The sequence below is a fragment of the Lycium barbarum genome, chromosome 10 (assembly GCF_019175385.1).
Source record: "Lycium barbarum isolate Lr01 chromosome 10, ASM1917538v2, whole genome shotgun sequence".
Taxonomy (NCBI): Eukaryota; Viridiplantae; Streptophyta; class Magnoliopsida; order Solanales; family Solanaceae; genus Lycium; species Lycium barbarum.
In genome coordinates, this window is record NC_083346.1 from 112,927,414 (window position 1) to 112,999,502 (window position 72,089).

The 72,089-nt window shown below is 37.4% G+C and overlaps 2 protein-coding genes and 1 long non-coding RNA gene across 4 annotated transcripts; 2 read left to right on the plus strand and 1 right to left on the minus strand.

Annotated features, from left to right (window-relative positions):
• Window positions 1-23,933: 23,933 nt before the first annotated feature.
• Window positions 23,934-25,896, plus strand: LOC132613329 (uncharacterized). The gene is made up of 2 exons (XM_060327346.1): window positions 23,934-25,026; window positions 25,103-25,896. The coding sequence occupies exons 1-2, from the start codon at window positions 23,934-23,936 to the stop codon at window positions 25,894-25,896; spliced, it is 1,887 nt and encodes a 628-aa protein (XP_060183329.1).
• Window positions 25,897-35,621: 9,725 nt separating this feature from the next.
• Window positions 35,622-37,928, plus strand: LOC132615702 (alkane hydroxylase MAH1-like). The gene has a single exon (XM_060330310.1). It carries the CDS (start codon window positions 36,003-36,005, stop codon window positions 37,578-37,580), a length of 1,578 nt encoding a protein of 525 aa, XP_060186293.1. The 5' UTR covers window positions 35,622-36,002; the 3' UTR covers window positions 37,581-37,928.
• A 23,291-nt stretch (window positions 37,929-61,219) lies between these two features.
• Window positions 61,220-68,215, minus strand: LOC132613489 (uncharacterized). Of its 2 annotated transcripts, XR_009571952.1 has the most exons (3): window positions 68,009-68,215; window positions 67,679-67,731; window positions 61,220-66,125 (listed from the first exon to the last, which is right to left on the minus strand). It is a non-coding gene; the product is annotated as an uncharacterized LOC132613489 (long non-coding RNA). The 2 variants fall into 2 exon arrangements; XR_009571951.1 differs by having other exon boundaries at window positions 61,220-67,731.
• Between the last annotated feature and the right edge of the window lie 3,874 nt (window positions 68,216-72,089).

The following is a 72,089-nucleotide window of genomic DNA, read 5'->3' on the forward strand; positions in this document are numbered from 1 at the left end:
TTTATCATTGACCAGACTGATCTATAATTGTCCTTGGCACTGAGTTATTATAGCGTAAGGTGGTTTATTACCATTTTGGTTTATAGTTAACCCAGAACACTTAGCTTTATTACGACTAATGGACTACAGATTTTTTTACAACAGTAATAAAATAAAGAATTCTTAAATTTACAACGGAAATAATACACCCTTCCCTATATAAAACCGACCCAAAATTCAAACTCCTCCATTGTCTCTTTTTTTCATCAAATTCCTCAATTGTCTATTTTCTTGATCAAACTCCTCTATTATCTTTCTTGATCAAACTCCTCCATTATCTTTTCTTGATCAAAACCCCCAAATATCTCAGATAGCCGAAATATCTCAAGCATAAGATCCTGTCATTTGTTTCTAAGGTGAATACACTGTCTTGAAGACATCACGCACCCCAAATAATCCAGGTCGCAAATTCTTTAATTGTGCAGTTGGAACCATGAGTTTCTAATTCCTAAGATATGCGTTTTTCATGTGATTTCAGTATAAAAGCCTCTAATTGATTGGTGTTTGTTTTAGGAATATGGTGACTGCGACTATTTTAGGTTTATTGATCCACACTCCGACATACCAACAAATCAGGCAAAGAAATCTTAAATGAAAGCTTTACAAAAGTACAATAAAATGAAAAAGAACTAATCTACGAGTGTTATATCCCGTATTTTTAAACGTCGGATTATTTGTAAGATGATGTGGGGCCCACACGTCAAGATTTTTTTGGGACATGTGACAAATTATATGAATCACATATGTGAAGTTAAACACAACTCAAGAAGGACCCTTGGGCCAAATCAAAGTGGAAGTCCTCCAAACGAATATTTTTAAGAAAACGTTTCCGGGTGACCTGACTTTGGGGGGAAAAACGGTATTATAAGTTTGGAATTTGGAAAAATACTAAGAAATAGAAGTTGTAGATAATTTAATTAGCTTTCCAACCATAGTTCGTGGGTTCCCAAGTGACGTCGGTACAAGGAGATATGTACGTTTTAAGGTCGAAAGGTCAGTGGGCTAAGCCCAACTCGGGATCAACCGGGTTGGCCCAAAAAATGAAAAGAAGAATTAAGGCCCAAAAGAGATGGGGTGGCCGGCCAACAATGGCCCAAGCCCATGGAATTTCAATTAATTCCCATGTGATAATTAACATATAAAGCCTAGAAGATTCAAGAAAATAACATAAGTTGGAAAACAAGAACAAAACAAAGAAACAAGAGCAAAAAAACTAAAGGCCATACGGCCATGGAGAAAAAAAATTGACCCTTTGAAATCTTATCCCAAAAATTATTTTCTTGTGGTATTCCTACTAATTCAAGGGTCCTTTACAACTTGGTGTAATTATTTTGGAAGAAAGAGCACTTGTTTCTTCAAGTTGACAACTTGGTCAAGTGAAGAAGATGGTAGAAAAAGGTAAGAATTAATCCCTTTTTATTATGTTATGAAGGTTGGTTTATGTTGTAGTATGTGGAAATCAGTAGAATTTATGGAAATATGGAAGTTTACAAAGTGGGTTTGCATGTGTGCATGTGTATGTAATGTTGTATAAATAAGATAAGTTGAATTTTATGTTGTATTCTAGTTGTAGTTGTGGTGGACCTTATATTGGAAATGAAAGTTGAATGAATTTGGTTGAAGTTGGAAGTGGGAATTATGGCCATGTGGTGTGGAGATAGAAATGGAAATGAATTAATTTTGTTTAATATGTTAGTTGTGTTGTTGTGATTCTTATGATGTAAATGAAGGAAAAATGGTTTAAGTTGGCATGAAAAATTGTTGAAAATGATTATAGGGAATTATGTGATTTTAATGTAGTTTTTATGTAATTATGGAAGTGAAGTCAAAATGTGAATTATTATGTTAGTTGGTGGATTTGGAGGGTTGTAAGTCCATATTAGCATGAAAGGTTGGTTGTTAAGTTGTAATGGGAAATTTTGTGATTTTATGGAAGATTTATGTAATGACGAAAAGGAAATTGTTAAGGTGCAAATTATGATTTTTGTTGATGAAATTGGAAGATAGAAATATGTTATGAATATGTATGTTGAATATTATAAGTTTTGGATGGATTATGGTTTGGTGGAAAATTTGTATATTTTGTGAATATTTTGTAAAATGATATGAAATATTTCCAAATTGTATTGGAGTGATCTTGATTAGTAAATGAATATGAGAATGTTGGTAGTGGTTTGAAATTGTGAAGTTGGAATGGAAGTTGTTGAACTATGTAGAAAAGAAGACTATTTATGTCATAATGTGTTTTGTGGTGATTGTTGATATTGTTGGTATTGTTGGGTTGTTGTTATTGATATATTATGGCCGAGTTAACTCTCGGGGATGTTGAGTTTATAGGGGAAATGCTGCCGAAATTTCGGTAGACAAATATGTACTTAAGTTTGGATTCTTAAAAGCTTGAAATTCATATTTGGTAATTGTGACCAAATGTAGATTTTGGAGCAAACGGGATTTGAGTTTGGGCAAGCGTAAGAAGCGCGAAAGGTATGTAAGGCTACCCCATTCCTTCTTTTGGCATGTCTTAGGTATACCAGGTCGATATTTGAGCCCCGGGGGCAATCCTGTTCATGGAAATACGAATTTGAAATCGAGTACTATTCATTCAATTAAATTGAACTATAAAACTCATATTTTGTTGAAAAGCAATCAAATGTCCGAAACTTTTGTAAATGTAATCGAATCGCTTCGAAACTTCCATGTATGATTCCATGGACCCCAAATGTCCGTGATTCATGTCTGCCACCTCGACTTGACCCATGGTGGGCCCACAGTCCCCGAGACCTAATTGTGTTGTCCTATTTGGTTCATTTCCGTACAATAGTTAAGGAAAACCTTTGGCTACCGTTCCCGGTTTGTTCTGATTCGTATGCACCCTCCGAGATAAGTATCTAGAAACCCCGATACGAATATACTGATTTGACTATCACGATATAAACAGTCCGATAAGTGATTTGATATAAGTGTTTCCCACTTTGATATAAGTATCCTAATATGAACATTTTGATACGAGTATTTCAATATGAGTATTCGATGTAAGTATCTTGATATAAATGCTCTAATATGAATATTCTGATATGGGTGTGTAATCTGACATAAATGGTCCGTTACGAGTATTCTGATAAGTATTTGATATAAGTAAGAGAATTGTGTTTCTAAAAGAATTCGGTAAGTCTTAATGTCCCTAACCTTCATGGAAAATGTTCTAAAAGGAGTCTGTAAGTATGATAGCACGTTTGAAGATATGATATGATATGATAAGATATGACATGAGATGATATGACGGTATGTATATGATATGTATGGATCGGGCTACACGTTCCGCAGCAATATGTTATATTATTTATGGATCGGGCCGAACGTTCCTCGGCAGTATATAAGATATTAAGGATCGGGCCGTACGTTCCACGGCAGTATATGTTATATTACGGATCGGGCCGAACGTACCTCGGCAGTGTATTCTATATTGTGGACCGGGCCGTACGTTCCACGGCAATATGGTATGTATGTATGGGTCGGGTCGTACGCTCCACGGCAGTATATGATATGTATATATATGGATTGGTTATACGAATACGTATATGGAGACATGACGCTAGCACGTAGGATCTGTGTTTGGGAAGTAGTCATTGCGGTACTCTAGGTGATTTATTCGTTTTTGGTACTTTTCCAACATATGGCACCGGTAAGTATGATGTACGTTCGGAAAATAAGCATCTTGGTATTCTGACTATTGCACCTACTTTCTTGCACCGTTGTTCTGGTTACGTTTCTATTCTCCGTTTTTTATGCCTTACATACTCAGTACACATTCCGTACTGACCCCTTTCCTTGGGGGACTGCGTTTCATGCTCGCAGGTACAGACGCTCGTGTAAGAGACCCGGCGGTCTAGGTTACCTATTCTGCTACTCTGGAGTGCTCCCTTGTTCTAGAGCCCATCTTTTGGTACATACTTCTCTGCCATGTATATGTATGTGTATATTCAGGGGCACGGCGGGGCCCTGTCCCGTCATATGATTCTATTACGTTTGTTAGAGGCCTGTAGACATATATGTGGGTCGTGGATCACTGATGCTCGATTACGTTTGTGGTTTGCTATGACAGCCTCAACGGCTCCTATGTATTTATCTGATGGTTTGGTATGTTTGATATACACGCCCGTTTTAAAAAAAAAATCTGTGTTAAATTGTTATAGGTTGAATGAGAACGAGATATGATTATGTTGATTGGTAAGCAGGTGAGTACGGGTGCCCAGCTCGGGCACCAGTCACGGCCCACGGGGTTGGGTCGTGACAGAAGTGGTATCAGAGCAGTTTGTCCTCGGAATGTCTACAGGCCGTGTCTGGTAGAGTCTTGTTTATCGGTGTGTTGTGCACCACATCTATAAACATGAGGCTACAGGACATTTAGGGTGTTACCATTCTTTGGATCTTAGATCGTGCGATAGAGCTGTGTTATTAGGATGATCTCTTCTGACGGATTGTTATGTTTTCAGCGATGCCTCCGAGAAAAGCGACAGCAGCCCAGAAGGGCAAGTCAGTAGTAGTTGAGGAGACCAGTCAGGCTCAGAGAGTTACTCGGGCCCATGCTCAGACTATATCCGAGGTTATGCCTCAGCCAGAGGGCTCTGCTACGCCACCACCGTTGGAGGAGCCTGGAGCAGCAGCCGCTACCACTATGGATCAGGAGGCGGCTCCGCCAGTAGCTCCAGAGGCTCCAGCGCCCGAGCCATCAGCTCCTCAGTTAGGAGCAGAGTATAGGGCAATGAGAGATGCTGTACAGTTACTGACGAGGATAGTAGCAGCGCAGGCTCACAGGTCTGGACCAAGGGGTGATTATGTGGATAGACGCGACAGTATAAGAGTTCGCCACTTTCTGACCTGCAATCCTCCGGAGTTTTATGGGTCAAAGCCCGACGAGGACCCCCATGATTTCATTCGACAGATGCGGCGTGTGCTGGGGCTAGTCAAGGCCTCGGAGACCGAATCTGTCGAGTTGGCTTCATACAGATTGCGAGATGTAGCGCTTAACTGGTATGAGTCCTGGGAGTTGTCCAGAGGCGAGGGTGCTCCCCCAGCTGTATGGGATGAGTTTGTAGCCGCCTTTCTCAGCCTCTTTTTGCCCCCAGAGTTGCGGCGGGCGAGAGTTGACAGATTTTTACTGCTGAGACAGAGTGGCAGGAGTGTCCGAGAGTACAACTTAGAGTTTGATTCTCTGGCCAGATATGCACCTACCATTGTGGCGGATATGGCTGACACGATGCATCGGTATGTGATGGGGTTGGATGATTACCTGATTGATAGTTGTCTGGCGATGGCATCCCAGCCCGGGATGGATATTGCCCGGGTGCAGGCGTATGCCCAGGGGATGGAGGATAGACGCAGAACGCGTCAGTCCGATAGAGACTACTACCGGGGCCAGCCCAAGAGGGCCAGATCAGCTAGATATTTCGGGGAGTCTCGAGACAGTCAGCCTCAGCAGCAGCACGGTGGGTATTTCTCTCAGCCAGCCCGTAGTATGTCTTCCCAGTTCACGGGCGGGCGATTTGATAGCACTGGGCACTCAGGGGCAGGCCAGAGCTCCAGGGCCTCGGGTTCGCAGGGGGTCAGAGGTTCCGGTACCACGGGTGCTTGTTTTACTTGTGGCTATCAGGGCCATTATATGAGGGATTGTCCGCTAAAAAGAGGTTCAGCTAGTGCAGCCCAGCCTACCGGATCAATTGCTGGTCCATCCTCCCGTTCTGTAGCCATGCGCCCTACGGGGCAAGGTATGCTGACACCAGCAGGTCGCGATAGAGGTTGGGGCGGAGTTCCCAGTTCTAGCGGTCCTTCGAACCGCACATATGCTTTGGCCAGTCGACAGGACCCGGGGGTGCCACCAAACGCTGATACGGGTATGTTAATCTTTCTTTCCCGAAACGTATATGCATTGACAGATTTAAACTCTATTTGGTGATGTATTTTCCCCTCCTAGTCCCTGATAGAATTGGGATAAAGCCCAAATTTGATAATTACATAATCAGGAAAAAAAAAATGAACGACCCTCCCTAGATCAGAGTGGGACCCGCTACGAAAACCTTTCAAAAATTGTGAAGACCCCCGACTTGTCCTAAATGATGTGGAAAAGGTCGTGCGGGGCAGTCGACGCAATTATATCAGCATTAACATGTCAAAATGTGTAAAAGTTACGAGGTTAAGCGTGCTAGGGCCAGAGCAATTTTGGGATGGGTGACCCCCTGGGAGGTATGCAAGGAATCTTAAAGATTTAGCCATAAAAGACAAATGAAAAGCTAGAGTAACCAAAAAGGAAAATTAGAGTATGCGGGATGGTTGGAGACCATAAAAGGCCACACAGCACGCGATAGGTTAGATTAGAAGAGAGACAGAAAGGACACCACAACTTGGAATTTGGATAGGCTTGAATGACGTTTGGAAGCGTTTTGTGGGCTAGTTGGTAATAATTATATGTATGTATATATATATATATATATATATATATTAATGAGTACGATATTTCGTTTGTGACTGTATCAGTGGACACATGCGTCCAGTTACTGGTGCTAAGATAAGGAAGACCCCAAATTGAATAAGGATACTGAACTCCAAATAACAACAAAGGTAAATGGTACGAGATGAGGTGCTATTATTTCCACCCCAGATTAAGATTGGAAATTTTAACACAACAATATTAGGAAAGGAAAGGACGCCACAACTTGGAATTTGGATAGGCTTGAATGACGTTTGGAAGCGTTTTGTGGGCTAGTTGGTAATAATTATATGTATATATATATATATATATATGAATGAGTACGATATTTCGTTTGTGACTGTATCAGTGGACACATGCGTCCAGTTACTGGTGCTAAGATAAGGAAGACCCCAAATTGAATAAGGATACTGAACTCCAAATAACAACAAAGGTAAATGGTACGAGTGCTACGAGATGAGGTGCTATTATTTCCACCCCAGATTAAGATTGGAAATTTTAACACAACAATATTGGGAAAGGAAAGTGTGGGTAAGTGGAAGACAAAGAGACCAAAATATCGGAAAAAGGTAAGAAATCCTAGAAAGGGAAGCCCGAGAGAAATTATCGGCAAAGTACGAGATTATTTGAATAAGAATCTGAAGATATGCATATGAAAAGGATAAGAAGCGGTCATATGGAGCAAAATAGGAGTGTGTGAGGTTCGAGAACCAATTTAAAAATAAAATGGGACTAAAGAAATAGTGACTACGACAAGGAATGTGAAGTAAGAAAAAGAACGATAAAGCCTTGTAACGAAACAATAACAGAGAAGAGATGACTTGGTAAGGACAAAGATACTAGCTTGGTATGGTGGGTTAGAAAACCCATGACACGGAATAAGGATTCACGTAAAGACCAAGAAGTTTGATGATAAAGGAAAATAGGGTAAAAGATAAGGAATGGGCATGAGGAAAATGACGACTATAAAAGGGACCCTCCCGAAGTATTATGACACCCCATAAGATCAGTTGATAATTCGAGGACGAATGTTTTAAAGGGGGGGAGGATGTTATATCCCGTATTTTTGAACGTCGGATTATTTGTAAGATGATGTGGGGCCCACACGTCAAGATTTTTTTGGGACATGTGACAAATTATATGAATCACATATGTGAAGTTAAACACAACTCAAGAAGGACCCTTGGGCCAAATCAAAGTGGAAGTCCTCCAAACGAATATTTTTAAGAAAACGTTTTCGGGTGACCTGACTTTGGGGGGAAAAACGGTATTATAAGTTTGGAATTTGGAAAAATACTAAGAAATAGAAGTTGTAGATAATTGAATTAGCTTTCCAATCATAGTTCGTGGGTTCCCAAGTGACGTCGGTACAAGGAGATATGGACGTTTTAAGGTCGAAAGGTCAGTGGGCTAAGCCCAACTCGGGATCAACCGGGTTGGCCCAAAAAATGAAAAGAAGAATTAAGGCCCAAAAGAGATGGGGTGGCCGGCCAACAATGGCCCAAGCCCATGGAATTTTAATTAATTCCCATGTGATAATTAACATATAAAGCCTAGAAGATTCAAGAAAATAACATAAGTTGGAAAACAAGAACAAAACAAAGAAACAAGAGCAAAAAAACTAAAGGCCATACGGCCATGGAGAAAAAAAATTGACCCTTTGAAATCTTATCCCAAAAATTATTTTCTTGTGGTATTCCTACTAATTCAAGGGTCCTTTACAACTTGGTGTAATTATTTTGGAAGAAAGAGCACTTGTTTCTTCAAGTTGACAACTTGGTCAAGTGAAGAAGATGGTAGAAAAAGGTAAGAATTAATCCCTTTTTATTATGTTATGAAGGTTGGTTTATGTTGTAGTATGTGGAAATGAGTAGAATTTATGGAAATATGGAAGTTTACAAAGTGGGTTTGCATGTGTGCATGTGTATGTAATGTTGTATAAATAAGATAAGTTGAATTTTATGTTGTATTCTAGTTGTAGTTGTGGTGGACCTTATATTGGAAATGAAAGTTGAATGAATTTGGTTGAAGTTGGAAGTGGGAATTATGGCCATGTGGTGTGGAGATAGAAATGGAAATGAATTAATTTTGGTTAATATGTTAGTTGTGTTGTTGTGATTCTTATGATGTAAATGAAGGGAAAATGGTTTAAGTTGGCATGAAAAATTGTTGAAAATGATTATAGGGAATTATGTGATTTTAATGTAGTTTTTATGTAATTATGGAAGTGAAGTCAAAATGTGAATTATTATGTTAGTTGGTGGATTTGGAGGGTTGTAAGTCCATATTAGCATGAAAGGTTGGTTGTTAAGTTGTAATGGGAAATTTTGTGATTTTATGGAAGATTTATGTAATGACGAAAAGGAAATTGTTAAGGTGCAAATTATGATTTTTGTTGATGAAATTGGAAGATAGAAATATGTTATGAATATGTATGTTGAATATTATAAGTTTTGGATGGATTATGGTTTGGTGGAAAATTTGTATATTTTGTGAATATTTTGTAAAATGATATGAAATATTTCCAAATTGTATTGGAGTGATCTTGATTAGTAAATGAATATGAGAATGTTGGTATTGGTTTGAAATTGTGAAGTTGGAATGGAAGTTGTTGAACTATGTAGAAAAGAAGACTATTTATGTCATAATGTGTTTTGTGGTGATTGTTGATATTGTTGGTATTGCTGGGTTGTTGTTATTGATATATTATGGCCGAGTTAACTCTCGGGGATGTTGAGTTTATAGGGGAAATGCTGCCGAAATTTCGGTAGACAAATATGTACTTAAGTTTGGATTCTTAAAAGCTTGAAATTCATATTTGGTAATTGTGACCAAATGTAGATTTTGGAGCAAACGGGATTTGAGTTTGGGCAAGCGTAAGAAGCGCGAAAGGTATGTAAGGCTACCCCATTCCTTCTTTTGGCATGTCTTAGGTATACCAGGTCGATATTTGAGCCCCGGGGGCAATCCTGTTCATGGAAATCCGAATTTGAAATCGAGTACTATTCATTCAATTAAATTGAACTATAAAACTCATATTTTGTTGAAAAGCGATCAAATGTCCGAAACTTTTGTAAATGTAATCGAATCGCTTCGAAACTTCCATGTATGATTCCATGCCCCCAAATGTCCGTGATTCATGTCCGCCACCTCGACTTGACCCGTGGTGGGCCCACAGTCCCCGAGACCTAATTGTGTTGTCCTATTTGGTTCATTTCCGTACAATAGTTAAGGAAAACCTTTGGCTACCGTTCCCGGTTTGTTCTGATTCGTATGCACCCTCCGAGATAAGTATCTAGAAACCCCGATACGAATATACTGATTTGACTATCACGATATAAACAGTCCGATAAGTGATTTGATATAAGTGTTTCCCACTTTGATATAAGTATCCTAATATGAACATTTTGATACGAGTATTTCAATATGAGTATTTGATGTAAGTATCTTTATATAAATGCTCTAATATGAATATTCTGATATGGGTGTGTAATCTGACATAAATGGTCCGTTAGGAGTATTCTGATAAGTATTTGATATAAGTAAGAGAATTGTGTTTCTAAAAGAATTCGGTAAGTCTTAATGTCCCTAACCTTCATGGAAAATGTTCTAAAAGGAGTTTGTAAGTATGATAGCACGTTTGAAGATATGATATGATATGATATGATATGATAAGATATGACATGAGATGATATGACGGTATGTATATGATATGTATGGATCGGGTTGCACGTTCCGCAGCAATATGTTATATTATTTATGGATCGGGCCGAACGTTCCTCGGCAGTATATAAGATATTAAGGATCGGGCCGTACGTTCCACGGCAGTATATGTTATATTACAGATCGGGCCGAATGTACCTCGGCAGTGTATTCTATATTGTGGACCGGGCCGTACGTTCCACGACAATATGGTATGTATGTATGGGTCGGGTCGTACGCTCCACGGTAGTATATGATATGTATATATATGGATTGGTTATACGAATACGTATATGGAGACATATGACGCCAGCACGTAGGATCTGTGTTTGGGAAGTAGTCATTGCGGTACTCTAGGTGATTTATTCGTTTTTGGTACTTTTCCAACATATGGCACCGGTAAGTATGATGTACGTTCGGAAAATAAGCATCTTGGTATTCTGACTATTGCACCTACTTTCTTGCACCGTTGTTCTGGTTACGTTTCTATTCTCTGTATTTTATACCTTACATACTCAGTACACATTCCGTACTGACCCCTTTCCTTGGGGGACTGCGTTTCATGCCCGCAGGTACAGACGCTCGTGTAAGAGACCCGGCGGTCTAGGTTACCTATTCTGCTACTCTGGAGTGCTCCCTTGTTCTGGAGCCCATCTTTTGGTACATACTTCTCTGCCATGTATATGTATGTGTTTATTCAGGGGTACGGCGGGGCCCTGTCCCGTCATATGATTCTGTTACGTTTGTTAGAGGCCTGTAGACATATATGTGGGTCGTGGGTCACTGATACTCGATTACGTTTGTGGTTTGCTATGACAGCCTCAACGGCTCGTATGTATTTATCTGATGGTTTGGTATGTTTGATATACACGCCCGTTTTAAAAAAAAAATCTGTGTTAAATTGTTATAGGTTGAATGAGAACGAGATATGACTATGTTGATTGGTAAGCAGGTGAGTACGGGTGCCCATCTCGGGCACCAGTCACGGCCTACGGGGTTGGGTCGTGACAAGGAGGTTGGAGGAGGGGCGGTGAAATGATCCAGATCACCCGTAGGAAACGATTAATACACTGATTTTTGATAAAAAGTAAAGACAATTAAATTAATAGCAACAACTCCTCTACATTCATATATAGCATAACATGTAAACTTTCATTTGATGAAACCCATAGCTTCCATTTTTTTCATAAATAAAAGTTTTGCCAAAAATAACATAAAAAGAATAGTTTATTAGGGGTCATTTGGTTGGAAATAAGTTATCCCAGGATAACTTATGTTGGGATTAATTATTCCACCCTCCCACAGGGATAAAATAACACTACAATCTCGGGATAACTAATCTCGAAATTAGTTATACCGCAATTTTATCCCAACCAAACGGGGGATAAAGTCATCTCAAATATAATCCCGGGATTATTTATCCTTATCTCTCGTACCAAACGAGACCTTAGGAGTTAGGAAGATGGTGGTCAGATCATTAGGCTCTTCCCCAAGTCTTTCAAGGATTACACGCAAAAGAAAATGTGTTACATTGCGGATGTGCATTTCCATCCGTTGTATGTCATCTCTGAGCCCCATGAAAAGGCGCTCCATGTCATTGCTCAAGAGGAGTACATCGGGTGAAAGGCATTGACGTCGGTAGTGGTGATTGCATCGAGATCGAGCTTGAATCCTTCTCGTCATTTTCCTCTACAGAGTGGCATGGTTGTTCATTATCGTTAAGGACTTTCCTCCTCTCCTTCTTACCATTATTTATGATCTACATAGAAACAGTAGAGTGGTGTTGACCAATCAAAATATAAAAATAATAATAATCGATGACTAGTCTAGTAATTGATCGTGATAAATTTGAAGAAATACAAAAAAGCAGCACCGAAACAAGCAAATTAAGTAGAAATAACACATATTTGACGGAAAAAAGGCTAAAGTTTCAAGTCTATTAATAGACCAAGATGGATTTGCAAAAACAAAAACAAAAAAAGAAAAAAAAAAGGATCGAAACAAGCAAAATTAGTAGAAATAACACATATTTCAACAAAAAAAAGGCTAAAGTTCCAAAAAATTGAAAAAAAGCCAAAACTTTATGAACACTAGGGTTTATAAAGTTTGAAAAAAAAGAATTTTTATATAGGCTATATGAAACTCAAAATGCTTCGCTACTGATGTAAAATTAAATTAACATGCCTGAGGACGACGATTGGAGAGCTTCCGAGCTCTGGAGAGAAGAAAAATCGACTGGAAAGATTGAGATCTTGATAGAAAAAGAGTGAGAATATGTGCAGTAACTGAAGAGAGAGAGAGGGAGACTTATTCATACTTTAGGAAAAGAGAGAGGGGATTTTGTCTATTTTAATATAAGTGAAAGGGACTTATGTGTATAAACCTCCAAATTTTTAAAATTATGAAATGTACCCCAGGTGACCTTTTCTAAATCCTAATCCGAAAAAAAAATATCATAAAAATCATATCCCAACAAACTTTGCAAAAAGCAAATTGAAAAATTGATATCTGGAACGCACCTCACGCGCCCACAAAAATTCGACCACTGTTTTGCGATCTGGCCATGGTCGACCACCCCACCGTGATCGAAAGACACGTCGAGGACCCTCTTGATGATCCTTCTATCTCAAACCCTTGTAACAAGCTCTCGTATACCGATGCCACCGTTTTCCCAAAACCTCTGGCTCCAGACTAAAGTATAGAGCACCAGATCATCAAGGGCAAATCGGCAATTTTCTTTTCCACCATAGAGGAAGAGGAACTTGCAAATGTGTGTAGACTTACTTTACTGGGGAAATTTTCTCATGGAAGGGCATTGATTGAAGAGATTCATCGGGATTTCAAAGCTAGGTTTCCGACCAAGGGCAAGGTAAAGATAGGTCACTACATCTCCAAATTAATTTTCATGGATTTCACACACGGGGTGGATTTTCATAACATTTACTTCAGGGAGAAGCTCATTCTTATGGGGGATGTGATGCCTATTCAGCGGTGGACAAAAAATTTTGTTCCTCAAGAGGAATCTACCCTTACCCCGGTTTGGATTTATTTGCCTAGCCTTAAGTGGCACCATTATAACTGGGATGCTCTTTACAGTATTATGTCTCCCGTTGGAACCCTTCTTATGGTGGACAAGGCTACTTCTTTTAAATCTAGACCTAATTGTGCTAAAGTTAAGATTAAAATCGATTTGGCTATTCAAAGAAAAGATTCTTTTTGGGTTGGCATTAAAGATGAAGGAGGAGTGGAAAAGGGTGGATTCTGGAAAACGATCGAGTATGATTATGTCCTGGAGTATTGTTTTAAATGTATGAAGCTGCTTCTCTAATAGCCCTTTGAATAGGCAAGCGAAGGCTTTTTGAAATAGGATATTTGTCTTAGATTTTCTGAGAAGGCAATTTCTTTGTTGAAAGGTGCTTTCAACTCTTCTATGGATAGCGCTGGTCCTAGTGGCTCAGTGCCCATGCAATCCCCTGTTGGGAAGGGTATTGATAAGGAGATTTTTTTTGCCCACCATCCGTGAAACTGACAGATTTCCTCCCAAAGATCATGGTACAGAGATCATAGAAATGAACAAGAAGGTGGCTCCAACCAGGAGAAGATCTTGAAGAAAGGGTAGAACAAAAGTGATTTCCACCTGGGTCCCTAAACCTGGTTATGAGGCTATGGAGCCGCAACTGGTTAAGCCAATAGTTGATAAGGTTGACCAAGATCACATTGTCAACTCTATGCAACCGGTGGTGTCTTCCCCTCCTAAGGCCTTCTTAGAAGTTGGTAATCGATTCCAGCAATTGGAACACTTTGAGGATGCTGAAACCAACTCGCTGTTCTCTGATTTTGATGAGGTTGATATGGTCCCCAATACCCCTATTTCCCAATCTGCTTTCTACTATTCTAAACTGCCAATCTGTTCCTCAAAATCTGCCTTGTCTAAACCCTCTCATGAACATTTTCAACCTACAAGAACCTTGAACTCTGCTCCACCCAAACTTTCCAATCTCCCATTCACTAGCCAACACCCTCCAAAAACTCTTACCTTTAAACACCCTCTATCTCTGCCCCATCAGGAAAGAATTTTAAAAAGCTCTATGTCTACTCAATTTGCCACCCGGAAGGTGGATCACTCCTGGTCAGAAACGCCACCTCTGCCCCTTTTTAATTACCTCTCAATCACTAATCTCTCTTGAAGGATTCTGTTCTACCTATCCCGTGTGATGTGGGAATTTATTCGGACCCAGTCATGGTGGTTGCCAATAACCCTATGGGGATTAATCTCACTGTCAACCTTTGGAACTCCGACCAGGGTGGTGATGAGTGTGTTTTACAGTCTAAGGATATTGAGGATGATACCGCTATCCCAATTGATGATGATACTAGTGAATATGAGTCAAAGGATAGTGATGATAGAAATGATAAGGATAATGATAAAGACTTGAAGAGTTTAACTCATCTGATGAAGAGAACCTTTTAAGAGCTTTTGACCCAAGAATATCTTGGCATGAAGGAGAAACAATCAATGCTGCTGACCATTATAAGAATCAGATAATCCTCAAAGGACATTTGTCACCAAGATTCAAAGGAAAAAACAAGGAAGCTAGCAATGTGGACAGTGGTCTTCTCACTAGGGTGAAGTTCAAAGCTTCTCAAACTGTTACTACCCCCCATTTGTCTTAATGTTTAATTCCATCATGTGGAATATTAGGGGGGTAAGTTCTAGAGGAGCCTTTGATCGATTGAAATTCCTCAGAAAATTATTCAAAATTCATTTTATTGCTATCCAAGAGCCTTTTATGGACCTTACAAAGATTAAAGATTTCAAAAGAAGCTTAGCATTCCATTTGTGTCACGCTAGTAGCAATGAAGAAATCTGAATTTTTTGGTCCGATGCTATTAGTGGTACTGTCTTCTATGAGGATGAAAAACAAGTGACACTTAAATTATCATTTTCTGGGTTGGATGAGGTTTCACTACTAAAAATTGCTAAAAATCGACGGATCAAAAACCGACGCACTGGGTCGTTTAATAAAACCGACGGAAAACCGACTCACAGAGTCGGTTTTTTGTATTTTAAATTATTTTAATCAGAAAACCGACGGACAACATCGGGTTTTTTGGCAGAATTTTGAAAATATAATTTCGCCAAAATAAACCGACGTCCCACGTCGGTTTAATTAAAAAAACAACTAATATAAAACCGACGTCGTACGTCGGTTTTATTTTAAAAAATATTATAAATAATATACAATTCATTTTGTTTTTTAAAAAAAATAATAAACATTTTTTTTGAAGAAACCGACGGACAGTGTCGGTTTCGTTTTTTTTTTTTTTTAATTTTGGGGTCAAAAATCCGGTCAAATGTGCGGAAAAAACCGACGGACAGAGTCGGTTTTGTCCGTCGGTTTTTCCTATATATTGGCAGTAACGGGATTCTTTCCCATTTCAGCTATCCCTCTTCAAAATTAAACCCACCCTCCCCAAACCCTAGCCGCCGCCCCCCTCCCCTCCGCCCGACGCCGCCTCCCATTTCGCCGCCGCCCAACGCCGCTACCTGCGCAGCTCCTTCCCCCCTACCCCAAACCCATTTTGAAGGTTAGTTTCTCTTAAATTAGGGCATTTAAAATTCTTTTAATCTTAGTTTTATTTGTAGATTTTAGGCCTAATGCTCGTCTATTTAGCTTTGTTAAACATCATTTGCAATGTTATTAATGTTGAATTTGTGGAAAAAAAAAAGTAAACTTTATTTGCCTAGTTTAATTTACTTGTCATTTTTTTTTGGGTTGAGATTGTGCTATATTTCATAATCTTTGTCAATGTATTTGTGTTAGCTTATTTATCATTCTTTGTAATATTGTTGATGTTGAATATGTGCAAAAATATATACTTTAATTATTTGACTAGTTTTTTTTTTGTTGTTGGATTGTGCTTTTTGTTAGAAACCCATAAGTTATTAGAATTGTTATTGATCATTCTAAATTAGAATGGATTGAGATTGTGCTTTTCAAAGTTAGAATTGTTAAGTTATAGTATTTCTATAACCTCAATACTAAAATGTAGATTTTATTTCTCTAGATTTACTTTTCAATTTTTAGAATTGGTTGGAATTGTGCTTTTCAAATTAAGTTAGAATTATTAAGTTATGTTAGAATTATTAAGTTATAATATTTCTATAACCTCAAAATTAAAATGTAGATTTTATTTGACTAGATTTACTTTTCAATTTTTAGAATTAAAGTTAGAATCCATAAGTTATTAAAGTTAGAAATGTTATTGAGAATTCAAAGTTAGAATTAGTTGGGATTGTGCTTTTCAAAATTATATTAAAGTTAGAATTTATAAATTATTAAAGTTAGAATTGTTATTGAGAATCCAAAGTTAGAAATGGTTGGGATTGTGTTTTCTTAAGTTATATTTTAAGTCAGAATTCTTAAGTTATAATATATTTCTATAACCTCAATAATTTGTGGGTATATTTTTGTAGATGGATCGTATGTGGATGTATAATATGAATAATAGTAATCGTGTGGGTGTACATGATGAATTTGTTGAAGGTGTTGATGGGTTTATCAAACATGCAATGACACTTTACCCTTTTCAAAATAAAGGGGTAATTAGGTGTCCTTGTTCTCATTGCCGGTGTATGAAGTATTTGAAACCGGAAGCGGTTAGGGTTCATTTATATAGTCGTGGGTTTAAGCAGAAATATTATGTTTGGACTGATCATGGAGAGACTGATGGGGTCAATGGTATATTTTACAATATGGTTGTCGGTGAAAGTAGTGTGTCGCAGGAATATAGTCACGTCCAATATGATAGAGTTAATGATATGGTTAATGATGCTTTTGGCGTACAGTCTGGGTTTGAACCTGAGCAAAATTTTGAGGAACCTCCTAATGAAGAAGCAATGCGCTTCTATCAAGAATTAGAAGAGGCTAGTCATCCACTTTGGGTAGGGAGTCAGCATTCTAAGTTGTCTATTGCAGTTAGAATGATTAACATCAAATCAGATTGGACTGTTGCTGAAGCTGCTATGGATTCAATGATTAAGCTTGTAGGGGAACTATTTAGTCCGGAATTTGACATACCTAAGAGTTACTATGAAGCAAAGAGATTGGTTTCCAAATTAGGATTGTCGTATGATAGAATTCATTGTTGTCCAAACGGTTGTATGTTGTTCTATAAGCAAGATGTTGATTTAAATGAATGTAAAATATGTGGACATGCGCGTTATAAGCGGACACCAAGTGGGAAGACGGTTCCAATTAAGGCGATGCATTATTTACCTATTATACCTAGGTTAAAGAGGTTGTTTGCATCGCCGAGTTCTGCTCCTCACATGAGATGGCACAGCGAAAATAGAAGGCCACCTGGTGTTATGTGTTATCCATCGGATGGAGAAGCGTGGAAACATTTTGATAGAACTTATCTTGATTTTGCTAGTGAATCAAGAAACATTCGTTTGGGTTTGTGTGCGGATGGTTTCACACCATACTCTGTTTCGGCTGCACCCTATTCTTGTTGGCCTGTATTTCTTACTCCATATAATCTACCGCCTGAGATGTGTATGACAAGTCCCTATATATTCCTAAATTGTGTTATCCCTGGTCCTCGTAATCCAAAAGTTTTGATTGATGTCTATCTACAGCCTTTGATTGATGAGTTAAAATAATTGTGGTGTGAAGGTGTAGTGACATATGATATATCAACTAAGAGCAATTTCAATATGTGTGCTTCTTTGATGTGGACTGTTAACAATTTTCCTGCGTATGGGATGTTGTCTGGTTGGATGACTGCTGGAAAGCTTGCTTGTCCTCATTGCATGGAAACTAGTAAAGCTTTCACTTTAAAACATGGCCACAAAAATTCATGGTTTGATTGTCATCGTCAATTCTTGCCTATGGATCACCAATTCAGGAAAATGAAACAAGCATTTAGAAAGAATAAAATTGAAAATGATCCCCCACCTCGAACATTGTCAGGAGAAGAAATTTGGGGGAGGGTTTGTCACTTGCCTAAGGTCACAGAAGTTGCCCCTTATAGACTACCTGGTTATGGTGTTGAACATAATTGGACTAAACAGAGCATATTCTGGGAGTTACCGTATTGGAAGGATAATCTTCTACGGCATAATCTTGATGTGATGCATATTGAAAAAAATTACTTTGATAATTTGTTCAACACTGTTATGGATGTTAAAGGCAAGACAAAAGATAACCCAAAAGCTAGATTGGACCTAAAGGAATATTGTAGGCGCCCTGAATTGAACTTGCAAGAGTTAGCGAATAATAAAGTGTTCAAACCCAAGGCTAGTTTTTCATTCACTTTGGAGGAGAAACGACAGATTTGTCAATGGATTAAGAATTTGCGGATGCCAGAGGGGTATGCGTCTAATTTTGACAAGCGTGCTGATATGAATGAAGGAAAATTAATTGGTATGAAAAGTCATGATTGCCATGTTTTCATGGAAACTTTGATTCCTATTGCATTTAGCCGCCTACCGGAAAGAATATGGAAACCAATCACAGAGATAAGTTTGTTCTTCAAGGATTTATGTTCTAACACTTTGACGGTAGAAAACCTTCAAAGAATGGAACAGAATATTCCAGTCATTACAACTAAGCTCGAGAAGATCTTTCCATGTGGATTTTTTGATGTGATGGAACATCTTCCCATTCATCTTGTACAAGAGGCGCGCCATGGAGGCCCGGTTCAAACTAGGTGGATGTATCCTTTCGAGAGGTAAGTAACCAAACTTACTAGCTTTTCTTTAACAGTATTTTGTTAACTAATTACTGTTCCTATTGATGTTAAACATGTGTGCAGGACCATTGGCAAATGCAAAAAATTGGCTAAGAAGAGATCTAAGATTGAAGGATCTATTTGTGAAGCGTATCTTGCAAAGGAAACAGCGCATTTCTGTTCATATTATTTCGGAGAGCAAGTGTCGTGTATGAGAAATAGGCCCAACCGTAATGATGAGGGTAGGGTTGAACATAACTACCCACCAATGTCCATCTTTAATCAACCAGGACGAGGTTCTAAAAAGCCTCCAAAACGAACCCTGAGTAGTATGGAGAGGCAATCAGCTGTGACACATGTTTTGCTCAATTACCCTGAAATTCAAGTATATATTCGGTGAGTGTCGAATTATGTTACTGAATTAAATGGGTAACCGATAAGGGTGAAACTAATGAAAATCTTGCATATGTCGAGCAGTTACTTCATAGAACTTGAGGGCGATGAAGCCATATATTCTAAGTTTTCCCATTGGCTGTACGATTTTGTAAGTGTGGAAATTCATTGCATAATTTTAATTAAATGTAGGCTACATAGAAGTTATTGAATTTTAATTTTCCTCCTTATTATATAGGTTTATCATACAGGAGAACATTCCCAATTTGTGAAAGATATAGCTCTTGGACCAGGCAATGAAGTTAGGACAATGAAAAAGTACATTGTTAATGGCTACAAGTTTCAAACCGAAGAAGTTTCTCAATATAAGAAGACGAATAATAGTGGAGTGTGCATTAAAGGTGATGCTGATGGTAGCGGTGTAACTGTTGATTATTACGGTGTGCTGCAGGAGATCATACAACTTAAGTATCCAGGTTACCCTAAGAAGAAGATAACATTATTTCGGTGCAAGTGGTTTGATCCAAGCCAAAGAGGTACAAGGGTGAATCGTCAACATAACATAATTGAAGTCAAACACACAAGACAATACAATCGCTATGGTCCCTTTATAATTGCACAAAATGCTAAGCAGGTCTATTATGCTTCATATCCTTTGCGTAGGGATAAGGCTGATTGGTGGGTGGTTATAAAGACTAAGCTTGTGGAGAGGATTGAGGTCGATAATGCATTAGATGTGGCGTATCAAAATGATGTAACAGTTGTTCATCAAACGGTTGACACAGAGTTAGAAAATAGTTTGGAACATCCTCAACACATATTGGAAGAAGTTGATGAAGATGATGTAACTATCATAGAAAATGTTGAGGAAGAATCGACCGATGGACCTGAAACAAGCGATGAGGAAGAATCATCTGATGAAAATGAAACAAGCTAGGATGAGTGGGAGGATAACTAGTTGCATGTTAGTTTATTCTATACTTGATAATAACACAATTCTATACTTGTTAAATTTTTACCTACTATCATTATTGAGTTATTAATTTTATGTATGCAGATGTCATCAGGTGGTAGTGATCAAGGTAGAGGTAGAGGTAGAGATAGAGGTAGAGCTGGAGGTACTAGTAAGAGAAAAGATAAAAGACCTATAGATCCTACAGCTACTAGTAGTCAGTCCATTCCGTCCGCTCCACATATGCAGTCTACTCCGCCTTCTTTTTTTATGCCTGGCTCTTCTATGCAGGGCCAGTCTGGTCAGTGGGTCTTTCAGCCGGCACCACCTCAGCCGGCATCATTTACCTATCCTACTTCTATACCTACACCTATGTATTGCCCACCACGTGGCAGATCTCCTAGCACATCGGCCACTTTGTCTTCTTCTCCTTCTCCTTCTCCAAATGGTACACCTCCAAGTGTATCTAATTTGCGCCTTAGAGATAGCAGCTCTGAGCCTGAGTCACTGCCATCCAACCAGTCTCAGACCCATCGTCGTCCTCCTGCACCTGCTCCTGCTCCTGCTCCTGCACCTGCACCGGCTCCTATACAGGGACCGATACATCATGGTTTACAGCCGGGAGATAGATATGCGATAGGTCGGATTTTCATCGTGCCTGAGGGAGTTGGGTAAGATTGTCTTTTATTAAGTTTTCCTAACGTTTTTTTTTTCATCTTAATCTAATATGCATTATTTTTTTAACTGCAGGTTCTATCCAGATCACGACACTACAAAAGTCATACTGGATGTTGTTCGGAGGCTTTATGGCAATCATTTTTATACTTCATGGACTGAAATCCCATATGATACTCGACAGGCTATGTTTAGAGAGTTTAACGTATGCATCTTATTATACATATTTTATAACTTGAATTTACTTTTATATAAATCATCTAACATTAGCTATTTGATTTGCAGATGTATTGTACATGGGATCCAATGGACAATGATAGGATTGCTGCAAACTTTGAGAAGAAGGGGAGTGCAAGGTTGTCTGATTGGTTTTCGAGGGCTAGAAGGTATATGACGATGCCCCAATGGCTAAACGCTGAACAGTGGGAGAAACTTAAGGCATATTGGCAAACTCCTGAGTTTATCGCCAAGTCTGAGCAGGCAAAGGCTGCCCGTGCATCCCAGAAAGGTGGCTCTTTGCACACTGCGGGTGCAAGAAGTCAGGGGCACGTGGCTAGGACAATGGTAAGTAATTTTATACTTTTAAAGTTACCTACGATCAATATATCATTATTGAGCTATTAATTTTATGTTTAACTTTTTTTTTTTGTAGAAAAAAGCTACGGGACAGATGCCAACTCAGGATCAGCTATTCCTAAAGACCCATACAAAAAAGAAGAAGCACGAGTCGGATCCGACCTTATGGGTTGAGGACAGGGCTCGTGATTCCTATGTAAGTGATAATTTTATTATTTAAGTAATTATATATAAGTTTAATTATGATAATATTCGTTATATACTAAGTTTCATTTTTTAATATACAGAGGCAATATATGGATCATGTGGACCAGTACAGCCAAACTCAGCCTGAGCATCCGAGCCGTCCTCCACCGGAATTAGAGATAGATTTTTGGTGTAGAGCAGTTGGGGGAGTACAAAAGGGTAGAGCGTACGGTCTAGGCCCAAGGAACAACTTAAGTCGCCTTAGGTCAGGATTGCGAGGTGAAGGGACTTCTCGACAAGCCGAGGGAGTTGATGATGTTCAGGTCGCAGCTATGGCGCAGCAAATTGCTGAACTTAATAGGAAATTAGCTGAAACTGAGGCAAGAAGAGTTGAGGAAAGTAACACTATGAAAGCGAATATTGAATTGCTAATGGCACAAGTTAAAAGCCACATCGCATGTGGACGTTTTGGTGTGCCCCCTTCTCCCCCTCCCTCTGACCCAGAAGATGATGATGACGGTGATTTCGTAGCCCGAACACCGGATGATCAGTTGTAGTAGTTTGAATTTAATAATGGACTTATGTTAAAACTAGTTAATGGTACTTTGGTTGGCCATTTAAATATTTCAGAACTTTGAAGGTTTATTTAGATCGTATTTGATGTGTTTTATTATTATTTAGGATGATTTTATGTGTTGTAGCTCTTTTAGAATTGATTTGGAGCATTTTAATGCTAGTTTTGAGCAGCTTTTGTTATTGGTTTCTGAGCAGATTTTGGTACTGGTTTTTGTGCAGGTGTGGTTGCAGAAAATGCATGATTTGCATGCTGAAAATTTTCCAGAAAACCGACGGAAAATCGACTCTGTCCGTCGGTTTTCTGGAAATTAATTTTGCAGATTTTCCAGAAAACCGACTCTGTCCGTCGGTTTTTCATAAAATATATATTATTTATATATAAGATAAAAAATCCGAATTTAATAAAACCGACCCTATCCGTCGGTTTTTTTTTTATTTTATTTTTAAATATTTGAATAAAACCCGACGGACAACGTAACCGATGCTGTCCGTCGGTAAAAACCGACGTTGTCCATCGTTTTCCTGAAAGCGAGGCTATTAAAACCGACGGACGTTAAAATGTCGGTTTCCCGTCGGTTTGGTTAAAAAAACCGACGCTAGACGTCGGTTTTTGTCAACGGTTTTTTCCGTTTTTTTAATAGTGTTTTCTGGTTCACTGTGGTTTATGCTAAAACCAAAACTCACCTTAGATTACCACTTTGGGAAAGTCTTAAAATTTGCAATTAAGATATTAGCAGTCCATGGTGTATATCAGGAGATTTCAATGCTATTTGGGACTCTTCTAAGAAGAAGGGTGGACGTGCTCACGGGATAGAGAAAAGCTGGGATTTCTTAGCCTGCAGTGAAGAATGTGGTATGGTGGATGCTGGCTATTCAGTCCTTAGGTTTACTTGGTGTAATTCGAGAGGGCATGGTCAGAGGATATGGAAAATATTAGATAGGGTTCTGGTCAATAATGAGTGGACTGCGAAGTTTCATAGATGTGAAGTAGAACACCTAGCAAGCACTGGTTCTGATCACACACCTATGCTAGCAAGATGTTCTATGACTGACTCTTCTCACATCAAATACTTCAAATTCTTTAAGTTTTGGATTGAGCAACCTGATTATCTAGAGGTGGTAAAACAAGCATGGGACTTGGAAGTTCAAGGCAATATCATGTGGAGATTGTAACAAAAATTGAAAAACTTATCTAAATCTCTGAGTGTTTGGTCCAGCAACCAAGTTGGGGATGTTTTCAAAAAAGTCAAAGAATGGGAAGAAAGGATGGCTGAAATGGAGGCTCAATACATTGATAATGATGATGTGAATAGCAGAGCTGGGATCCACAGAGCACAAGCAGAGCATACCAGATAGTTACAATGTGAAGAGTCCATTTTGAGGCAGAAAACTAATGTTTAATGGTTGGGGGAGGGGGACACAGATAGCAAATTTTTCCATACTATCATTAATGAGAAAAGAAGGAGACTTACCATTCACAAGATTCTGAAGGAGGATGGTCAATGGATTGAGGGTGACCAAGAAATTGGAGAGTAAGCTGTCATTTTTTTCTTATAACAATTTTCTAGAGAGAACAATCATCTAGATTTTGCTTACCTAAGTTGCATCAATAACATGGTGGAGCATGAAGATAATAACCGATTATGCTCCTTACCTGATGAAATTGAGATTAGGCAGGCTGTTTTTGACCTTAATCCAAACAGTGCCCCAGACCTGGATGGATTTGGGGGCTGTTTCTACCAAAGTTGTTGGCAGATTATAAAGGATGACATGGTGGATTTTGTCCAGAGTTTTTTCAGGGGTGCTAACCTTACTAAATTTTATACCAGCACTTGTCTAGTGCTTATTTCTAAGGTTGAGCATCCAGCCTCTTTCACTGAGTTCAGGCCTATAAGCTTAAGCAACTTCACCAATAAGATTTTGTCTAAGATCTTAAGTAGCAGGCTATTACCTATGCTAAATAAGTTAACATCAGAAAACCAAAGTGATTTTATACCAAGCAGAATGATTACAGAAAACATTCTTTTGGCTCAAGAAGTGATTCATGATATAAGAAAGGAGAATGAGGGTGGTAATATGGTTCTCAAGCTGGACATGTCCAAAGCTTACGACAGAGTTGATTGGGAATTTTTAACAGCAGTTCTCAAAAGATTTAGATTCTTTGATTTACGGATCAACATGGTATGGAGGCTGGTCTCTGGGAATTGGTACTCTATTTTGATTAATGGTCACATGAGGGGTTTCCTCAATTCCACTAGAGGGTTAAAACAAGGGGACCCCTTATCCCTCTCTTTATTCCTCCTAAGTGCTGAAGTTCTCTCCAAAATGTTGAATATGCTTCCTCTTAACCATCACTTCACTGGTTTCCATATACAGTCTCAAGGTCCTCAAATCACTCATCTTGCTTATGCAGATGATGTGATTATTTTTTCCTCCGAAAATCACAGGTCCATAGAACTTGTTCTTCAACAGCTTTGGTTTTATGAAAAGTGTTCTGGCCAGAAGATCAATGTGAACAAGAGCTGTTTTTTAGTAGCTCCCAATACTAATGATTCTGTTGTTCAGTCCCTGAAAGTTTTCACTGGTTTCAAACATTCTGTTTTCCCTATAACTTATTTGGGATGTCCTTTGTATGTGGGAAGAAAGAAAATTGCATTTTTCAATGAGGTGGTTTCAAAGATTGTGAGGAAGTCAAATGGGTGGCAAGGTAAAATGTTATCCATTGGTGGTAGGGTGGTTCTTATTAAGCATGTTTTGCAATCACAACCCCCTTCACCTCTTAGCTGTTGTTGATCCCCCTAAAATAGTGATAAGACAAATTGAAAGTTATCTGGCCAGTTTCTTTTGGGGGTCATCTAATGGAAAACAAAGATACCACTGGTCATCATGGGATAAGCTATGCTTCCCCACTAAGGAAGGTGTCCTGGGATTCAGAATCATCCGGGATATTTCAGAGAGCTTTGCATACAAAAGATTGTGGAGATTTAGGGCCATTAGATCCTTATGGTCTGAATTTTTGAATGCCAAATATTGTAGAAGGGTTGGACTTGTAGAGAGGAAATTTCAGTCTGGTCAATCTCACTGTTGGAAGAAACTCATGGAGGTTAAATTTGAAGCTGAAAAGAACATTCTCTGGAGAGTTAACAAGGGAGAGATCAAATTGTGGTGGGATAATTGGACAGGGCAACGGGCTCTTGCCAACTCATTCCATGTAGAGGGTGCAAACTCTAAGATGTTGATCAAGGATGCTAGACAGAATGAAGTGTGGAATTTCCTTGAATTTCATCAACTCCTTGAATACCTTATTGAACTCTTTCAGTCCATTGAGTTTGGTGACCCTAACCTCCCGGAGCATGCCATCTGGATGTCGTCAATTTTTGGTAATTTTACCACCAAGACTGCCTGGAAGTTGGTGAGGCAAACCAGAACCAATATTAACACCCTTGAAAAAATATGGCACAAATTTCTTCCTTTTAAAATGTCCTTTATCGTGTGGAGAGCTCTCAAAAGAAAATTACCATTTGATGATATCATTGTGAGGTTCAATATTGATATTGTTTCTAGGTGCCACTGTTGATTCATGCCTCAAAGAGAAACCATGCTTCATGCTTTGGTAAATGGTGATATTGCTAACAGGACTTGGAAACATTTCGGAGCCCCTCTGGGTATTATTTGGGAAGATGAGTCCATCATCTCCACTCTTTTAAAATGGTGGAGTGCTAAACATATCAATTCTATCCATAAAGAGGTGCTTACCGTCATCCCTATTATCATAATATGGGAATTGTGGAAGGCCAGATGTGCAACTAAATTAGGGGGTAAGATGTATATGACTGGAGTTTTTTTATCAAATCATGTACCATCTCAAGTGGATCCTCACCAAATACTCTTTAGACATTAATTGGAGCTCAAGTTGGGCAGAGATCTGCCATATGCTAATGGAGTATCATGATGAGGTTAAAAGCACCATTATCAAGTGGGAGAGGCCTGAACTGCACTGGGTTAAGCTTAACACAGATGGAAGTAAACTGAAAGATGGGCATACAGGGGCTGGTGGCATCATAAGAGATAGTTCAGGGCATATGTACATGGCTTTTGCAAGATTTTTGGATATGGGCAGTCACAATTATACTGAAGCAAAAGCTGCTTTATTGGGTCTCCAGTGGTGCTATGAAAATGGGTTACAAAATGTCGTCCTTGAATGTGACTCGAAGATCATTGTTGATATGTTGAATTCAGCCAGTTCTGTCACTTGGAACCTCTTTTACATCATTGGTGAGGCTAAAATGATCATCTCTCAAATCAATGTAGTGATTCAACATTGTTTTAGGAAAGGAAACCAAGTAGCTAACCTTCCAAAAGAGGCTCTTGGACCTTTTCGGCTCGATCTTATTCAAATGTCATCCTTCAGATGCAAGCAAGTGAAGATGCAACTTAGAATTCACGAAAGATTGTGCATTTTGTATAGTACTGATTCTTTTGCTGAACAGCCCTCTTCTTAGTATATCTCTTGTAGTTTTGTAGTTAGAGAAGAGGGCTAGTATATATTTTTGTAGAATTGGGTGCAGGTTGGTTTTTTGTCCCTCCCTGCCCCGTCGATGGAAAGGGTGGTAGCTTTGCTCCCCTGTGCCATCTTTTGTGTACTATATTTCTCTTATTTATTTAATGGAAGCACCACCTAAGGCGAAAATTAAAAAAAAAAATCCGAAAAAATAAATGACAAAAAAATTGAATGGCCAGATACTAAATTCAAGTTTCAAAATGGCCTGGTTGCCAAATCCTCTCTAGAAACCTACCAAAAAATGAGGCGAAAAAGTCTCCGATTTAATATGATCTAAGGCGTTCTTTCTCTAATTAAAAGGATATCTGTCCTTTTTTCTCTTATATGTTTTAATCACCCAAATAAAAGAAATATCTTTCATCCTCTCTCTTTTATTGTATGTACGTTACCCAAATTTTAAAAATTGTGTAAAGTATGTGTTTGCAGGTATATAATCCACATATAGTTTTATATATGTGTTATCTTTTACATGTATATTTTTTGAATAATCATATATAATTCGTGTATAAGTGTTATACAATTGTATATTTAGCCATTGAATAATGAATTCAATTATCATAGAATAATTAATGTACAGTTGTGTATAAGTATTTTATATTTTAAAATGAATATTTTTCTTTGCATGTGTGTTTAAATGTGCAGAATTCGTGTGTAAATGGTACTGCTATCGTTTCATATTCGAAAGAGTTGTGATTGATTCATTATTGCTTATAATTATACAAATAATGTAATTTATATATATATAAAGTGTATATTAATTATTAAATATTGCTTCAAATAGCATCCAAAGGTTGTGTGTTTCTTCCCTTTACTTATGTATTTTCGTTGAAATCATGTCAGAAATCGCCTTTTTCACTGTTAAAGCAACAAAACTTTCGCTTCAACTTGAGTTTTACTACATTTTTGATGAAAATTGTGGTTGTAATTTTGGATTTTGATAGAGAAATTGAAGAAACTTAAAATATTACGTTGAAAGTAATAAAAAAAAATTTACTAATAAAATTACCGCAAGAGATGACATTGCAAAGCTCTCCATAATGTGAGTGGGTTGTTTGAGTTTGTATAGAATGTTAAAAAGAAAGAGAATGAAAGAGTTGCTTTAATTTGGTTAACTGGAAACATAAGAATAAGAATTAAAAGCGATCTTTATAATTTTGATAACTAAAAACAAAAATCTGATAACTAAAAACAAAAATCCTAAATTCTAGCTCAATTCAAATGACCATCGTGTAGTTTACCACTAAAAATAGTAAAAAAGATATATTTAATGTTTAAATGAGTTATAAAAATATAATGGGTTTATTTCTAGTTTTAGTCCCTATTGGGCTGCTAGTCTAGTTAAAATACAGGAGAGGGAAAAATATATATGGGAAAATCACCCTACATAACTAGATAAGACCCTATATATATATTACTTAACATATAGGCATCTTTTCCTTATTTACCGAACATAGCAAGGTGCATACTACAGAGATACACACTTTAACTTGGCCTCAACTAATAAGTGAACGCTCCTACTTTGAGAATACACATTTAAACACCTCAACTCTCAAGATCTCCCACCTGAGCCAACACTGGGTTCGCCAACACTCATAGAGGCCATGGATGTCAAGCTTGAGATCTACGTACGTATCAGGGTTATGCAAGAAAATAAGAGACAGAAGAAGGCGTTTAAAAGGAGGGAAGGATGTCTAATAAAGGTTGGAAAATGCTTCTCGGGACTTACTTGGTATTTTTTTATCCAAGTATTTTTGCGTTGCGGATGTAACTGAGAATTCTTTTATCTAAGAAACTACTTTCGTTTTTTATCTTTTGGAGATGATGTTTCATTTGTGTAGGATTTCTATTATATAAGAGGTTTAAATATTTTTTAATAAATAGGAACAACATTATTATATTTAAGAGTTTTGAAAGACAAAAATAAATATTTTGCCAAACTCGTAAAAGTTCTAGTCATCTTATTTAGTAATTTGTGTTACCTTTTATTTCAGAGTTTCAAAAGAAGTGTATTCTCAAAAAAGAAAAATCTTGTTTTTGATCAAATACGTGAATAAAGATTCTCAACTAAAATATTCATCCTTTTTCTAAATTTCATAATAAAATATATACAAAACAAAATTTATTTATAATTTAACCTTTTCTATTTAAATATACTTAGTTACGGATATACCTAATAGGAGGTGCAATCATAGAATTTCCATAATACATAAGGTGTAAGGGGTCGTTTGGTTTGAAGGCAAGTTATGCTGGGATTAGTTATGTTGAGATTAGTTATAGTGAGATAAGTTAAGTTGGGATTAGTTACCCTGGTATTATTTTTTATTGATTGTTTGATTTTTGTATTAAAAGTAACATGCATTGTATAATTTCTAAGAAAAAGTTGGTTGTTTACAAAAATATACTCCACCTTATTAAGGAGAAAAAGGGTTTGAGGGACCTCAAGGCTATTTTTGTCATTTTCATTATCGTATCCCGGGATATCTAATCTTGGGATTGTTATTCCGTCCTCTACCAGGAATAACTTATCCCGATACTATTTTTAATCCTGGGATAACTTAGCCCAGAATTAGTAACCAAACAAAGAATAAAGCAGTACTAAATTTTAATTCCAAGACTATTTTTCCTTATCCATCACACCAAACGACCCCTAAGTGTTTAACTTTGAAATGCGGAGAGTATACTTGAAAGTGAATCATATTACAGGAGCTTTTAATTTAATTAATCCCAAAAAAAAAAATTATGAGGGAGATAAATCGTTGTAAGTTAATTGATTTTTTCTTATACCTCATGGGCCGAAGATAATACTCTCTCTATTCAAATTATTTGTCTTACTTTTCTTTTTAGTTTGTTACTAAAAAAACAAAAAAAAAAAAAATCTCTTTCCTTCTCTTTAATTCCAACTTTTCACATGACATGCTTAAGACTATAAGATTAAAGGACATTTTAGTGTATTCAATATATCTTTAATTTAAGATCACAAGATTCAAAAGTCCTTTTTACTTTTTTAAACTCTGTGTCAAGTCAAAATCAGATAAACAAATTAAAACAGAGGGAGTAACATTTTTTCATTTACGGTAAGTAATTCTGATTATACCACATGGGGTGAAGGCTAATGAAGACTAACATTTTGGCATTTATAGTATGTAGCTACCTTATATGCGGACATGAGTTATCGTGATCTTGGAATGGATTTGCTTTCAGTAGGGTAAGGTTGTGCAAGTTGGAACTGGGTTGTGCAATAGTTGTTTCTAGTCAATTATTAGATAGAAAATTTAATGTCTTACTGAAGGTTAATAATGTCTCGCTATCATTTTTTTTTTATTATTTAAGATATGAAGTAGGTCCAAAATAATATTAATTGCAAACAACCATTACAAAAGTACAGGCAAGAAATATAATAAATTAATGTTTGTTGCTGACAAGAGGGGTTACGCCGGCAGTAAGCACATTTCACCTCTAACCTTAAGGTTGCGGGTTCGAGGTATCAAGGGCGCAAATCGATTTGAAGCAGGTTGCAAAATAATATTAATTGCCAACAACTGTTACAAAAGTACAGGTAAGAAATATAAATTAATATTTGTTGTCGACAAGAGGGTTACTCAGGTGGTAAACACCTTTCACCTCTAACCTTAAGCTTGTGGGTTCAAGTCATCAATACAGCAAAACGATTTGAAGTAGGTCCAAAATAATATTAATTGCTAATAACCATTACAAAAGTACAGGCAAGAAAGATAAATTAATGTTTGTTGTCGACAAGAGGTGGTAAGCACCTAACACCTCTAACCTTAAAGTTACGGGTTCGAGTCATCAAGGGGGGAAACGATTTGAAGTAGGTCCAAAGTAATATTAATTGCCAACAACCATTACAAAAGTACTGGTAGGACAGATAAATTAATGTTTGTTGCCGACAAGAGGGGTTACTCTAGTGTAACCACCTTTCACCTTTAACCGTAAGGTTGTGGGTTCGAGTCATCAAGGGAGCAAAACGATTTGAAGTAAATCCAAAATAATATTAATTGCCAACAACCATTACAAAAGTACAAGCAGGAAATAGGGATAACACATAAACAAGCCCTCAAATTTGGCCTCAGCTGACAAGTATGCCCTCCAACTTTGGGTGTGCACAAGTAGAAACCTCAACTTGTCTCCACTTTGTCAGTTGAACACTCTAACTTACAAAATGATCATCTAGACACCTCAACTTGTATAGAGTACACCTTGAAAATTTATGTGTCACGTCAGCATTTGTGTTTACATGTTCAACTTTATACAAGTTGAGGTGCCTACTTGTGCACACCCAAAGTTGGAGGGCATACTTGCCAGCTGAGGTCAAGTTTGAGGGCCTATTTATGTATTTTAAAATAATGTTTGTTGCCGACAAGAGGGGTTACTCAGGCAGTAAGCACATTTTACCTCTAAGCTCAAGGTTGTAGGTTCGAGTCATCAAGGGAGCAAAACGATTTGAAGTAGGTCCAAAATAAAATTAATTGCCGACAACCATTACAAAAGTACAGGCAAGAAAGATAAATTAATGTTTGTTTCCGACATGAGGGGTTACTCGGGTGGTAAGCACCTTTCACCTCTAACCTTAAGGTTGTGAGTTTGAGTCATCAAGGGATCGAGCAAAACGGTGGGAGCTCCTAGGAAGGGTTAATAAAAAGGATTAAAAAAATTGTTTGTTGACATTTACAAGCCTAACATATGCAAAGCGTACAGAGTTAAAGAAAAAAAGTATGAATTGGCATTCTTATGATCGTGACTAAATTATTTTATAGAATCCTGTTATATTGTTAGACTTGTGAAGCCTTTAGTCTTATCTTTTAGGTCGTGTTCACTGTCAGACAAGATAATCTTCATAGGTTCCGATAGTCTTTAGTTTCCAGGGTTCATTTTTGAGAAATCTAATCTTCAATATGAATAAGAGAACATTTTAAATGATACTACTGAGATCAAACCTCTAAGAATCTTCATGTTCATAATTTCAATTACTGAAATTAACACCTGAATTTAATGTTGAAAAATGAAGAAAAAGATTCAATTTCTAGTTGCACTAAATAATAAATAGTGAGTAATAATTATTAAATCACTAGCTAAATCTAACTTTTTTGGTCTCTAGCCTATTGAAGATTGGAATTGTTATTTACTCTCTAGAAAAAGAAAATTCTAAGGGAAGAAAAGGATAAATTATGATGAAAAATATAAATCTTGCACAAATACTTAAGTGAACCGAGTTAATTTCTTACTCTTATATGTTAACTAGTAAATTTATCCTCATTAAACATCAAGTAATGTTTGAAGAGATCAGCATGTTAAGTATGATCTTCAGTCTGTTGTTCTAATAATTAGCTCCAAAATTCCCAATGTAGTCATTTCACATAAATAGTCTACAACGCTTTCATGTCATATTATAAGATGTTTAACTTAAAACAATTTGGCTAATCCTGTTAAAAAGAAATGCAATTTGTATAACAAATCTAAGACGATACTTTTTCGAAATTTGGCATCCTATGTTTGATGTATTAAAAGTACTTGCATGTTTGTAATTTGCTCTAAAACACAATTCTTGTTTCACTTTAGTTTCAAATTGACCACAACAGGAACATACTTAAACTACATATTAACCTGCTATAACTTTTATCTTATTCCCTATCTGCTCCAGCAACAGAGAGGAAGAAAGGACACATCGAGCTAGTGAAGTCATTAGCCGGTCTCCATGTCTGACTCTCTTTTTGCTATTCTTGTTTTCCCAATCTTCGTTGTACTTATTCAACGGAATATCCTAAATATTCCACCCAGCATCGTGGTTTGGCCTTTTCTTGGTGAAACCATGGTCTATTTGAAACCTTACTCAGCCAGAGACCATTGTTGGAGAGTTAATGTAGGATCACATTTCAAGGTAAACTCTTCCAATGAAGCCCAACTTCGTGCTTTTCCCCCCCTTCAATTAGAAAGAGAATGTATCTTTAATCTTTGTCCCGAGAGTCCAAACTTGTGGGTATAAAAAAATACACAAGTCAAATTTGTCTGGAAGCAAACAATAGTCAGCAGATGCATTCTGTAGGAATGAAAGGAAATAAAGCGACTTACTACTTGAAGGGTTCTGAAAAAATCAAAATTCTTGATTAGCTACTAATTTTGCTCTTCACATGGCCATGAAACTTCATCGGTAGCCGTAAATTTGGCAATTTACTTCTTGGAGGGGATCATCCTGATGCTGTATTACAACTCCATAAGCAGAATGCAAAGAAATTTAAGAAGTATGAAAATAACCTCTGTTTAACTGCATCTCATAACATTGTAGTCGTCCTATGCCTTCTTTTGCTGAAGTATTCGACAAAAACATCAGAAAGCAACACATATCAAATGGAAAATGTTTCTATTAGATGAACCGTCGAATATCAGCTGAATACTTAATTAAACTCTCCATTAAATGCTAGGATTTCCACAAGCAACAAAATTAAAGCAAGGAGTAAAAGTAATGGAAACGCTAACGTCAACAACATTATAAGGTGAAGAGTCAAGTATTTAAAAAGTGCCTTAGAGAATGCTTTGTTCTTCTCATAGTCTATCGTAATCAAGGTTGGGGGTTGCATCTTGCAATATCATTGGCAACAACTGAGAAATATAAAATATGTAATTTAAGTATGATTAAACTTTAAAGTGGCTCCACCATAAACAAAAATGTGGCTGCACTATCCTAATTAATGTACCTTCATTGGATTGGAGGATATTTTGAGAAAGGAGCATCAGATCATGCTAACCAAATCTTAAAGAATATCTAAACTTGACACAGGGAGAAAAAGTGAACTCATAATTTATTAGTGAGCCACATAAATGTGCATAGAGGCTAAAATACAAAGGCATTACTGAATTAAACAGGACCATATTCATCTATGTATTTATGTGGATCACTGTAACTCCTACTTTTATTTTCTCATACAATAAATGAATGAAAATAATAGCCTAGCAAACTACAATTTCCCTAAAATAGTTCAAATAGGCTGAATAATATTAAGAAGTTGAAAGGTTCTACCAATAAACCTTGAATTATTAAGTTGTGTAATAATTGCCCGTAAACGTCGTTTTTTATTTGTGAAATCACAGAGTTGTTTTTTACTTGTACCTTAATTTGAAATTTAGCTTCTTCTCTTCTTTGCTGGTGTAAAAATATGGGAATTGCCTCATTGAATTTGCTTATGGTGAGATTAAGTAGCTGCTTCCTTTAGCATACCTTTGTAATACACCTGCCAAAAAAAAGCACATGATTACCATTACAAATGAAAAAACAGAAAAAGGATCTACACTTACTAAGAATGCACCAGAAATAGAACAAAAAATCTACTTACAAATATAAAATTTAAAATTATATTGAATAAAATGTGAACGTATGTATATGTCGGTGTTGACGTATCCCTTCAAATTTCATTTGCTGGAGGATATATATCTATTTATTTGTGATATATCCCTTCAAACATCATACTTAACAGATAAAGTCTTTTCACTTTTCATGCACCCCTTCAAATTCCATAGTTATGCGGTAAAGTCTTTTCAGTTCTCATATTATTTGACAGAACATGTTCTTTCCAAATTAATTCAATGAATATGTTCATCTTACGATTAAATGTAGGAGCTGCAAAGCTTATTTTGTGATAAAATATTTTTTGCCAATTAACAGGTCATTATGGCCATCATTTACCATTTAATAGGATTCCAGTGTAATAACTTATTAATTTCTGGACATTAATGTGGCAAAATAATCAAAAACGTCAGCAAACTAATTTAGAGAGAAGTGAGTGTGGAGCATGATATAGGACTATTGAACTTCTTATTTACTCACCTTTTATGTAATTTAAATTAAATATTACTTCTTCCGGATAAAAAAAAGTGTCCACTTAGCCTTTTTTTCTTGGGTCAAAAAAAGTACTCACTTATTAAATCAAGAAACAATTAACCTTATCTTTCCAGATTTGCCCCTATTAAGTGTTATGTGATCAAATCACAATGCCTATTTAATTAGGGCAAGTTTAGTCAATTTACATATTTTTTTCTTGGAATAAGTAGTTTCGGATGTGCAAATGGCTAAGTAGATTTTTTTTTTTGATCAGGAGGGAGTATTATTTAATTAGGAGCTGCATATGTTTAGGGAGAAGGGAATATGGAGCATTAAAATAGGACTCCTGAGCTTCTTATTCACTCACCTTTATGCACTGTACATATTATTGTTTAATTAGGTATTTCATTCATTGCAGAAAATTCATTAATGCACATGTGGTTGAACATTCATGTAAGTATAATATTACTATTTAATATTTAATATATGATATTTTTTATTACCTTTAGATTTACAACAAGGGTAAATTGTAATATGATTTTGAAGGTGGGAACTTCCCACTTTTAGTATAATATGATGATATGATGATTATTTCACTCCCCTCATTTTTTTTTAAAACAATTCACACATCACGCGTGTACGTATTCTAGTTGGAATTAATATTGCGCGGCTTGGGCAGTGATTTGCTTTCAGTGGGGTCAAGTTGTGCAATTATGGGACTGGGGGTGTCCAATATTTCTGTCTAGTCAACAAAGCGATTTGAAGTAGGTTCAAAATAATATTAGTTGCCAAAAGCCATTACAAAAATGCAGGCAAGAAAGATACATTAGTGTTTGGTGTCGACAAGAGGGGTTGATTCCAACTCTCATCTTAAGGTTATGGGTTCAAGTCATCAAGAAAGAAAATGGTAGGAGCTCCTAGGAAAGGGTAAAAAAAAGGATCAAACCAAAAAAAAAAAAATTGTCTTTTGCCATTTCGACCCCCCATGGCCAGCTAAAGAATTCATATCAGTGGGAGCAACATCTGTGCCCCCACTAAGCAGAAAGAAAAAAGCTTCAAGTCTGCACGGCATTAGTTTCTGAATGAATATTTATAGCTGAGCCTACTTAAAGAGGGACCAGCCTCGTCGTGGTGATTAATTAGAGGACACCTCTGATCGTTCACCTCTAACGTGACACGTTTCCTCCCAGTTATACGATCAACGTTGTGCACATATAATTCCCACTTTAAAACCCTATACATAGAATAGAGGGTTGTCGATACATAAGCATCAAGTGAAAAACCCAAAAGAATGAACATTATGGAAGACATAACGGCTTTCACTTCTCAATTGGCCTCAATGGGGTACCTTGAAATCTTTATAGCAATCTTCTGCTTTCTAGTGTTCTGTCTCTGGGCTTTAGGACATAGTAATAAAAATGGCCTACCAAGAAATTACCCATTTGTTGGGATGTTTCCAACCCTTATTCTAAATCTTCATAGAATCCATGAAATGATTCTAGAAATTCTTTCAAAAACCGGGGGTACTTTCTTGCTGAAAGGCCTTTGGTTTACTAATCTGAACTTTCTTGCCACAGTGGATCCCGCAAATGTGCACTATATCATGAGTGAAAATTTTCCGAATTTTTCGAAAGGGCCAGAATTCAAGAAAATTTTCCACGTTTTAGGCGATGGAATTTTCAATGCCGACTTTGATTTGTGGAAGGATCAGAGGAAACTCGCTAGAGAAATGGTCATTCATCATAGATTCCGCAAGTGTTTGAAAAAAACCAGCTGGGACAAGGTTGAAAATGGCCTGATTCCGGTCCTCGAATTTGTGGCCAAAGAAGGCAGAGTTATTGATTTGCAAGATGTTTTCAAGAGATTAACATTTGATACAACATTTAAATTAGTCTTGGGATTTGATCCTGGCTGCCTCTCACTTGACCTCCCTGACATTTCCTTCTTGAAAGTCATGGATGATGTTCCTTACGTTGGATTCATACGCTATATATTGCCCGAAAGCATCTGGAAGTTGCAAAAATGGCTTGGAATTGGGCCCGAAAATAAACTAGGCAAAGCAGAGGAAGTCATTGACCAAGTTCTAGTCAAGCATATATCGATGAAACGTGATGAATTGAGCAGAGGAGCAAAAACTAAGGAAGATGAAGATGGTTTCGACTTATTAACATCATACATACTACTCAATGACGGAGAAACAAAAACAAGGTTGAAGTTTGATGATAAGTTCTTGAGGGACACCGTATTTAACTTCATTATCGCGGGGCGTGATGGAGTTAGTTCTTGCCTTACTTGGTTCACTTGGCTTGTTTTCACACACCCTGAGGTTGAAAAGAACATAAGGGAAGAACTTAAGGTGATCATCCCGGAGAAAGAGAGGGGAAAACAAAGGCTTTTTTCGGCAGAAGAGTTGGGAATTGTTGTTTATTTACATGCTGCATTGTGTGAAACGCTAAGGCTATATCCCCCTATTGTTTTCCAGCATAAGACTCCACAAGAACCTGATATTCTCCCAAGTGGTCATCATGTTCATCCGAAGCAGAGAGTGATAATTAATATGTACGCAATGGGGAGGATGGAATTCATTTGGGGAACAGATGCCTTAGAATTCAAGCCAGAGAGATGGATTTCGGATCGTGGAATACTGAAACATGAGCCATCTTACAAGTTCTTTGCTTTCAATGCAGGGCCAAGGACTTGCATAGGAAAAGAAGTGGCTTTTACCCAAATGAAAGTTATGGCTGCTGCTATCATCCATAATTACCAGATTGAAATGGTGAAAGGTCATGTTGTTTACCCCAATTATTCCATCTTCCTCCACATGAAACATGGTTTTAATGCTAGGGTTAAGAAGAGGTGGGCATATTAGTTACGGGTTCGGACGAACTCAGTAATTTTTTCCTTAGATCTTTTATTTGTATTTAAAAATTTAATATGAATAAATATTGAATTGTGAATCTAGCTAGTAACTAAGACGAGCTATGGATTCAATGGCGTGCAGTTCAAAACTCATAAACTTCAAATCCTGACTCCGCCTCTGTCCTCTGGGTATACTTTTTGTTTTTGCTTACAAGTGCATGCGATATATGGCTAGCATATGCAGATCTTGAGTTAAGTTTCATGGGTTTAACCTTTAACATATTTAGCATTGGATCCATTGTATTTTTAAATTATGAGTTTATACATGCTATTTTGGTGGATTTTTCCACTTAATTAATTTACCCTCACATCGAAAATATGGAGTAGATGAATCTGACACTGCCACGTTGCATCCGCCTCTGATTGTTAGAATAGTCCCATATCTATGTTTCTATGGTTATGAGCAATTCTCAGCTTAAGCTGACTCTTGATGTTGAGTTAGTCCTAAGATCTATTTCTTACATGGTATCCGAGCTAAATGTACATGAGATAATTGACCACGTTAAAAATGTTCAAACCCAGATACGCAGGGAGAGAAAATAGTCTCATATCAATTGTAGATGGAATAGTTGATCCTTTTATATCTCACTTCCGGATGAGAATTGGCAGTGAAAGATGTCATCCTACCAACAAGCAACAACCTTTAATTTCATTGACATATTTGTCAGTATTACGAATTTATTGCTAGTGATTCCCGCTCTTCAGTGCGTCAAGATATTTTATCCTCCTTACTCCTACTCATTAATTTTTCCTTTTAGAGATAATGGTCAAAAACATATACTCCTTCCGCTTCAAATTATGTGAACTTTTTCGGAGCATGAGGGTCAATTTATAAAATTGACCATAGATTTTGTAAGTTTGTAAAAATAAAATTTATATATTTAGAAACTACACAAAAAGTACTATATATCATGATAATTTATAATTCAAATAATTTAGAAAAATTGTAAGGAAAACGTGGTCAAAGAACCACCTCGTAGACTCCCCAAATAGTAATAGGTTCACATAAATTGAAACAGAGAGAGTACTAATTATTATCATTTTTTTGCGAGTTTTATACCCCAACTATCAATTGTTCCTTTTTCCTACCTGAACTATCACTATCTACACACCTCAACTATAAGTTGTTCTCTTTTCCTATCTATTAATACACATTTAATAAAATTTGCTTATATTTATACATGAAATGAGAGTTTGAGAGAAACCCTGGAAAAAAATGTGCAACTTAAATTATTTAACACCCTTGTCATTTGGCAGGATAGATACATGAGTAAGAAAAACAAAAGATAATTTGATTCTACAAAGTTCAAGAATTGAATGGACTGAATATTAAGAATAAAAAAATACTACAAACTTTCTTACCTGTTTTACCGCCTTTCAATTGAAACGTGAGAACTTTGAAAACATCTAGTTTATGTAATGAAAAATAAAGGAGCTAGAGTAGTTTGGATTATAAGATATACGTAAGTGATTAAGTAGGTGTTTGGACATGACTTTGGTGATGTGATGGTAAGCGCAAAATTGTAAACATCACAACCAGACTGAACGAGGATAATCTTTTCGTTTTCATTGCCTTTGTGTATATAAAATGAGATTTTTTTTCTTTTTAATCTAAGCCAGAACCTAAAATATCTTGTGCATCATCATCCTTGATAGGCTTTCAACCACATAAGAAAAGATTTTAGCTTCAGTGAAAAATCTAATAATCAATAAACCATGTTCTCTTTATGAATTTGCACCACTTCATTCAAGGTAAAAGTAGACAAGGATCATAAGGGACCTCATTAGAAATGACTTCTTTAATACTTGGATAAAATAGAAGAAACAAAATCTTTGTTGGAAAATTCTTCAGGCAAGAAACAATCAAGCAAGTCTACACTTGAACTATCACTTATTCGCGAGTTTCACGCCCCAACTATCATATGTTTCTTTTTCCTACATGAACTATCACCATTTATGTATTAAAACACACTTCTGATACAACCCAAGTTGCATCAAGGCCCTTTACGAGAAGTCAAGCTCATGAGCTTCAAAACATGCAAGGGTTGTTCACGAAGAGGGATGTACTTGAGTACACTTTTGAGCCTCACCATGGGACCCAAGTTCAAGTGTTGATGATGATTACATGGGGCAATGAAGGAAAGAAGGAACGGCATCAAGAGGGTCGTTTGTGTGAAGAGTTGGCTATGCATGTGCAAAGGAGGCCATTCCTTAAATTGGAGTTTTCAACAAAAGGAAGACTAGTCAAACAAGGCCCTTACGTCATTAAGGGTAAAAATGTAATAGCTCATTAGTCTTCTTTCTCTATCTAGTATAAGTAGTAGTTCTTTTATTTTGAAGTATTAGTTTATGTTAATTATTGAAATTGTAAAACTCTTAAGAGTTGAGTGCTTGCTAAAGCTTGTGATTGTGAGAATTGTTAAGAGGTTGGTTGCTTAGTAACTTTGTTTCCTTGAGGTCAACTTAAGAGTTTAGTGCTTAATAGAGTGCAATTAGGAGGTCTTGATTATTATAGAATCTTGGTTGCCTAATTGTACCTATCTTTGTGTCAATCTATCTATCCCTTTTATTTCTTTGTTATTTTCTCATTTTCCATATCCGTTCTTGTATCAATTGGTATCAGAGCTTAGTTTAGGTTTGTTTTATCAAATCTAGTCTTGGGTTTTATTACTAACAAAATTTTAAAAAAAATGGAAATTTTCCTCCAAAAAACCCAAAAAAATTGTTTGTTTTGTTGATTTGACCTTAGAATCTTGTTTTCTAGTGTTAGTAGAGTCTAAATCCTAAGTTCCGTGTCATTGGAGTCAAAATTGAAGTATCTACCATTGTCGAGTTGGGAGCTTTTAAGAAAATTGAAGAACAACTTAGTGGGTTTTGATTTGTGACGGAATTGAGAGTTGATAACCATTGGGCTTTGTTCTACTCGATTAGGGGAGCCTAAATCCGAAATTTGGGAGGAAAATGAGTTGATTTGAATGTTCATGTGTTCTTGAGCAACCTTCATAGATTCAAGTGAAGAAGAAGACACAAAAGGAAAGTTTGATCCAAAAGTTTGCATCTAAGTTTTGGAAAAGTTATTTTCAAGTCCCAAAAGAGCAAAAACAAGGTTAAGTGGGCCTAAGAAGTTCACAAAATTAAGAAAATCCAACCCAAAATTCAAGGATCCACGTGCAAAAATTCATCAGTAAAGCAAGGATGCGGTCCAACTTTATGGACCGTATAAGAATTTACGGACCGTAAATCCTCGCAGTCAATTGAAGCCCCAAAAAAGTTGGACAATGTTTGTGATTTACGGTTGCCAAATACGGACCGTAAATACGAATAAGGTCCATCAATTTGGGAATAATACCAACCGTATATTGGAGTGAAATTTGCTGCGACACTATTGCTGATCTACGCTGACCATATACAGACCGTATAATTGAAGTAAGTTCCAACCGTAAAATTGAAATACAAAATCTTAGTTTTTGTTCCTTATTTACGGTCCATCAACCGAATACGGACCGTATAATACTCCCAGTCCAACCGTAAGTTCCAACAAGGAAAAAGGTACGTTTGATTCAATTCCTTTCATCTCCATTTCACTTCTTTGATTCTCTAAACTACTTAGGAACTCGTAATCGTCCTTATGTGCTTGTTAATTAGTCTTGAGTCCCATTTCATTTCATACCAATTCTTTTCGTTCTTTTCTAGTTTTAACTTCGTTGACAACTTCTTAATTCAAATCCATTAGTCTTAATTGAGTCGTCCATCTTTCTAAGTCAAACAAGAATACATTCCGGCCAAGAGTAGAAACTAATTCCCTTGTGACCAACTAGAGTTAACAAGATTACAATCATTGGCCGAAGCAATTTGTGAGGCAATCAAAGGTGCACACTCTTGAGCGATTGTGAGTTGATTATTACTAACCTAACACATTTGCTTGTTTTGATTGATTGTCTTCCAGGTACTATGTCAACCGGAGATGGAACTAAACTTGCCACCGGGGAAGCAACACTTAATGATTTGACTTCAATGATAGCCAAAATGTCTAGACAAATGGGGGGCATGTCTAGTCTAATGAGAACCCTTAAGAGAGAGATAGGAGCCGTGAAGGGAAGTATGAGAGACATGTCATACTCTTCTCAAGTCTGTTTCCAAAAGACTACGAGTAAGGAATGTCAAGACAATTCACCTACGTTCTCACCCGTAACCATCCACCAACTATACAACCCTACTCCTCAAAACACTACCCCACCACCCAACCTTTCAACACCCCAAAGAAATCCACCACCACCACCTCCACGAGACTAAATTCCACATGATCCACCACTAAATGACCCATCACCACATGAGCCAATGCTACCCCAAAATCATCCAAATAACCGACAACCAAATCATGATGAACCACTAGATGATGATGAGATAGATAATGTTATTCGTGAGCGTTATGCCAATAAAGATTGGGGACAATAAGGTCAAGCTCAAGGTGTTTATCGAGGTAGAAGTGGAAGAAATGGTCCTATCCCTCAAATGGGTAGGCAAAGAGGATACCAAGCTCGTGAGGGTTACCAAAGTCATGATCAACATGGCTATAATTATGATGAAGAGCTTATTGGGAATTAAGGGAAATGGGGGAGGACGAGATATGAGTCTCAACTCTATCAAGGTCACTCTTCCAAATGACATGTACAAGGTGAAAAGGGCATCTTAAGCCATTGCTCAATTCAAAGGCTTTTCCTCCACATGGTGGGAAACTCAAGTGAAGGCGAGGAGATTACATAGACTTACTCCCACACCTACTTGGAAAGAGCTAAAGAATATCTTAAGGCGCAAATATGTCACTAAACATTACAAGCAAGAGCAACTCAAGGTGTATACTTTGAGGCAAGGAAAAAAGAGTATGGAAGAATACTATGATGAGTTCCAATTTGTGAAGATGAGAATCAACTTTGAAAAGGACGCATTGAATGCTATGACTCGGTTTCGAGCCAGGTTAAATGGAGAAATTGCTTCCAAATGAGACTCCACAACTATAGTGATATTGATGAAACTCTTGAAGCAGCTATTGAGATAGAGGAAGGTTTCAAGGAAGACAAGATCAATAAGTCGAGAGGCTACGTAAGTTCATGGAACAACAACAAGGAAAAAGGAACTTCTTCCTCCAATTGGCAAAAGAATAAGGTTACCATGCAATAATCCAATAAGCCTTTTGTGAAAAACAATCAAGTTGAGAAGCAACCCCAAAGGTTTTCTCCAAAAGAAGGAGGTACGAAATCTAATCCGATCCGATGTTTTAAATGTCAAGGCTTTCGCCATATAGCAAGTGAGTGTGCCAATCAGAGAGCCTTTATTTTGAGAGAAGCGGGTAGTGATGAGGAGGGAGAACATGTGGTAGAAAATGATAAGGGTAATTACGAGAATGATAAACATGGGAGTAATGAAGAGCAAGATTATATGGAGAGTGATAGAGATGTCACCGTTCCAAATTATTTGGCAAGAAGGGTGATGACATGTATGGCCAAGACTCAAGAAGGAGAGATCACCATTCTGAATTATGTGGTAAGGAGAATGATGATAAGCAATGCCATGGATGATCCTAGCCAACGGGAGAATATTTTTCATTCCAAGTGTGTTATCAATCAAAATGTGTGTGTCATGATCATTGATAGTGGGAGTTGTGCAAATGTTGCAAGCACGATATTGGTTGACTTCTTAAAACTTCCCACCACCACTCATGAACATCCTTACAAACTCCAATGGCTCAACGGATGTGGAGAATTGAAGGTAACTCGACAAGCTATCATTAAATTCAAAGTGGGGAAGTACCAAGATGAAATCCTTTGCGATGTTGTTCCCATGGAAGCTTGTCACCTTCTACTTGGAAGACCCTGACAAGATGATAGGTCGACCAAACATGATAGGAGAACTAACCGACATTCACTTGTACATAATGGACTCAAGAATGTGTTATGTCCTATGTCACCTTCACAAGTTGGGGCAGTTTATAGCAAAATAAGGGAGTTGAAGGAGAAGGGCAAGGTTGTACAAGAGGATAGTGAAAAGAGTAGTTCTCAAGAGGGAAGTGAGAAAAAAAAAGAGTTAAAAGGAAAGGCTTAGGTGGTCCTCTTGGAAAATCTAGGGGAGATTAGGGAGGAGTTGGAGGAGCGACAACCCGTGATCGTCCTCACACATAGGGACTATGTTTTGCACACTAACGAACTAACCTCTTCTTTGCCTAGTTTTATTTCTTCTCTTTTGCAAGATTATGATGATGTGTTCCCAACAGAACTCTCAAAGGGATTGCCACCCTTAAGAGTAATTGAGAACCAAATTGACTTCATCCCGGGTTCCCAATTGCCAAACAAATCGTCTTATAAAGCCAACTCGGATGATACCAAAGAGCTTAAAAAACAAGTGGATGAATTCCTTGAAAAGGGAGTTGTGCAAGAAAATATGATGAAATGTGTCGTACCCGTGATCTTAGTGCCAAAGAGATGGAACATGGCGCACGTGTGTTGATTCCCGAGCCATCAACAAAATCACAGTAAAGTATCGCCATCCCATCCCTCATCTTAATGACATGCTTGATGAATTGAATGGTTCATTCATATTCTCTAAGATAGATCTTAGGAGCGGATACCATCAAATCCGGATGAAACCCGGAGATGAGTGGAAAATGACATTTAAGACCAAATTTGGTCTATATGAATGGTTGGTGATGCCTTTCTGTCTCACTAATTCTCCTAGCAGTTTCATGCGCTTGATGAATCATGTGATGAAACCTTTTATTGGCAAATTCGTGGATGTTTACTTTGATGATATATTGGTGTGTAGTAGAACCATGGATTAGCATGTTGAGTAATTGAAATGTCAGTTTGAAGTATTAGACAAGAACAACTTTATGCTAATGTGGCTGAATGCTCTTTTTGTGTTGATAAAGTTGTTTTCTTGGGGTTTGTTGTGAGTTCAAGGGGCGTTGAGATTGATTAATCCAAAATAGACGCTATTAATAATTGGCCAACTCCTAAATCCATTGGTGATGTGAGAAGTTTTCATGAATTGGCTAGTTTCTATAGGCATTTTGTTAAAGGATTTAGTACCATAGCTGCTCCTTTGATCGAGGTAATCCGAAAGGATAAACCTTTTTCTTGGGGTGAGGAGCAAGCAAGGGCTTTTGTAACTGTCACGCCCCGAACCATGGCCTGGGAGTAACACGGCACTCGGGCCTTGCTTGCATGTGTCCGAGCGAACCTCATGGCTTGCTTGTCAACATGGGCATCAAAACAACATAATCTATATGATGCAATTTAAATGAATCATGAAAATGTAATTTGCGTAATAAAGTCTTGAAATTATCTCATAGCATGAAATATCATGAAAACATAATAGTCTGCAAACATGAAAGCATAACTGACTCTGTGAACTAAAATCTGTCTATGAAACCTCTAAAACATATTTGAATACTAACTACCAGAACATGGCCCTAGACTACCATAAACTGAATACTAATGCAGACTCCATGTTGAACCCCGAGAGAAGTGGGGCTCACCAATAAGTTGATAACTGAGGCGATCCTACTGCGCAGGTGTATGCTCCTGAAAATCGGTATCTGCACGGTGAAGTGCAGGCCCCGGGCAAAAGGGACGTTAGTACATGGTGAATAGTACTAGTTTGTAAAACCTGCTGAAATGAAGAACATGGCACAACATAGGTATAGGACATGAACTGAAACTGAATGTAACTTGAACATGAGCATGAAACGTGAGTAAAGTCTGAAAACAGTAAATCAATGGAAATACATGTATGTAAAACTGCTTGTAACGTAGGGAACGTTATAGTATAACCGACAACATGATTCTGGTACTTGCGTCCTACCAGCAGAACACTCACACCTTGCCAGGGGTATGAGATTTAAGTAATAATAAGCATGTAAGGATCCAAACTGCATAATGAAGGTGTTGCCTCCTTGCTGACAACTCTTATCCTACGGTGGCAACGTAGTTTCAGGCTATCTGAGCCTTCTCGGTTAACTAAGCAATTCCCAAAAACATGAACATGATATAGTTGGCTAAGAAGCCCATGATTTTCGTGAAATAACTTGTAAATAACTTGTAATCATGATTTCACGAAATAACTTGTAACATGGTTTCATGAAATAACTTGTAATATGGTTTCATGAAATATCTTGTAATATGGTTTCATGAGATAACTTATCATAGTCTTGCAAAACATGTTCTTGATTCATGAGTAATAACACTAGTTCATAATTATATATAATTATATATATATATATATAATTGACTTGAAAATATGCTTGTAACTTGCTACATAAAATCATAAAGTTTCATATAAACATAATGAGAACACATGAGGAAGAATTCATGATTCATGGATTAAGCTAGGGTTCCTAATAACCGAAATGGAAAATTAGGAATACAATAACGAATATAGATACAAAATTCATGTACATAAATACATAAATACGGGCTACCAATATGTTGGGTTTAATGCCCTAGGGTTTGAACTTCATGGATATCAAGAAACGGAACATGGGGAAGAACGTAGAGATTCCCACATGTGGATGGAAGTTCTACATACCTTAATTGCTCCAAAACTTGAATTAAAGACTTGAGCTTTGAAGAAGATTTCCAAAATATTGAATTCCTGAACCTTGAGATGGGTTTTCTTGAAAACCCTAGTTTAGGAATGATAATTTCTTGTTTAGATTATAAGGATAGGTATTAGAATTGATTTGGAATAATTAGAGTAGGCTTACCTTGGTGTTCTTGATGATGCAAGAGGGTAGGAAGTCGTTCTAGGGCTTGAAGGAATGAAAAATAATGATTTGAACTGATATGGACGAATATATACTGTTCTGGAAAAATTCATTTTTCGGCCCAGTTAAATACTGGCCGTATTTCAAAATACGGGCCGTATTTTGAAATACGGACAGCACTGCCTCTCTTCAGTAAAATGGCCATAACTCTTTGCACAGATGTCCGTTTGACCCCCATAATATACCGATGGAAAGGTATTTCAAAGCTCTACAACTTTCATGAAGGAAGTTTTCCCAAATTCCAATCACATTTTGAAATACGGGCCGTATTTTGAAATACGGTCCGTATTTAACCATTTGACATCAAATTGCCAAATTCCAGAATGCTCAGAAATCCTTGGTTTCAGTTTACGATTTGAAATACGGGCCGTATTGTGAAATACGGTCCATATTTAACCATATGACATTCAACTACCAGTTTACGATTTGATTTACGGCCCGTAAACTGAAATACGGTCACTGTTCATGGGCGTAAACCACTATCTTACAGCTGAAGAGGAAATTTCCAATTCCCACATTCTTTATCTGGTTTTCTAAGTCTAGGATCATGGTCAAAGCTTAGGTTAAAGGTACGGGGTGTTACAGTAACTTTGAAACAAATGCTTAGCTCCGCACTATTGTTGTAATTACCCGATTTTGATAAAATCTTTGAAATTGAATGTGATGCTAGTAAAGTAGGTATTGATGCCGTTTTGATGCAAGACCAAAAACCCATTGCCTATTTTAGTGAAAAGCTTAAGGTATCACGAGCCAATTTCACTAAGTCATGAGGGCACCTACCTTTCCCACCTCAGTAGGCAAACTCTTAACCCAACATTTCATAAACACATAAATAGATAATAGATAAGCAGAAGAAAATAGAATAACGGAAGTCTCACGATAATATTATAAGGAAGCGGAAACAAGAGAAATACACCCTAGTATCTGGTCTAGTCATACAAGAGCATCTAACTAAATACTACAAGTATGAATAATAAAAAATACACCAATAGTCTCAAAACATATGTCTTAGAACGGAAATAAAGACATAGTAGATAGAGGAGTCTTTGGGCATCGAACGTCCTCATGCTCACGCTGAAACACTCAAATCAGCAAATCCTCGAACAGTCAGCCATGAGGAGTAGAAGTCGATATCACTTGGTACTCTGCATTCATAAACGAATGCAGCAAGTGCAGGTCACACTACAAGAAAAAATATATCTGGCAACAAAAAAAATTTTGTTGCCATAGATTGATTATTGTTGGAAAAAGTACTTTTGGCAACAAAAAAAAAATGTTGCATGAACTTTTCCCAACGGCTGTTATTGCAACAACGTGCAACAACTTTTTTTTTGTTGCCAAAAGTACTTTTGGAAACAATAATCAATACTATGGCAACAAAAATAAATTCTTTGGCAACAAAAAAATCATTTGCCAACAATAAAATTAAGTTGTTGCCAAATGTAAAAACAATTGTTGCGATTTCTATACTTTCTTGTAGTGTCAGTAAAACAACAAGTACTGGTAGGTATCATCGGCCAGCTAAGACTAGCTAACGTATATAAAGACAACAAAGCAAGATAAACACATAAACCAACAAGTACAAGTCAACACGAATCTATATCCACAAAACAAGTCATCTCCTATGTTATAGCATCTAAACCCAACTGTGTCAAGTCTCAGTATAATCAATCCGAACTAGTACATCACAATAGTATCACAACAAATCATTACCTATGTTATAACATCTAAGCCCAACTGTGCCAAGTCTCAGTATAATCAATCCGAACCAGTATATCACAACCACAGGACTAAGCCCAAATGTACCAGGTTTCAGTATATCAACACCAAATCCGTATATCACAAAGGTATCACAGTAAATCACAGGAATATCACACGTAGCCAAATAATACAATGCAATACAATAATGTACGAAGTGAATGTAATGCATATGCGCTTTGTACAATATGTCCCTGACGAAGTGACTCCACATCTCGACGATCATGACCAATGGGGGACCCACGAAGTTCATGTACCACTCGCTTCGAATTATGACCTCGGATCACGAGCACACTCTCATAATCCCGGCAAATACCTCGGGCATCGGACACTCTAATGTTCCTGGCAAGAAACCTTAGGCAACGAACACTCATCTCTCTTTTACACTCTCCGACAGAAACCTCGGAGGCTACACTCACTCACATATCATCATCAGTACCAGAACCATGCATATGTCAGTGTATCATGGAAATGCGTATGAATATGATGAAATGTGATATCAACAACCAATTCTATCCATAAAAAATACCAAACATGGCACCCAAGTAATATCAATAGTAAGGCTACACAATAAGCCATAATGGAATCACAACTCTCAACAGTACCTCCTAGGGCACACAAGTAATATCAATGATAAGGCTACACAATAAGCCACAATGGAATCACAACTCTCAACAGTACATCCCAGGGCACACAAGTAATATCAATGATAAGGCTACACAATAAGCCATAATGGAATCACTATTCTCATCTCAAAACCAATCAAGTACAGTACCCCAATATCATAGCCATGATAGATCGCTAATCACCAATAACCAAATGTCATCAACGTGGCAATGAGCCACAAGTAAATAGATCAAAATAAGTCAATAACACAATGGGGTGGCTAGCCCTCAAATCATACAACAAGGCCCAACCTAAGACAATATCCATCCCAACTTCATATCCAAAGGCTTACATGTATTCTCTGACCATATCTTCCAAACATACGCTTCGCTAAGCAAAGTCTCACCATAAGGTAAACCATAACCTTCCTGGAAAGCCGAACAGCAAAGTCTCCAACCGTCAAACCTTAGTATTTTTCCTTCCTTTGAGCCTCAAGATAATGGAAGTTTAAACATATCCGAATCATGAAATTAGAATCGAGAAGAACATCATTCAAACCCTACTTCTATTCAAGACCCAAATCCCAACCTATGGAATGGGGTTTATGAACTTGAAAGATGAAATTAGGAATCTATAAGTCTCAACATGAAATTAAGGCTATAGGTGATCAATTCCCATCAATTACAAGCTAAAAGAACCAACAATTTACTTCAATTCGGATTCCAGGAAAAACCCCCAAATTTGGGTATAACCCTAACTTCCAATTCCATAAATTAGCTACTAGTTAGGAAGGAATCATGTAATAATAGATTCTAATCGTCAATTCCATGCTTAATGAAGCTAACCCAATCAATAAATCATGATTTAGAAGCCTAGAATGAAGAACTCATTGAACCCTCTTTTAAATCATCAAACTCTTAATGAACTATCATGATAAAGGAATCCTAAGGTGATAAAGTAATCATGGTATCACGACCCGACTAGGGGGGCCGCGACGAGCACCCGGCGCTACCCCACCCGGGCACCCCTTTAACATACTTTCACATAACGTCCAGGTGATCCATAAATCAAATCATGCATTCTAGTCATCAATCATACTAGTCCCAATTGGACGACAACATTTCTTATATCATCATAGGCATCTATGCCACATCAATGTACATGGGCCGGCAAGGCCAACAAAATGACATACAAAAATATAGGCCGACAAGGACAAACACATCTAACCACATACACATGTCTACGAGCCTCTAAGAAGGTTATAACATATCACATAAGCGGGACAGGACCCCGCTATGCCTATAATTATGTACACAAAAGAATAAGTACCCAAAAAATATAGCTCCGAATGAAATGGAGCTCCGCTATGCAGTCCCTGAAAATATAGCTAAGGATCAAGCCTGTCTCCCTGTGCACCTGCGGGCATGACGCAGCGTCCACAAACAAAAGGACGTCAATACGAAGAATGTACTGAGTATGTAAAGCATGATCAATATCAATATGAAAGCTTAAGAGCCAAAGTATGAGATAGCATAACATGGGAGATAATAATATCGTCGTCATAGCACTTACTCGCTTTCCACAAGGACATTCCATTTATATTGCGTATCCGTGTACATACATCCACATCCGTATTTATTTACCTTCACATTCATTTTCATAACATATTCGTACTCATATTGATGTCATATACACACACACACATATATATATATACTTATAGCCTTTATATTGCTTTTGTATAGCGTACCCGACCATAAAGGATCGGTGTTTCATACATACTTGGCCAACCAAGGCTCAATGTCATACATACTTGGCCCTACCAAGGCTTCAGGGTTATCCGTACCTTCTGCAGAAGTGCGCGCGCGTTACGTAGTCATATACATACTCTATACATATTCATATACATACATTCTACCCTGCATCATAAGCTCGGGGTCTTATCATAGCCCTTCATAGGCACACATACATACAATAGCCCATAGGCATCTTAATCATCACATTATTCTCATCATTATTACTATCATTATCACTATCTTCGTCGTTATCATTACATCTATCTTATAGGCCTACTCGTCATACGAGGAACTTAGTACTATCGTAGCACATCAAGCATCGTGAGCTTATTAGCTCAGAAGGTCAATCATTTGAAGAAATCATAGACTTATAGAAGATTTAGACGTTAGGCCAAAGAACCATACCTTATGAAAGAAGGGTTAGCCTTACATACCTTTTTGTTCGACTATATAGCACTTGCACGTTCTCTTTCAATACTTGCGTTTATACCTTCATTAAGGTCATACCATAGTTAGAATCGACAACTAGCATAAATGGCTAAAGCTAGAGAAAATCGGGAAGAATCTCCTTTATTTATACAACATTCCTCCATATCGTAATTCAACTCCCAAACGTCAACAATACATTTACAATATCATAACAATAGCCTTTAGTCATCTACATTATCCATATTCTCATTTCACTTCCAATTTTCCATATTCAAGACCATAACACACGATTTCGTCCATTCACATACAATGCCTATTTCATGATCTTAACGTCATTTATAACCCATTCATGTCACAACATAACAACAATCATGATTCAATTCAAACTATTTCCCAAAATGTCACTATTCATCTTTCATGACCCATTTTGCTATACTCTTCTAAAATCCAAGCATTTCAACTTCCAAATACCTTAAACAACATATAAATACCATAAATCTTACCTTAGATGTTGTAGGAACAAGCCTTAGTCGAAATACTCCACTTGAGCAAAAATCCTAGTTTTTCTCCATTTGGATTTCTTGACTTGAATGATCTTTAATGGGTTTGCTTACACTTGATTCACTTATTTTGTGTTGTTGATCACTAAAAACTCTTGAAAACTTGTGGAATATATGTAGAGAGATGTTTTAGAGAGAAGGGGTGTCAAGGGAAATAAAATGAAATAACCTTGGTCCCTTACATTTATTGAGCCAAAATCTGTCCCGACCAAATATACGGACCAACATACGGTCCGTATAAATTGTACGGGCCGTATGTTTGGTCGTACAATTGGTCCAGAAAGTTTGGCCAATCTGGGTTGATTATACGGTCCCAAACATACGGACCGTATAAATTATACGGCCAGTATGTTTGGCCGTATAATCCCAGTGATCCCGAAGTTCGTTTCGTCATCTCGTTTGATCTCCAATCCTTATGAAACCTTCTTAACACTTGTTCAATACCAATCCAAGGGACGTTATCACTCTTCTCCAAGACATCATTAAGCCTTTACTAACTCGCAACTCGTAATTTCTTTCCGATGCTTATCAAATACTTTGCCTTCTCTTGGCAATCCTCTTCCCCCATCTCTAACATCATTGAACTCTCACCTAGAATCATCGAATGTCATCGCTCGCCCATTAAAACATCATATACTCATACTCCTCACTAGTTCATTCACTTGCGTACCAACGGAAGATTTTCTGAGGTGTAACACATGGAATGACAAGGAAGGTAGAAGGACTTACCACAAAGAGTTTTCCCCAAGAATCACCTTGAAATGCTCCCAAAGCTCTATTTTCGGAGCGAGTAATGAATAAAAAACTTAGGGCTTTTAAATAAAAAAATATGGTTCGTCAGCCGCTATAGCAATCAAACCACCGCTATGGCGGTCAAACCACTGCTATAACAGTCACCCCACCGCTATAGTGGTCACCAGACACCATAAATTTCTGGTGTCTTCCAAACATGGAATCAACACCCGAAACCTCCCGGACACAAACCAAATATGCATATACACATAAAAACATGCTAATAACGCCCTCCTAGCCTCGAAATTCCCATCAGAGGCCTCGTTGATCAAGTCAATCCCCGATACCTCAAAACTAACTTTCCAACCAAGTCCCAAAATGCACCCGAGTGCATTGGAAACTGAATCGAATATACATACAAGTTATAAAAGACCATCGGACCTATCAGAATCGACGAATTCTAAAAAAAAAGTCTGTTTACCTAAAAGTCAACTTTGAGTCAAACAGTTTCACTTAAAAAGCCAATTTTCCAAAAATCACATCAAAACTCTCTCCAATGCCTAGGGAACTATGCCACCTATCCCCGCGGGTCAAAATGGTACTAATAAGGCTCGGGGATGGGCTAACGGGGCAAAATGGTCAAAAACGTAATAACGACCGAACGGATCGTTACATCAGGTTGCGATATTGAATTACTCCACCTATGATCTTGAATTATATTCTTTGATTAGAGCTTTGGATAATTGGAAACACAACCTGTGGCCTAAAGAGTTTGTGATTAGGACCGACCATGAGTCCTTAAAATTTGATGGTTTCTTGTTCAAGAACAAGCGACTATGTGTGCCCATGAGCTCTTGGAGGGGATTAATGGAACACTTTAGGATTGATAAGACCTTGGGAATTCTTGAGGAGCAATTTTATTGGCCTAATATGCGGCGGGATTTTGCCAAGATTTGTGGTTATTGCATTGAGTGTCGTGTTTCTAAGTCTAGGCTTCTTCCTTATGGATTGTATACCCCTCTCCCCACCCCTCAATGGCCTTGGCTTGATATTTCAATGGCTTTTGTGATAGGTTTACTGAGGACCATAAGGGGTAAAGATAGGATCTTTGTTGTTGTTGATCGATTTTTGAAAATGGCTCATTTCATTGCATGTCATAAGATTGATGAAGCATCTCATTTTGCATCATTGTTTGTTGAGCATATAGTAAAATTGTATGGTATTCCCAAAAGCATAGTGAGTGATAGGGATTTCAAACTCCTTAGCCACTTTTGAAAAGAATTGTGGGGACGGCATGGTACTAAATTGTTATTTTCTGCCTCTTGTCACCCACAAACCGATGGCCAAACTGAGGTTGTGAATAGGACCTTAGGTTCTATGCATAGGGATATTGTTGAGGGAAAACTATCATCTTGGGAAGATCAATTGCCTTTAATTTAATTTGCTTACAATAGAGTCATTCATAGAATTATTGGCATGTCCCTATTTGAAGTGGTTTATGGTTTTAACCCCCTAACCCCTTCATCTCAAGATGTTGTGCTGAGTTTAGATGGCAAAAAAAGGGTCGAGGCCTTGAATAAATTGCATGAGAAGGTAAGACTTCACCTTGAGAAGAAGAACCACGAAACGGCCAAGAGGGCAAACAAAGACCGCAAGAGAGTTGTGCTTGAACTGCGTGATTGGGTTTGGGTACATTTTTGCAAGAAGAGGTTCCCCAACAAAAGGAATGCCAAGTTGATGCCTAGAGGAGATGGTCCATTTGAGGTTCTTGAGCGGCTCATTGACAATGTATACAAGATTGATCTTTCCCTGGGAATATTAAGTCCATAACACCTTCAATGTGTGATCTCTCTCCCCTATGGATGTGAATGATGATGACCCCTTAAATTTAAGGACAAATTCTTTTCAAGAAGGGGAGAATGATACAACCCAAGTTGCATCAAGGCCCTTCACGAGAAATCAAACTCGTGAGCTTCAAAACGTGCAAGGGTTGTTCATGAAAAGGGATGTACTTGAGTACACTTTTGAGCCTCATCGTGGGACCTAAGTTCAAGTGTTGATGATGATTACATGGGGAAATGAAGAGGAGAAGAAAGGGTATCAAGAGGGTCATTTGTGTGAAGAGGTGGATATGCATGCAAAAGAGGTCGTTCCTTAAATTGGAGTCTTCAACAAAAGGGAAACTAGCCAAACAAGGCTCTTACTTCATTAAGAGTAGAAATGTAATAGCTCATTAGTCTTCTTTCTCTATCTAGTGTAAGTAGTAGTTCTTTTATTTTAAACTTTTAGTTTATATTGATTATTGAAATTGTAAAACTCTTGAGAGTTGAGTGCTTGCTAAAGCTTGTGATTGTGAGAATTGTTGAGAGGTTGGTTGCTTGGGGGCTTTGTTTCCCTTGAGATCAACTTAAGAGTTTGGTGCTTAATAAAGTGTAATTAGGAGGTCTTGATTATTATAGAATCTTGGTTGCCTATTTGTGTCTGTCTTTGTTTCAATCTATCTATCCCTTTTATTTCTTTGTTATTTTCTTATTTTCCATACCCGTCATTATATCAACCTCGAAGTTGATTAGGCCAACTATAAGTTGTTCCCTTTTCCTACCTGAACAATAAACTCGGTGTGTCTTAATACATAGATGGTGATAGTTCAGGTAGGAAAAGGAAACAACTGATAGTTGGGGTGTGAAACTCGCAAAAACGTTATAGTTCAAGTGTTTTTTACCATTATCTCTAAATATATATTCTTCATGACTCTTTGTTATGAGTAGGGGTGTGTGCATGGGTCGGTTTGGGTATGTTTTTGTGTATAACCAAAACCCAACCAATTTAGTCGGCTTTTTTAATTATCAAAACAAACCAAATATAATAAATTACCGCCGGTTTGGTTGTTGTCGGTTTGGTTCGATTTTAAGGAACTTAATGTTTTTTCTCTCTTTCATTTTTTTTCCTACAATTATTTCCCGAAAGTGTTTAGAAGTTACACCATTGACTTGGAATCTGGCCCCAAAAAAAACTAGGCAAAGCAGGGAAAGTACATGACCAAGTTATAGGCAAATAAATATCGATGAAACGTGAAAAATTGAGCAATGTAATAAGATCTAAGGATGATGAAGATGGTTATGATTTATCAACATCATACATAATGAATGATGAAGAAAAAAAACGTAACGACCCGTTTAGTCGTTATTGCACTTCTGACTCTTTTGACCCTTTCTCGAGCTTGGTTAGCTCACTTTTGACCCGAGAGGATCCTTGACATGCTTCCCAAGGTGTTTAGATTTGATTCGGGCACACTTCGTGAAATTTGGGCTTAAAGCAAAAAAGAGTTGACTCAAAGTTAACTTTTGGGTAAACGGATGTTCGTTTAGAACTTGTGTGTATATCTGGTTCGGGTCCCAATGCACTTGGATAAATTTTGGGACTTGGGTTGGAAAGTTGGAATTAAGGTATCGAGGATTGACTCGATCAATCAGACCTCCGTTGGGAATTTCGAGGCCACGAGCACGTTCGTAGCGTATTTTTATGTATGTCTGTGTATGTGGTTTTTGAGCAGATGGCCTCGGGAATTAGTCAAAAATTGAGTTGAAGTGTGAAACTTGGGGAAGTTTCTTGTGTCTGGTGCTCGCTTTGGAGGCACCAGCACCGCGGCAGCGGTACCGCTGAAGCGGTCACCCTACCGCTGGAGTGGCCCTTGCCAACTGGGCATGCCAGCTATAGCGGTCAAGGGACCGCAGGTGCGGCTCCCCTGAAGCGATCTGAGTGATTGCGGAAGCGGTGATCGGGCAGTGACTGGGTATTTAATGATATGAATTTCCAAGTCTTTTCATTCTTTTATTATTCCAAAAGTGGTTCATATGGGGAGAAATTCTAGAGGATTCTTGGAGAAGATTCTTGGTGGTAAGTCCTCCTAACCTTCTTGCTAATTCATTATTCCTAATCATCTTAGAATTCTTTTCCCTTGTTAGTTCTTTAGTGAAGAAGATTGAAATGGGTTTAATGAATGTTCTATCTAAGCTTCTAAATGATGAAATTGATTAAGTTTATGCTAGATTATGATGTATCTAAGGTTGTTAATAATATATCTTCCATTGTTAGTGTTAGATTCTTGAATCTAAGAGTTAGGGTTTATATCCAAAATTGGGAGTTTTGCTTGAATTTCGAAATTGGGTTAATCCTTGAGTTAATATTAGTTGATGGGTTTTGATCACCTAGTGTTAATTGGATATTTTACCCCCGAATTTCCCGTTTTGACCTTGGGGGTTCCATTTTTCTAAATTCTAGGGTTGGGTTTTGACCTAATTTTAAATATAGCAATATAGATGTCGATCTTCATGATTTCTAATCTAGATTTCGAATATGCCTAGACTTTCTTGATCTTGAGGCTCAGCGGAAGGGCAAGGCTAAGGAGTGATTGTTGGTGTGTTGTTGTTCGGCCATCCAGGCTGGTTATGGCTTACCATTCATGAGACTTCGTGTAGCGAAGCATATATTTAGATTATGTTGTCGGAGAAAGCATGTAAACCTTCGGGTATGAAGTTGGATTGGATATTGTATTAGGCTGGGCATTGTTGTGTGATTGGGGCTAGTCACCCCGTTGTGTTGTGATTGAGTTGTCATATTGTTGTGGGCTTGATGCTGCATAGTGATAGTGGATATTGGAAACTATTGAGATATCTTGTTCATGATATTGTGGTGCCTCACTTGTTGGCATTTGATTTCGGGGATAGTGTTTTTATATGACTTGTGTAGTAATTCATGATATTGTTAGTGTGACTCATACATCGCACGCATTCACATCTCTCATGATATATTGTTGATACATTGTTGATACTTGATGAAATACTGTGATGAGCTGAGCTCAATTTGCATGAGAGTGATGTGAGTAGTCCGTTATTCGATGGTTGTCCTGGAATCATGGATTGTGTGCGAGTGATGTGAGTAGTTCGATGTTCGATGGTTGTCTCGAAATAGTAGATCGTGTGATGTGAGAATCCGATGTCCGATGATTGTCTCGAAATCGTGGATGAGTGGGTACATGGACTTCGCGGGTCCTCCATAGGTTGTTCTACCGGGACGTCGATACTTCTGTCTGGCGTACATGTGTACACAACATTGCATTGCATTGGCATTCTTACATCAGTGCATTGCATTGCATTTTGGCTTATATTGTGATGATCTGGTGATTTACTTGTGTTTTTTTATTTCGGATTGGATATATTGAGACTTGGTACACTTGGGTTTAGATGCTTCAACCTAGGTGATGATAGATACTTGGTTTTGGTTTGTGTTTGACTTATACTTGTTGTATATACCTATCCTGCTTTATTATTTGAATTATGTTAGCTATACTTAGTCTACCGATGATATATACCAGTACTGTGGTTTTGTACTGACCTGCACCTGCTGCATTCTTTTATGAATGTAGAGTTCCAGGTTGGATCAGCTTCCGTCTCCCGTGGCTGATAGTCGCTATCAGTACAGCTTCGAGTTTCCAGGGTGAACACGAGATGTTCGCTGCCTTGAAGACTCCTCTTATTTATGTCTTACATTTCCATTCTGAGACATATACAGATTTGATGTATTATTATATTTGAGACTTGTATACTTTCATTTAGAAGCTCTTGTATGGATTAGACCAGACGCGGGGTATATTTCTTATTTTCGCACTTTCTTCTATATTATTATCGTAAGACTTGCATGAATTATTCTCTTCCGCTTAATTGATTTATTTATTTATACCTTTATTATCGTTGGGTTGAGGGTTCTCTTACCGAGGTAGAAAAGGTAAGTGCCCGCATGACTTAGCCAAAATGGGTCGTGACAAGTTGGTATCAGAGCCTTAGGTTACCCGGTCTATAATACAAGAGCGTGTCTAGTATAGTCTCGTGGATCGGTACGATGAGCTCCGTACTTATCTGCGAGAGGCTATAAGACATTTAGGAAACTTTGAATTCTTTCATTCTCTCGTGCGACTTTATTCAAATTGGTGTCTAGTCGATTCTAATTAGTATCTAGACCTTCTTATCTTGATCATCCTCGAAAACTGAAAATTCGCCCTTAAGTTCTTATCCAAATGGTTGATCAATGACGTGTGGTGGTTTGGTGCGAGATGTGTTATTCTGATTCGGGAAAGTGATCAAGTTCAGTCTCTAGGGATGGTCTGAAGATTCGATTGTGTAGAGTCGTGATTAGACTTGTTTATTGTGAGAGTTCGTTAGAAATGGGAAAGATAGTTCAAAGGGCCACAGGGTCTTCATGATTCAGCGTTGGATTGCTCAGAAGTGACAAGGTGCATTGATGGCTTAACAATAGTGGATTGCTCGATGATATGATCGGTTTGACTTCAGCTTCATCAAGGCATAATGATGGTGTGCGTGATATTGGTGTACCAATGGCGGATCCATGGTTCAGCAGTGATAGAGTATTAGACTTCGGTATGTGAGAACAAGTGTAAGTTCGGTGATGACATCGAATGTGGACAAAGTATTGTGATCGCGTATAATAAAGAAAAGAAGTTGACAACAAGGATATGAAGGAAGACTTTGGTGGAAAACACGTAGCGAAGCACGAATTCTTAGAATATCTTGGACATGAGTACTTTTCGAGAGATTGGGAAGGGAAAAGTTGGTATCTGGCATGGTTGTCGGGATAAGGTTGCGACTTGTGCAAAAAGTTATTTTTGATATGAGCTCGATGATGTTAAAAGACTGCTCGGTTATTAAGTGAAAGCTATGGGCACATCGTTTGATAGGTAAATTGACTGGGTTGTAGATTTCTGAGTTGTTAGTAATCGACTGATGGAAATGACTTCAATTATGAGCGCCGATGAGTTAATGACTTGGGAAGTTACTAGTTGCTATACTTAGATTTAAGGAGAAGTATGGATATTGCATTGTGGTTATCGGGCTTAAATGGATGATTAGTTAGAGGATCGAGTGGATTTGAGAGGCTAGTTGATAATGATAAAAGTGATCTGAAATTAAATACGAGAATTGAAGGATTACAATGAGATATCTTGCTATTGGGTTCAAAATATTAAGGTTCGCGAGACTGGAGGTGAGGTAATATAGGTACTTGAGCAGTGTTGGATTGCGGGAACATTATATCATAATATACAGTAAGAAGTGTGACCAATGAGGTTGATGGTTGTCTACGAGGTTAAGGGCAGAAAGGAAATCGTTGAAGCAAGAGTTAGTGATATGGGAGTTTGGTTGCAGTGTACAGTGTAGAGTGGACTTAAGAGTTTATGGATGGGTTGTATGTTCGGTTATGTCATAGACTAATAGAGATTAGTAGTGGACTAAGGTTGGGAACCTTATATTCATGGTGTTATTGGCTAGATCCCACTACTAATAGTGTTATTACTCGGCTTATGTGATTGAATAAAAAGGGATTGGCGCGCGAGTGGTTAGAGGTGTTCAGATCGATGATTGAGGTGAGAGGTGATTCTTCGAGGACTAGTAACTGTCCTGCCCTATTTTTAACGGGTTAAAACTAGTTCACAACTTATGACCATGTTTCCTCTGGTTTTGTAAATTTTCAGAGTCGCCACCTAATTTTAGGAAACCATTTGTAAAAAAAGGTAAACTCCATTTTTTAGTCTTTGAAACCTGTGAGATTCTAGATAAGGGTTTTATTTACCCTGATGGGAAGGTGTTAAGCATCCCTCAGAGCCTATACGAGGGCAGTCTTTAAACTTAGTTTAATTAACACTAGAGGGGGATTTTTTAATTATTTATTATTTATTATTTATTATTTATTATTACCTATTTAAAGAATTGCGGAAAAGAAACTAATCTCTCAAAACTATTTGTATGAAAAAGGGATTTAAATGTAATTATAACTATATGAGTAAATGCATATTCATAAAAGAAGTAGTTAATGCTAATGTGTGCGTGAGGAAAATATATATGATGTTTAGAATAGTATGTTTAATATAGAATAAGCATATGTATATTTTTTATAGAATAATAATGTATCTATGTGATATGTATATCACGGGCGACTGAAAATAGTAATTGATGACGTGATAGTACTATATAAATGCATATAATGTAAAAACGATCAAGGGAATTAATGAAAATAAGATAGTATATGTATACTACGTGTTTAAAAAATAGTATGTAGGCATACTCATTGTAAAGGAAAGTAACTAATATGAGTTGTAAAATTATATGTACTAGGGATGTATATTGTTTACAAAAGAGTACATGTGTATTTTTTGAAGATTAGGTATAAGTATGGCCATTGTATATAAGGACAGTATATATAATATAGAGTATGAAAATACATATTTTTTTTATTAGAAAATAATATATACACGGAGTATGTTTATCATATGTAAAAAATAGTATAAAAGGGTATGCTTTAGAAATAGCCATGAAAAATATAATAATATGTATAAGTACACGCATAATGAAAAGATTGATTGAAAAATAAGATAGTATATGTGTATTAAAATAAGTATGTACCTTGTAGTTCTTGTAGAATAGCTTGGCCACTATACATAAGCCTAATATGATTTTTCTTGTTTTCAACTTGGAAGATAAAGCTTGCTTGACGTTAGTGCAAAAGAACAAATTCTGAAAATAGCAAGATGTTTTGGACCACTAAAATTCTTAATTTTTTTTTATCCTCCAAAATCAGCGCTTTCCTTATTTCTAAAAATCCATGTGTGGGCCATTGCATAGAATATGCCTAGCTCTTGCTTGAAACACTTAAAAAAACATTGTTAACAAATTCTTTATTTCGAAAGAAGTCTCCAGTTTCACCTTTTAGAAAAATCCCATTTTCTTACATCCTGAAAAAAGTTGACATCATTTATGTGACTACTCTAATACGCCTAATCCGAATAAATATACTAAGTTCAATATCTAAAAAAGAGCGTAGGGAAGATAATAACTAAACTTACTAACATACTTAAGTCGAGTTACGAATTCAAAACAAAACTACAAAAATACAAATTCACAAGAGTGTTAGTCAAATAATATAAATAGCACGTATCAAACAATATGAAGGCCAAAAATTTTGAATAAAGGAAGAGCGGAAACTCAAGATGCGAAAGTAAGGGACGGCTAGACACGAGCAATTAAATCTTGCAACTGGCTGTTCTCTGATATGGGCAAAATCCGGAGTTGCCATAAATCCAAATGTTCCCAAGGTTCCTCATGAAAAAGAAAAGAAAAAAAAATAAAGATAAGGATTAGAAACAATTCTTAACGAGGAAAAAAAAATCTAAATAACTTTAATTAATAAAAGCTAGATAAAATAATCAAATGTAAGACAAGGCTTTCTCGTGTCATAGTGTCACACCCTAACAGTGGTAGGGCATGACGAGCACCCGACTCTCATCAGAGTCGAGCGAACCCTTAAATACTCGCTCTATCAAAGCTTGTCATTTCAAAAACTTAAAAAAAAAAAAAAAAAAACTTTTCCAGATAGAAATCATCATCTTTATAACAATTATGAAAACCTTCAATCAAATAAGTACTTTAACCAATGGAGATCATCTAAAATACATACTCTTTTAAAATCCACAAATGACCCAACTGACATCACTTTGTCGACATCTCGACAAACATACCACAGGACATTGTCTGCAGAAGTCTATAAGAAGTAAACTGAACATTATGAGTCAGGACAGGGCTCTGACATACCCATAATCATACATGTCGATCAGTGTTTAAAAAGATAGGGGCGTAAGGCGAGGCGTTTTACATATGCCTCAGTGAGGCTTAAGCCCCGAGGCACGGGGTGTAAGCCCCATGGGTATTTAATTTTTTGTATTTCATAAAATAATATAATTATAATAAATATTTTTAAATAGATCAAATTATATATATATATATATATATATATATATATATAACCTTACAAGTATAAACAATATAATGAAATAAAAGCTATTATAAAATGCAAATTAACTCTAACATCTTAACTTTCAAACAATGAAAAAATCACAATTTGTTAAAACAATATTACTAACATACTATTCATTATATCTCCCTGTTTACAACTTTATCAGTATTATAATTGAAACGTAACTCCTTCATGAATAAAAATAAAATTACTTTCAAATAGAGAAATAATAAAATATGATAATTTTGATACATAGAACAAAAGACCAATGACAAGTGAAAATTCACAATTTGGTTATGTATTCTTAAAAGAAATATTAAGTGATATTCACCCTCACGATGTTCTCATATAGTAAATATGCAATACTACGACTTCTTATTTGAGCTATACCCAATCTTCTTATTTCGGTAAATGAAAAATTATTAAGTATCAATCATTTCTTAAAGAATTATGAGGGTCAACGGTTTTAATTAAGGAATTTAACATATAATTGTGTAAGAACTGTTAGGCGAGCCCCGAGCATTGGGCGTTAGGCGTGTTTAGGGCGTACAATCGGGCGCTTAGGGCGTAAGCCTCGCAGGAATTAAGCCCCGCACGTGAGCCCTGGGGCATTTTGCTAGTGCCCCGCCCCGGGGCTAGCCCCGAGGCGAGTCCCAGAACTGTCTTTTAAAACACTGATATTGATACATGACTCAGCACAACTCCAGAATGAGGTGGAACTTGTCAATCCCAGCTGACGTCCAAGCATCCTAGCTATACACTTAACCTGCCAAACAATCTGGGGCTGCGGGCATGAACGCGTCTCCAGGTAAAAGGACGTCAGTACGGACAATGTACTGAGTATGTAAGGTGGTAACAAGTCATAATCATAATTTGACTTAGGAGAGAAGAAATCACAATCTAACTCAATACCTGCAGCCTTTGCTAGAAGAAACATAAATGTGCACACGAAGTCTCACAACAATCTTTAAGTAAATAATGCAATCCAAAACATACGCCGCTTCCGACATGTTAACAGAATAGTCCCTTCACACAGCCGCTTCCAGCTAGTATCACAATAGTCCCTTCGAACGGCCGCTTCCGGCATAATAATGATGGCCCCTTCGGGCAGCCGCTTCCGGCTTAGCTAGGGTGGCCCCTTCGAGCAGCCGCTTCCGGCTTAATATCACCATCGTATCAACACAAACTCAATTCATAAATAACAATTTCAATTCAAAGCATAAGTCACTAATTAATTCATCACAATCCAGTTATTAGCCTTAGACTTTCATAAGAAATTATCAAATTTGTATCTCACTAGACATACTTTCAGGTTTGAGGGTAGAATTGTTATCAAATTCTTACTACTTATATTCTACTTAATTTCATCTCATTGCCCTACCCAAAGAATAAGTGATCATATCAGTACAAAGGGATGATACTATGGAATGTAGACATAAATCATAAACGAAATGAAGTAGTAAAATCTCGCACCCCCTTCGGAATGGTTTTGAAAATCAAACTTTATGTTTCCTTTAGTATAAAACGCATTTCCTCAAAATCATTAGTAAAACCATATACATAACTCAACTTGGCACCTTATGGGTGTTCCCTTTGGAACAGAATAGGAGTACAATATCAATAAGTCATCACAAGAAACATTTAGATCTTACTCGTCTAAGAATGGAATCGATTATATGGAGTACATATAGAATGAATAACAGCAAGAATCATGCCAAAGAAAGAAAGGTTTTCCTTACATACCTTGTCGCTTACGTGATTAGCTTAACTTATGTTTCCAAACACTGGCCAATCCACAATCAAGGTAAAGGAAACCCCGTAGACAACTTGAAAAAGATTCATATACTTCTCTAAGCTCGTAATTAACTTCCGTAAATTCGGGCAGCATTTTCCCTGTAATCTTCGCTTCCCTCTAATTCCAATTCAATTTAACAACACAATCAGCAACCAACAACAATGACAACCATCTCATATAAGTCTCTTTAAACTCAAAGCATCAACTCCCAAAGATATACACCAAAACAACCCAGTATACGCTTTGTATGATATCTTCATACACTTTATTCTCCCAAATTCAAGAACAACTTGTCAACAACATATCAACAATCATTTTATATCAATATCCAGCTAATTCTATCCATTTAATCATACCAAAACAGCCCCCAAGTCATTTGATATCCAAAAATTATAACCGAACTTTCAACGTCATTTTCTCTATTCTAACCCGTCAAATCTATCAATGATCATGGTAAGAACATCTTAAACATACCTTATATGAGCAGTCACCACGAAACCAACATCCCCCAAGTTCAACTTTTAGCTTAAAATGACGGCAACAACATGTACTACATTTTATCCTTCACTGGCCTCGGGATTCAGGGCCTCGAACTTGATCGATTCTCCACTCTCTCTCTCTCTAACTCTACTCTCTCTATCTAAAATATTCTGGACCTTTTGTATGAAAATGAAGCAGATGAGGCTAAAAATTTCCCTTAAATAGCAAGGGAAGTGGGCCTGACCCGACTTGGAATCGAGTTGGGCCAAGCCCACTGCCCAGCTTGACCTTTCTGCCTTAAAACGTCCATAACGTTTTATCCCTATGTCACATGCAGGCCCAAGACCTATGGTTAGAAAGGTATTTCAATTATCTATAACTTTCATTTTAGGAATTTTCCCAAATTCCCGAATAATGATGGGGTTATGGCCTCCCGAAGTCAGATCACCCGAAAACGTAACTTAAAAACATCTTTTTGGAGGGCTTTCACTTTGATTTGGCTCAAGGGTCCTTCTTGAGTTGTGTTAAACTTCACATATATTATCCATATAACTTGTCATATGTCCTTTATAAAATTTCGACATGTGGACCCCACCTCAACTTACGATTACAAGGGCTATATATCTTTTAACGTATCATTCCAATCGTATTGTACGAATTCCAAATATCATACTCATGCTAATACAGTAGAATTTCATCCTTTATACTTATAATATTTGCTCCTCCTTGAGCTCACATTAAACCGTCTGCAGCCTTGGTAACATGAAAATTTCTGGGGCGTAACACATTCTCAAAACGCAACACCACGATCAGTTTAAAAGAAGATCATTGTAGTCCCAATTGCTACTCAAACAACCAAAACGCTTCAAGCTAATACAAGAACTTTTGATTAAACTAAAGCTTACTCAAACTTCAAAACATCATTTTGGCTTATTCCCAAACAACATATATCCAGAGATACTTAGCCTTTTTTCTCTAGGTTCAAATAAGGAAAAATAAGTTAGCTATTAATTGCACCCGAAATTCAAAATAGCAGCCCCACTCCCTTTTTATGCAAGTGTTCAAATCAGTAAACTTTCAATCAAGTATGGAAATCCGTTCTTTTAAAAGTGAGGCCTCAAGTTAAACAACTCTTCATCAGCCCAAGCATAGTATCATGTTCAAATCAGTGAACATTCATCAGGTATAGGAATCTGTTTTTTTTTTTTTTAAGAAATGTTGCCTCAAGAAAGTAACTTATTTCATCCTTAAAATGCAGCAGTTGTTGGGCCAAAAACATTAGCAGTGAAACAGCCAACAATGCGGCAGTGAATAACCAAAAAATACAGCCAAGAGTATAACATTTTGAACCTCGAAAATGCCCAAACATTCAGCAGGTGTTCTATCCCCGAAGACCTCATATACTTGCTTAAAATGCAGCCATTCATGCACAACAAACAGCTCATAAAGTGGAGAAACGAAACTCATTTAAATGTAGTAGTAGTAGTTCATCAAATGCAACTCAAGTGTAACATCTGTTCGCCATAGATCGCAGTAGTACTTCGGCTCAAAACGCGACATCTTCTTGCCTTGAAATGCCTCAGCGATTCGGCTCATAATGCAGTGTTGTGCTTGCCTTGAAGTGCAGCTACAACTTGGCTTAAGATGCAAAAAAACATTTGGCCTAAACGCAGCAATTACTTAACTTCAAATTTTGCTTGAAATACCATGTTTATGGCAGCAACTTTTAGCAAAAATGCAGCAGTAAATGCAGCCACTGTTTGGCTTAAATCAGTCCCCAAAAGTGCAGCAACACTAGGTATAAATTGCAGTAACTGTTTGGTTCTAAATGTGTCTCAAGAATGTGGCATTTTCAGCCACAAAAATGCAGCAATCAGTTGGCCAAAATGCAGGCAGTAAATCAGTCCCAAAATGAGGTGAAAATGGCCACAAACGTAGTAGCAAAGGGTCTAAAATGCAGCAACACTTAAGTAACACACGAGCTTCAAATGGAAATCCCAAATTTTATTGGGATCTACTGCTATATGCAGCAGTTGGATGTCAACTATAGTCAGCCATTCGGCCTCGAAGTATAACAATACGAACCAGCAGCTAAGTGGAGCATCTACTCGTGTTTGGCAGAAAGTTTATAGCGAAAATTATAGCACTTTGAAATTTAAACACATTAGTCGATTTTTCCAAAAATACACCAGCGATCTTTGGCTAAGTACATCAGTCATTAGGCTTAAAATGGTCATCAACAGGGCAGCCAACTACAACAAATAGCAACAACATGGAAGGGGAAAACTTATCCCAAAATGGGCAGCGACACAGGGCAAACAGCGATAACAACAGCCCAGAAGAACATTTTTTGAACATGTCAAGGGTTCAATTTACAAGCATGACAACAATAAGTAACAGTCTAATTTTGTAGGGCAGCAGCAAACAACAGAGAAAACAGCAACAATAGGCCATAATAAATATGGGAGCAACCATTTCCTATCAAGTGTAGTATTTGTTTTTGAGAGGAGAGGGGGCACAACATCTATGAGGACAATATAGCAGCAATAGTAGCCACAAAGGTAAGGGGGCAACCAGCAACCAAGTAGCAGTACTAGTTTAACTAAAAAACAATATGCAGTAAAATATGCCTAAGGCACAGCAACCCTTGCACCAAGATGTAGCAGCAAAACAACATCAATAAATAGCAAGTAGGAAAAACAGCAAGGTTATCGCCAAAGTGCAACATTAAAGCTCCTGGGAACTCAAGTTGTCCTTGGAGCAAACAGCCTATAATGCAACATCATCTAGAAGTCTGAAAGTGTGGCATCTCAAAGGCAGTGGCAACTTTGCCCCAATTATAGTAGACTCATGCCAATACATCAACAAATAGCAGTGGCAATCCTTCTTAGTTTAAGTGCAGCAACCACTTTTCTGCCAACGTTAGGCTACATATTTTAAAATAAATCTTCTCAAACAAACCAAAAATAAACACTTATGTGCTAATGCGAAAATGAATGATAGGAATAAAATGGGGTTCAAATGTTATCTTTTGACAGCAGCGACGGGAGTCAAACACATATTCGACGAAATTAGTCGTTTCACGCTAATTTACAACAAACGAGGGGAACACATATTCCAGCATCCAACTAAACCAAATAAACGACAAGAAATACTTGAACGACTACATTTCTACTTCTACTAAATTAAAGACGAAGATAGGACGAATGCGATTACCTTCTCCGTGACAGCAAACTGAGGCTTGTTGTCGTCTCGAGTCTCCAAATCCTCTTGAAGAGCCGAGAACCACCCAAGAATTCGACAAAAACAAACTTAAAGTTAAAAGAGAGATTTTTTTTTTTTAAGAAAACAGATGAGATTTTTTGGGTTATTCAAGAGGAATTTCCAACACTTGAACCTTGTCCCAAATATCTCACTATGGGCTTCTATTTATAGGTAACAACTGAGGGTTTCAACAGAATTCGAAATTCAAAAATAAGGGAAAGGGGGGAAATTTTGGGAGATATTTTCAACAGATGAGATGATGAAAATAGGGATGGGACTTACCATGAAATCCGCTGAAATCGCACATGGAGCCTGCAAGCTTCAGAGATGGAGTGTGAGAAAGGAGAAGAGGGGTGTAGGTAGCGGATTTTGTGGGATATGGGCGTGGTGGTGGTGAGGTGACGGACGTGACGGGGTGGAAGGGGTGGCGGCGATGGTTAGGTTGAAGAGAGAGGAGAGGAGCGTTTGGTTAGGGGGCTGTTTGGTTAGTATAGTTAGTTGCTGAATAATGGGTTAGGGACTTGGGAAATTTAGTTTAGGTGTTGGGCCGGGTCGGGTCAGTGGGGGTTTTGGGCTGGGGCGATTTGGGTCTGATTTTGGTTTAGGGGGAATGGGAATTGATCCAATATTATGTAGGTGAATGATTTAATTTCTCATCCCTTTTACTTTAATCAATTAATTAAAATATGCTTCTTTGTCCTTATTAATTTCTAAAAACGTGTACGTATGAAAATTATTAACACAAGTAATTTAATATACGTATTTAGTTTTAAAATAGAATAAACGATGATTAACATAGTAATAACTAGGATCAAAGGAAAAAATGTCAACGCCAATATTGATATAGGAATATCAACACTATTTTTGAGTGATTTAATTGTAAAGAATGATGTTTAGTAATTTTTAATATGAAAATATGATGTTCTGTAATTTTTAAGAAAAAATAAGAGTGTTCTTAACTTTAGAGAAATATATCTTGAAAAATAGCGTAATAATTAATGAAAATATTCCGAGCTCATTCTGGCGAATTTTCAGGACTGAGAAGCATAGTGAAATTAATTAAACGCAAAAGGAGGGCCAAAATTGGGTGTCAACAGTAACGTTAAGGATTTAAGTAAGGGATTAGTAAACATGGGTACTTGAAATGATAGAATAGACGATGAAGGGTTAACTGAGTTAAGTTCAATATACATTTTGGAAATTGAGTAAGGCAATTCAGGTAAGGACGTTTCAGTGAGATACATCAGGATAATAGTGAGAGTGTTTGTGTAATACACTAGATTTAAAGAGTTTTCAGCTTAGAGCGGTAAGCGTTAAGGAACTATAACGGATAGAGTTGTGGCCTGCTATTACCTTCTGATGTGATTCAGTCAGCGTGCGAGACTTATGGTTATGTGATAAACTACTTAGTGGGTTCAAGTAATGGTCAGACGATGGCGGTATAAGTGAACTGATAGAGATTGAGGAATTGAAGAGTCAAGCAAGGTATGGTTGATCGAGAGTCGGCAAGAATGAGGTACATCTTGGGATTACGTGAGTCTATTTAGATTGTGGCATCGTGGTCTTGCATATTCATATGAGGTGTAATTGTTGTGTGAGCTTAAGGAAAGAAGTCTATTGATGGACTAAGTGATATGAAGAAATTCTGTAAGATTCGCTATCGGCAGCTAGTAATAAGCATATTCAGTGAACCGACATGTTCAGTTTTATAAGAAATGGCATGGTGGTACACCGTTGGAAAAGTTCGTAACATTCTACAGTGAATGAGTTAGTGTGCTTTAAGAGAAAGGATTGTGAAATCCCTATCGTGTGAGACTTGAGTTATATTTTCGGGGAGGGACCTTGCTCATGGTAATACAGTATGATTGCAAATAATATTGACTGGACAGTTTGGGTAAATGCTTTTGGTTAATAAGGACTTAGGGGTAATGGCGTGAGATTTCGAGAGGCAGTGTAAGATTGGATACTTTTGGAGAATTTACGAACATATTGAGGTAATACTATGAGAGGTTCAATGGTTATATAATTACTATATGAGGCTTCAGGTTTTGCATCGAAAGTTCGGGGTTGTATCGGATTTGCGTATCGGGTAAAGGTTGAGGACATAAAGTTTGAAATCATAAAGTATAGCTCTTCGGTACCAAGTTGATAGCTTGGATAGGACTCAACTTGTTGAGTCAAAAATAATAGACGGGATTTGTTATACGTGGTATGACTGTGATTGGTTTCGAAATTCAGAGTCAGTTCTAATGACTATTGGTGATATTCGAGGGTTGTGCAATCGTTCAGGGTCAGCATTGTTCGAGTTAAGCTGAATGGTCTATAACTACACTTCCAGAAAGATATCTAATGACTCGAAGCGTTTAGACTCAGATTTGGGGTATGACAGATTTATCGAGCTTTGTAAGGGTTTTCTAGTGAATTTGATTATACTGTTGTGCTTAAGGTTTTCATAGTGATCATTTGGGTTCTGACGGACTTTGCTCTGCGAGATATTCATAGGTATGGTTCCTGTACTGTGATTTGAAGGTCTGAGAAGATTTGGAACTAGCGAAGTTGGCTGCCGGTAAGATCAGTTTGATGGAATTGCGTAGAGATCGCAGATGAATCAAGGATTCTTTCTGGCGAGAGTAAGTTATGCTTCCAGAATTTTGGTATGTGTGTTCATATGTTTCTAAGAAATCGTGGTGCGAGTAACGGCTTTAGAAAATATGGGAAAAAGAGTTAGCAGAATCAGAGTATTTTATCGATTCAGAATGGGCTACAGTTTGTGACCGTGTTTCAGAGGATTGCGTTGGTTTGGTAAAATGTTTGTAGGGCCTATTGATTGCGTTCAGAGTTGCGATTTATCCAAACTAGAGAATTCAAGTAAAACGATTCGTTTATTTGAGGATCAGTTGCGAGGGAAAGCCGAATACAAAGATATGAGAATTGGAGCTTGAGCTAAGTTTAGAGAGTGGTGACTGGTAAGTGAGCCGAGGTGCTTGGGCCTGTTTGAGATTACCTATTGTTGGACCCCTTATTCTATGAGTTAGCTTTTCACCAGATCTGTCGAATGTTCATCCGATTTTGCATGTTTCTGTGTTGGAGAAGTACCGTTCTGGTGGTTCTGTATCATTCATTGGGATTCAGTATTGTTCGATGAGAATCTTTCCTGTAAGGAGAAGTCCGACACACGTGATCGATATTTTCAGTTATTATCGGTTCTAGCATCTTTTGTCCTCTCTTCCTTGTCGCTCGAGGACGAGCGATTGTTTAATTGGTATTTGATGTAACGATCCATTTGGTCGTTATTGCACTTTCAACCCTTTTGACCCTTTCCCGCGCTTGGTTAGCACACTTTTAACCCGAGAGGATCGTTGACATGCTTCCTGAAGTGTTTAGATTTGATTCGGGCGACTCTTTGTGAAATTTAGGCTTAAAGTGAAAAAGAATTTACTCAAAGTTGACTTTTGAGTAAACAGACCTTTTTCGAAAATTTGTCGATTCCGAGAGGTCCGGATGGTCGTTTTGAACTTGTGTGTATATCTGGTTCGGTTCCCAATGCACTTGGATGAATATTAGGACTTGGGGTAGGAAGTTAAAATTGAGGTATCAAGGGTTGACTCGGTCAACGAGACCTCCGTTGGGAATTCCGAGGCCATGAACGCGTTCGTAGTGCGTTTTTATGTGAGTCTATATATGTGGTTTGTGAGCAGATGGCCTCAGGAATTAGTCGAAAATTGGAGTTGAAGTGTTGAACTTGGGGAAGTTTCTGGTGTCTGGTGCCCGCTTTGGCGGCACCAACACCGCTAAAGCGGTAACCCTGCCGCTGGCCAATTGGGCATGACTGCTTGGGCGGCGCCCCTTAAGCGGTCTGAGTGACTGCGAAAGAGGTGATCGGGCTGTGACTGGGGTATTTAATGATATAAATCCCCAAGTCTTGTCATTTTTTTATTATTCTGAAAGTGGTTCATATGGGGAGAAATTCTAGAGGATTCTTGGAGAAGATTCTTGGTGGTAAGTCCTCCTAACCTTCTTGCTAATTCATTATTCCTAATCATCTTAGAATTCTTTTCCCTTGTTAGTTCTTTAGTGAAGAAGATTGAAGTGGGTTTAATGAATGTTCTATCTAAGCTTCTAAATGATGAAATTGATTAAGTTTATGCTAGATTATGATGTATCTAAAGTTGTTAATAATATATCTTCCATTGTTAGTGTTGGATTCTTGAATCTAAGAGTTAGGGTTTATATCCAAAATTGGGAGTTTTGCTTGAATTTCGAAATTGGGTTAATCCTTAAGTTAGTATTAGTTGATGGGTTTTGATCACCTAGTGTTAATTGGATGTTTTACCCTCGAATTTCCCGCTTTGACCTTGTGGGT

What these genes read in the sequence shown, in the direction of transcription:
- LOC132613329 (XM_060327346.1), top strand. Translation starts at nt 23,934, where the DNA reads ATGGTGGAGCATGAAGATAATAACCGATTATGCTCCTTACCTGATGAA. An exon ending in GAAGTCAAATGGGTGGCAAG is followed by an intron (nt 25,027 to 25,102) that starts GTAAAATGTTAT and finishes TTCACCTCTTAG; the next exon opens with CTGTTGTTGATCCCCCTAAA.
- LOC132615702 (XM_060330310.1), top strand. Translation starts at nt 36,003, where the DNA reads ATGAACATTATGGAAGACATAACGGCTTTCACTTCTCAATTGGCCTCA.